This window comes from Orcinus orca, chromosome 10 (genome assembly GCF_937001465.1).
Source record: "Orcinus orca chromosome 10, mOrcOrc1.1, whole genome shotgun sequence".
NCBI classification, from domain to species: domain Eukaryota; kingdom Metazoa; phylum Chordata; class Mammalia; order Artiodactyla; family Delphinidae; genus Orcinus; species Orcinus orca.
Genome location: NC_064568.1, coordinates 92,755,730 through 92,827,818, shown reverse-complemented (window position 1 = coordinate 92,827,818; position 72,089 = coordinate 92,755,730). Strand labels below are relative to the sequence as shown.

Genomic DNA, 72,089 nt, shown 5'->3' with positions numbered 1-72,089 from the left:
GGATGGCAAAGAGATGGAAGAACGTTAAGGTATTGAGGTTATGGGGGAAAGTCGGAATGCAGGTGAGCTATAATAAAGTGTAATGAATTACAACAGAATAGAAAAATCAAAATCTTACTTCTTCCTTCAGCTCCCTAATGCTAAATATGTAAGTAGGTGTATTTTGCCATTTGGAATAAGTACCACTCTGCCTGTAAGAAAAGCTGCCTGTAAAATAAATTTCTGTTTATGATAGCTTATGTTCCTGTTGAATTTCACCTTAAAATATGTCGTTCAGTGTTTGTACCTTCTCCTGGAACAAGTGGACTTAAAAGTCTAATAAACTTTCACTTCTGTATGACTGGGATGAATGCCCACGCAGGTTGAGATTCAACTACTTGCAGCAATTCTTCCCCAAAATGCACATCCTCGACACACTGTATACTCATTTACACAGTCACCACTCATAGCAGGAGGTCCAGAAGATCGGCCTAACAATTCTCCAAGACTATCATTCGTGTTCTCATCTCCTGAATAAGATTCTAATTCTTTGAAGCAGGAAATAAGCTTTGTAGTTTTCTTACTTTTAATTCTACTGATCTTTTTACAGGAATAAAACATGAATACATTCTCCACGTAAAATATTCAAGTAATGCTTTGTACTTTTCTTGTCTACCTGAAAAGATCTTGCACATACTAGGCATAAAATAAGTGTTTAGGAAAATGTCAGCTTTATAAATAGAATACTGTCATTTGGCATATTTGAAAATGCTCCAGGTGTTGTTCAGTTAAAAGGATTTTACTGTGAAATAGATCACACACCCAAAAGAGTGTATAAAACATATGTGTACGGTGTAAACTATACTAATAATATGTGTAATGTTTAAACTATACTAATGATATGAATGCTGAAAAATTTATCATCCCACTTAAGAGACAGAACATTATCAGTACTTAAGAACTGCTCTTCTTGACAAGTTCCATATAAAACCATACTGGAATTTTTGTTAAAATTTTATTGATTCAATAGCTATATACCTTTCTATTGTTAAATAAAATAGAGATAGAGAAGACCACACGAGGGTATAGCCTAATGAATAAATTATAAGGTAAAGAAACAGAAATTTACCAACCATTCTAAAATCTCCTCCGTGTTCTCTATCCAGAAAAAAGTCAACCACCATCTTAAATTTTATAGTAACCAATTTCTTGAAATTCTTTATGATACAAGTATAGTCTTATCCATCTTTTCAATATTTATAGACTGTAAAATTAGCTTTGGGGCTGTACAGTTCATTGACTTTTAGCACATGCATAAATTTATGTAACCATCACAACTGGGACACAGAACAGTTCCATTGGCCCCCAGATTCCTTCATGCTATGCCTTTGTATTCACATCTTCCTCCACCCCTAACCTCTATCAACCACTGATCTCTATCTCTAGAATTTTGCCTTTTCCAGCATGTAATATAAATGGAACAATATGGCATGTAACCATGAGACTGGCTTCTTTTATTCAGCATAATGCGTTTGAGATTCATCCATGTAATTGGTATCTTTTTATTGCTTAGTATTCCACTGGATGGGCTACCACAGTTTTGTTCATCCGTTCACCCACTGAAGGACCTTTGGGTTGTTTCCTGTTTGAGTGATTATGAAGAATGCTTCCATAAACATTAATGTGCAGGTTTTTTGATGAACTTAAGTTTTCATTTGTCTAGGTTGAATACGTAAGAGTGAGATTGTTGGGTCAGACTGTAAGGGTATGTTTTACTTTGTAAGAAACTGTCAAACTCTTTCCTAAAACGGCTGCACCATTTCACAGTCCCACCAGCCTTGTTTCTTTGCCATCACAAGAATTGCAAGTTTTATACTTTTATTTTTGTTTTAGCCATTCTAACAGATGTATAGTAGTGTATCATTGTTGTTTTAATCCGCCTTTCCTTAATGAGTGATGGTGTTGAGTATCTTTTTATGCACCTGTTTGACATCCCTATATCCTACTTAGAGAAGTGTCTACTCAGATCCCAGTCCCACTTTTAAATTGGGTTATTTATTGAATTTTGAGAGTTCTTTATATATGCTGGATACAAGTCCTTTGATGCATATGAGATTTGCAAATAGTTTATCTCTGTGGCTTCTTTTCATTCTCTTAACCTTGCCGTTCATATTTTAATTTTTAAATTTTGATGATGTCCACTTTATCATTTTTTCTTTTATGGATCACGGTTTTGGTGTCATATCAAAGAACTCTGCCTTACCTAATAAGATTGTAAAGATTTTTTTCCCATTTTCTTCTAAAAGTTTTGTAATTTAAAAGAATTCTTGACTTAAATATAAAGTCTTTTAAGTTGAATTTTGTATACAATGTGAGGTATATAGGTGTCCAATTGTTCCAGGACCATTTGTTGAAAAGACTATCTTTTCTCCATTGAATGACCTTTGTTAAATAAATTGGCCGTATTTGTGTTGGTCTACTTCTAGATTTATTTTCTATATGATTCTTATGCAAGAATCATACTACCCTTAATAAGTGTAAGTCATAGAAATCCAGTAATGTGATTTCTCTATTCTTTCATGAAACTGTTTTGGTTATTTTAATTCTTTTGATGTCTGTGCAAATTTTAGAATCAGTTTGTCTATTTCTACAAAAAATTCTGCTATTTTCTTATTAAAATTACATTGAATCTGCAGATTAATTTGGGAGGTATTAACATCTTAACTATACTGAGTCTTCTAATATATTAGCAAAGCATGTCCATTTATTTGCATCTTTGACTTCTTCAAATGATGTTTTGTGTTTTTAGCATATAGATCCTACAAGTCTTTTGTCATATTTATACTTAAATATTTAATTTTTGGAGCTATTATAAATGGTAATTTTTTTAAATTACAGTTTCCAATTGTTTATTGCTAGTATCTAGAAATAAGATTGATTTTTGTACGGTGACCTTGTATCCTGCAACCTTGCTAAATTGACCTGTTAGTTCTAGAGGCTGGTTTTGTAAACCCCTTGGTATTTTCTATACAGATAATCATACTGTCTCTGAAGGGAGATAGTTTTATTTCTTCCTCTCCCGTATGTATGCCTCTTTTTTTCTTGCCTAATTGCCCGAACTAAGTCTTCCATTGTGATGTGGAATAGAAGAGATAGAAATGGATATCCTTGTCTTGCTCCTGATCTCAAGGGGGAAGCATTCAGTCTTTTCCCATTAACTCTGGTGTTAGCTGCAGGTTGTTGATGTTCATCAGGTTGAGGAAGTTCCTTATTGTTACTGGTTTGCTGAGTGTTTTTATCATGAAGTTGTTTTGGATTTTGTCAAATGCTTTTTCTTTGCTTCTTTGGAGATAATCATGTGGTTTTTGTTTTTTAGTCCGCTAATATGGTGAAGTACACTGATTCTCAAATGGTGAACCAGACTTGCATCCTGAGATAAAATCCATGTAGATGTGATTTTTTTGGTACATATTGTGGGATTTCATTTGCTAATATTTTGTTGAGAATTTTGGCATCTACTTTCATGGAGGATATTGTTTTTTGTTGTACTGTCATTGTCCCATTTTAAGATCGAGGTAATGCTGATCTTCTACGTGAGTTGGGAAGTGTTCTCTCCTTTATTTTCTGTTTCACATCAGCCACACGCATGTACAGGTTGGGGCTTCACGGAGAGTTTTATGGGATTCTTTCCTCAAGCTCCTTCTCGTCATGACTTCCTCCATTCTCTTCAGCTCCCAGAGTCCCATTGTCCTAGTTCCTGGGTCCAAAATATAGGATTTTATCTTTCACCTTCTGTTTCACACTTCCCATGGTTGGTTCCACTTCCAGAGCGAAGCAGTAAAAGAAAAGAAACCATGGCAGGACTTCCCCTCCTCTATCAGGTAAAGTAACTCCCTTTACCCCCATTTCTTTCCACAGAGGGAAGGAATTTTTTTCTCTCCAGGAGTTTTAGGTGCCTGTGCACTGCTGCAGCAGTGTTAGCAGCCGTGACTCATTTTCAGGACTAGGTCTTGCCTCATGGAATGGCCAGGAGAGAAGAAAACAGGTGGTTTCTCCTACTCTCCATCCTCCTTCCCATCCCCACCATCTTCCTCCTCTGCTTAGAAAGAAGGATTTTCTCCTGGAGCTTGTTCTGACCATTGCCTATAGCACAGTTCCCGAGTTCAGGCTACAGTGGGACTAATCCAGGAGATACAGGAAGAGAAAAAAAGAGGCAAGTTGTTACCCTATGCACCATTCTTCAACTTTTTAATTCCTTCTCCAATCTACCTCCTATTATTTATTTTCAGGGTCCTCAAATAGTTGCTTTGTATATTCTGTCCAGGGTTTTTAGTGCTAGGCTGTAGGAGAGATAGCATATAGTGTGCTTACTCCATCAACTGAGACTGGAAGTCTGGTCTTTCCCATTTAAAGAAAATTTAGTATCTATATTAGGCCTCTTTTAATGTTCCCGTCCATCCTTTTCTTTTCCTTATGATTCATTTGCTAAAGGACTTGGGCCATTTGAGCTGTAATACATTTCCCATACTCTAGATTTTGTGGATTAAGACTCAGGTTTGATCACTTTTGCAAAACTATAGGTGACAGGGTATTCTTTCAATGGGAGGCAGATAATGTCTTGCCTATTTTTCTATAATCTTTATAGCCATTATATTCAACCTCTAGATCCATTAATTCATTAGTGGGTGCAATGAATGGTAAAAATGACATTATTAACTTCCATGATTTCTTTTTTATTGATTTATTGGAATACGTATAAAGAGAGACACATCCCTCTATCTGTTATTTGGTTACTCAAGGGTATAGTTATAATAGGGAGGTCAGGATAATGTTTCTCTTTCCTTGCAATTATTATCTTTACCGAAGCTCAGATTCTTCCATCTTCGATGAGTGTGATCCTCTTCAAGTTGGCTACTGAATTTTTTTTGATATGACTCTAGTCATCTTTGATAACTTCCTTGCTACCTGATCTAGCAAGATATTCCAGGGACTTTTTGTGTATTTCCTACTCCAAATCTAGAATCAGCCATTTCCCCAAGAATCATTGATATCATTCAGTGGGAAGTCAAGTTGTGTTTCAATACCATCATCTAAATGCTAGGGGTGATTATTGCTACTGCGTTGGTCATTGTTTTTAAGGAAGTTTTAGTGTATAGACCTAGAAAAAATAAATATGAGATAAAATATCTAATGAGCTCAACTGACATTTTCTATTTAAATTCAAGATTACAGAGTTTTTACTCGAACTTTTCTGTATTACATTCGTATCTCCTTTCTTCCACACTAAGAAACCTAGTTCCAAAGAATACTGAGGACAATAGACTTAGAATACACCATAATTATTTGTTTAAACCACAAAGCATATACAGCAGTCTCATAAAAGCAAGCTAATTCTACCACCACCCATGTAATTACTGAAAATATTTTTTAAAGTTTTCACACTCTCCCCATTTTTCACAATTGTCCAGTATCCACACTGTCAGAGCATATATCCATTACATACTATATCCTCTTCCTTTTGAGCCTCTTTTAGTCTTAGTTCTAAAAGTAACAGTACACTTAATGTTTGCCAATATTAACAAATGCCAGTATCTCTCTAGTTATTTTGGTTGTCTGAAGAGCATTCTTTAGTAGATGCTTCAGGAGGAAGTCATATGAATAATATTCCCTGCATTTATGCATGTTTACTAGTTTGTCCTAGTTATGTTTGAAAGTCAGTTTTGCTGGATATAAAATCCTTAGCTCACATTTTTCTTTCTTTAATATTATATATGTATATAATTTATTTTCTGTTGTTATTAGAAGGTCTGACAATAATCCAATTTAACTTCCTGTATAAATTGAGTGTTCTTTTTAGCTAGATGCCCAATGGATATTTTTCCCTTTTCTTTAAGGTCCAGTAGTTTTATTGGAGTAAGCCTGGGTGTTAGTCATTCTAGGTTGGTGTTCTCAGGTGTATGGGGTGGCTTTTCCATATACAGTTTCAAAACATTACTATTGCAGGCCTGGCTAACAGCTTGACTGCAGCCCTGCAGTGGACCCAGCTAAGCTGTGCCTAGACTCCTGACCCAAAGAAAACCTTGAAATTCTTTAAGCAGTATAGTTTGTGGTTATTTGTTATAGCCACAATTCAGTTATCCTGAATTATAGGATTTGAGAGGATTAATGAAATCATGTAAAGTGCTTAACACATTGCCTTACATATATGAGAACTCAATTAATATTAGCTATAATGTAAGTAACAAAATTCAGAATCCCCCCCCCCAAATAAGATGAAGGAACATTTTTAGCTTCAGATTTCTAAGAATCTGAATACAATGTTTGATAGAAGAATGATATTGCTGAGGTGGTTATATTCACCAGAGGCTCTCGTAAGCTAATGTCCCCATGCAGACACTGTAGCAAGCAGGACTCTGTAAAGATGTGATATGATTTTTTAGTTTGAAGAGCCAGAAACCGCCTTTTTTTTTTTTTTTGCGGTATGCGGGCCTCTCATTGTTGTGGCCTCTCCCGTTGCGGAGCACAGGCTCCGGACGCGCAGGCTCAGCGGCCATGGCTCAGGGGCCCAGCCGCTCCGCGGCATGTGGGATCTTCCCGGACCGGGGCACGAACCTGTGTCCCCTGCATCGGCAGGCGGACTCTCAACCACTGCACCACCAGGGAAGCCCCCAGAAACCGCTTTTAAATTAGCCATAGTCCTTAGAAACCTGGAGCAAAGTAGATCTTCACGAGTACCATGTATTGCCTCCTTACCCCCTGATGGACTGGTCCTATTTTTATATAGTTGGAAGTTGGGATTGATTATGTCTATATGAAGTGCTGAGCATTTAGTCTGCCCCATTGAATCTATCTCACCAGACTGATCCAAGGTCTGAAATCTCCCCCGTGACCTTGCCAAAGATAGCTCAGGTAGCAAACACAGAGTGTAGTTTGAACCTTTCTCATTCTGATGACAAAATCCTCAGCATTCTGCTCTACTTGCTTTCACATAGTTTAAGGCACAAATCAGAACTGTAGTATCATGATGGGGCATATTCTCCCAGCCTATCTTGGAGAAAAACCATACATTTGTTTCAAGCATTTTGCCTGCAGGTCCCCATTGCCAATCTTAATAGTCCATCCTAGTGATGCTTGACTTCACAACCACATGTGTTCAATTAACTTGAGCTATATTAAACCTGTAGGAATCAATCCCACAGATGCCAGCAAGCTTTGGCCTGTGTTACCTCTTTTGCCCTTAGTCCTATCCTGCTTCTTTGCTCCAACACAAAGAGCCCTCTTGAATGTTTTCCCTGACAGGCTGGCTGGGCTACAAAGTTGCTACCCGCATTCCATAGTCAGGCTGCATTGTCTGGCATTACGGCTCCACTGTTTACTTAGAACAAGGGTGGGGACATTTTTCTGTAGAAGGTCACTGACCATGAGAGAAAGTTTTTCAGTGGCTATATAAGTAAAAAGCAGGTAAATATCAAATATAAGGCTCAGCCACTTTGTGTATTTAAAATTGTTAACAAGAAAACAAACTAGAAGAAAACAAATAATAAAAATTATTGTTTCATATCTTGGCTCTTTTTAAAGGAGAGAATGGGAGACAAGTAGAAGGAAGAAAAAAAATAGTGTTGAAAATTTTAAAAGTAAGTACTGATGGATGGAGTAAAACTCCAAAGATTTAAGGAGAGCAATTGAATACATACATACATACACATATATAGGTTTTATACATACACACACATATATATGCATATATATTTAATTGAATACTGTGCTGTGATGGTTGATTTTTTTTCTATTTATGTGCTGTTTATAAGAAACACATTCAAAACATAAGGATCCAGAAAGGTTGAAATTAAAGGAGACAAAAAGTTACTCTGTAGAAATATCAACTGTATGTTTTCTACGGTGTATAACAAATAACCACAAACTATACTGCTTAAAGAATTTCAAGGTTTTCTTTGGGTTAGGAGTCCAGGCACAGCGTAGCTGGGTCCACTGCAGGGCTACAATCAAGCTGTTAGCCAGGGCTGAGTTCTCATCTGGAGACTTGGGCTGGGGAGGACCTACTTCCAAGCTCCCTCAGGTTGTTAGAAGAACTTATTTCCTTGCAACTGTAGGATTCATGGCAGCCTGTTTCTTCAAAGCTAACAAGAAAGGGACAGAGAGAGAGGGAGGAATGGAGAGACTAGAACAACATCCAAACGGCCTGTGCTAAACATGGACCTCCTGAGAAGGAGGAAGATAAAATCTTGTAAAATTTACCATAACCCCAGGAGTGACATCACATGTGCTGGTTAATTTTATGTGTTGACTTGGCTAAGGAATGCCCAAACAGCTTGTAAAACATTATTTCTGGGGGTGTCTCCAGAAGAGATTAGCATTTGAATCAGTAGACTGAAAAAAGGTCAACCCTACTAATGCAGATGGGAATCGTCCAATCCATTGAAAGCCTGAAAAGAACAAAAAAATGGGGAAACGGTGAATTCATTCTCTCTACTTGAGCCAAGACATCCATCTTCTCCTACCCTCAGACACTGGTGCTCTTGCTTCCCAGGTGTTTGGACTTATACCGGGACTTGTACCATAGTCCCCCCGATTCCCAGGCCTTCAGACTCAGACTGAATTACAGCACTGGCTTTCCTGGTCCTCTAGCCTGCAGACAGCAGATTGTGGGACTTCTTGGCCTCCTTAACCATGTGAGCCAATTTCTACAATAAATCTCCCCATATACATATATATCTTATTGACCCTGTTTCTCTGGAGAACTCAAACACATTCAATTATATATATTCAATACATATATTCAATTGACTACATATTCATATTTGCATGGCTATAATCTCCCAGATATCTTGCCTTCTCTGTGATCCTATCACATTTGAATGGAAAACAAATCAAGAGAAACTAAAATCGTCCAGGTCCCCATTAGAGAAGTTGCCAGTGGTCACTTTTGTATGATATAATTGTGTTTGGGTAACCATGGGATAAGGGAAAATACAGGCTCTTGTTATTTGTCTTGTGCTGAGGATTAAATTGAAGTTGAAGAATCAATTTAGCTCCAAGTCCAAAGTTTCCCCAATCTGGTCCAAATCATTCCCTCTCTTAATTCCATGTGTACACAGCTGGCCTCAGCATAACCTGAGCAACTACTATCTTGTGCTATTTTGTTCCTTCACTTGTTTGTCTTCTGAATCATCATCACAGCTCTTCCACAGTCCCTGTTCAAAGTAAATATCAGTTACTGAAAGAAATTAGTATGCCACAGAAGCTTCCTTCGACAACAAAGAACATATTATGGTCACGTTTCAGTACCAGGAGGCTGCTAATTCAGACACAGGATGTTTAAACAGCCATTAAAGATGGACCTTGAAGCACTTTTCTTTGAGAATAAACCATAACACAAAAATATAGGTTTTAAAGTGAATTCACATAAGACTCAATATATACCATATTTTCTCATGAATGAACCCTTTCATTTTACATTCATTTCTGAACCATTCATATCATCTTTTTTTTTTAACATCTTTATTGGGGTATAATTGCTTTACAATGGTGTGTTAGTTTCTGCTTTATAACAAAGTGAATCAGTTATACATATACATATGTTCCCATATCTCTTCCCTCTTGCGTCTCCCTCCCTCCCACCCTCCCATCCCACCCCTCCAGGCGGTCACAAAGCACCAAGCTGGTATCCCTGTGCCATGCGGCTGCTTCCCACTAGCTATCTACCTTACGTTTGTTAGTGTGTATATGTTCATGCCTCTCTCTCGCCCTGTCACAGCTCACCCTTCCCCCTCCCCATATCCTCAAGTCCGTTCTCCAGTAGGTCTGTATCTTTATTCCTGTCTTACCCCTAGGTTCTTCATGACATTTTTTTTTCTTAAATTCCATATATATGTGTTAGCATACGGTATTTGTCTTTCTCTTTCTGACTTACTTCACTCTGTATGACAGACTTTAGGTCTATCCACCTCATTACAAATAGCTCAATTTCGTTTCTTTTTATGGCTGAGTAATATTCCTTTGTATATATGTGCCACATCTTCTGCATCCATGTCACCTTGACTTGCAATAATTTCATGAGATTCTAGCAGATATACCACTTCTTATGGCACTTATATTTGCTGTGAGGGTAAGGGTAGTTAACTGTATTAAAACTATGACGATATTTTACACATATCAAGCAGCTTTAGAATGAGCAGAAAAGCACCCCAGTCACCTGGACTGCAGCCCTGTTCCCTGCATCTGAAGCAGAATATCATCTGGCCATTTGTCTTTGTGCGGTGGGTTTTTCTGAGGTTTAAATTCATATAGTATTTGTGTGGCTCTAATCTCTCAGATGTCTTGCCCTCTCATATTGTGATCCTATCACATTTAAATGGAAAGCAAATCAAGGGAAACTAAAATTATCCAGCTCCCCGTTACTCGGACATCTATTAGTGCCTCGTCTGGATGTTATATGGAGTGATGCAGATATCCTCTGTGTTTAGGAGGTCCATGTTTAGCACAGGCCATTTGGATGTTGGCTAACAAGAAAATGGCCTTTATGCCACAGGAACAAACTTAAAATAGTTGATTTAACTGGTGCCTAGGAATGTTCCACCTAAACCACATTCCCATGGAGAAAGTCTCCCTGGTTACAGTTTTTATTGGTTGGTTTGTTTATATCTGCCCTATCCCCAAAAGAATTTTAGACAGCTAGTCCCTGCTGTCAGTCTGATATGGTGTCCCATGTATTATTAATAAAAATCCTCCCAGTGATGACTTGAGGATGGGGATAAAGCAAACATTTTGGAGTTTTCTTAGTGCACCATTAAGATATTGCTAAAACCTCATTCTGGCCCTTGCTGTCACTTTTTTTTTTTTTTTTTTTGCGGTACACGGGCCTCTCACTGCTGTGGCCTCTCCCGTTGTGGAGCACAGGCTCCAGACGCACAGGCTCAGCGGCCATGGCTCACGGGCCCAGCCGCTCCGCGGCATGTGGGATCTTCCCGGACCGGGGCACGAACCCATGTCCCCTGCATCGGCAGGCGGACTCTCAACCACTGCACCACCAGGGAAGGCCTGCTGTCACTTTTAATACTTTAACCTATGACATAGATTTTTAAATATAGATGCTATTGTTTTCATTTAAATGGCTAGGATTTTATTTTATGTTCACAAGTAATACAAAGCAAAATGATAACACCTGATCTTAATCTGAAAATGGGAAAGTATTGATGGAGGCATTCTAGGTAATTCTGTCTTCTGGGAAGATTCACCCTCAGGGAGACTAAGGAGGCTGAGAAATAAGGGAGACTTATTTACCCAATTAATCAAGACCAGGAAGTGATGACTTAAGTTGTATACACTTTTGTGATAATAGTAGCAGTTTCCACTGATCAAATACATATTCCATACCAGGCACTGTAATAGGCAGGGGCTTTACAAACATTTGTCCTTTACCATGATCCTACTATTATCACCAACCTACAGAAGAGGAAATGGAGGTGAGGGAAGGTGTGGATGCTGCTCAAAGTGATTCAGCAATGTCAGGCTTCAAACGCAGGTCAGCCTGGCTCCAGGCCTCACCCTTCAGCACGGTGATTCTGCCTCCCATGTGAGGCTGTGATAACACACACGTGACATCAGGAAGTCCTTGTCTGCTCTTGAGATGGCTGAAAGAAGCTTCATAGATTTCATGTGCACCCACATCATAGCTAATTTTGGCCTTTCTTTGGGATAAGTCTGGAGTAACTGTAACCCTCTGCATAGCCCTGGTTCTAATTTGGATTATCAAATATTTCAAGCCTCTTAGATAAAGAGACTAGATCACAGACGTTGTCATGCAGGATATAGTTGGCAAACATTTCCCTTGCAGTCATCATTCATTAGCAGAATTAGCAAGATTAGGATGGAAGAGACCAACACTTGGAGGATTTGGTAGAGAAGAGATTTCAGGAACAACAGGAATGAGTGCTGTCTGCCACAGTCCACCCTTTTGGCTCACCGATATTTTTATATACTCACAGTGCGTATTTGTCTCATCTCCATAAAGATGATCCCAAAGTCCGTCAAGTTATGGCAACAAGCTCAAAGCTCAGTTTCTGAAGCAAATTGAAACCTTAGTTCTTCCTGTCCTGATGCAACGAAGGGAGGTGTGTCAGGGAAGCCAAGAAATTCCCTTGGAAAGTAAAACTGCAGGAAGAAAGAAGAGAGAAGTGTTGTAGTAAACTCATACAATTTTAGCAGAGCAAAGAGAAAAAAGAGAGGAGAGAGAGAGTGGAAGGAAGATGACACCTGGAGCAGAATATGCTGAAGAGGGGTCTTCAGGCGCCATAGACCCTCATCAGGAGGAACTCTACATCCGCAGACAAAATTGGAAAATAAGGGACATTGTTGTTCCAGAAAATGTGTTTTGATATATTAACCCAGAAATAGTAACTCTTTATTCTATACTTAAGTTCTTAGACTCCTTCCTATGCAAATGAGAATCTCCTTAAGATTAAAGGATAGATCAGCATGGAAGTGTATTGTAGCAACTGCTGGTTCCATCCAAACTTCTCTGTTATTGGCAGGACCCTTACTTTTTTGTTTGGGTATCCTTCCCTCCTCTTTGTGACGCATGGATAAATATTTATGAGCCTCAGACAATCATGGTGGTCCATTCCCCCTTGCCAATGATTATTTAAGGTGTGCCTGTCACTCAGTTCTGCCTAAATGAGACATGGGATAACTCTGCTGGGAGGGGCCTATGGAAAAAAAAAGTTTCCTTAAATAGAAGAAATAGTCCCTCTTCCACTCCATTTTGTAGTAGTATCTGGATGTAATACTTCGAACAGAAGCAACAATCTTCTGACCCAGAAGAGGCTAGCCAAAGTCAAGGTTGACCCTCTGAGGAAGACAGGGCAGAAAGGCAGAAGGAATGACATAATCTAACCACTGAGTTAACTGGACCTTAGATCTTCCCTATCCAAGAACTTCTTGCTATGTGAAGTACTGTATCTCATTAATGTTTAAGCCATTTGAGTTGGCATTCAGTTGGTAGCAGGATTTGTTTTAGGCAGTTGTGGTAAGACACACAGACATGGAAATGGTCACCAGAGAGGAGGAAGTTTTTATTATACTCACAGTCTCCTAGAAACAGGAGGCACAGCGTGCCAGGAAGAGCCACACAGGAAGCACTGAGGTAAGATGAGTGGGCAGAGAGAAAGAGAGAGGGGGAAACAGTTGGCAGGAGCCTTTATTGTGGTTTCTGAGGGAAATAATGGGCTTGGTAAGGAAGCAGGCTTAGGACTGGCTAGATTGAATAATTTCTGTGGGCTCTGGGGCATAGGGGCTGTCCCTACTCATCTGGTATCTGGCCCTGGGGTGATTAGGACAGGGTGAGAGTGGCCCAGAGTACAGTCCCCAGCCTTAGGAAGTTTCCAGCATCCTTGATGAAACATAACTAATATGCATGAAACCGAGAACAACAAAATAGTGTCTAATTGAGCAAGGAGCAAATTATAGGCTTTAGAAAAAGGAAAAATTAATGTGGACTACCATTATTCATGAAGCTGTGACAGGAAACCTTGCACCTAAAAGGGTTTTAAATAAGTTTACGCCAAAGTATATCCATCAGTTCCTATTTTATCTTTTAGTGCCTTCGTTTTCACATTTGAAAAACTGGAGGTAACACTTATCCTTTCTCATAGAGGGAAGGGATGATTACCAAGGGAGATCCTTGGGATAAAGGTGCCAGGATGCAGAGATACCTGAAGGAAGAACATTATCTTGTTAACCAAATAGAAAAGGCAAGAAAATAAGAGATAGGCATCAAAACCTGAACAGACTGCATCCATTAACATAACCTGGACTTGCCCAAAGGCACAGTATTGAATGCTTCTGGTATGGTGTTTCTCTAGCATCGTGTTGGCCAGAACTTATCATGTAGATCCCTTTTACCACATTTCTAATTATTTGGCAAACTTTGGAATCTTCAACGAGAGAAAGCAGTTATCTAGTGCCAGGGACTATTTCAAGAGCTTTTGGGGCATGTCAATACACTTAATCCTCTTGAAACAATTCTGTGTGGTAAGCATTATTATTATCACCCTGTTTTACTGATAAGGAAACTTACGCACAGAGAAATAGCTTGCCCAAAGTGTCCCAGCTTGCAAATGGAAGCAGTGGTTTTGAATCAAGATAGTCTAACTGGAGCTCCTGCACTTAACCTCCAAGTGGTAAAAAATCTCTCAGCACAACATTGTGAGGCTTTGTAACTGGTTGGTACTGCAAAGCAAAGGAAGAGCCAGCATAAAGCTCCTATTATTATTATTAATATTAATTAATATTGTACAGGAGGTGTCCACAGATTGCAATTTCACTGGCAGACCAGGGAGGGTAATGGGGCCACCTTTACCATCTAGGCACCCTATTAATGATTCTGCATACCGCCTAGTGTGGAGGCCATGGTGGAGAGGGGTGGGCAACAGAGAAACAAAAGATGGTGGCAGGAGGAGGGATGTGGAAGTGGGACAGCTGGAATGGATGCAAAGTGGGGAAAAGGTTGGAAAGCAGGGCAGCATCTTAGGCAGCCAGGGCTCATTCTGTTATTGAAATAAAATTTCCTGGCAATAAATTATCTGAGTATCTCAGGTCTTTTGTCTATGTTGAAATGTTAATGCAATGAACCACATGAGTGCGATTTCAAAATTGGTGGGCCAGCAGCACAAACTGGGAAGTCTTTTGCTTAATTTAAACCTCTAAGACAATGAGATTTGACCAGGGTGAGTTTGTGATCGTTGGCATGTTTACAAAGTCACAGTCTGGGTATTTTTCTTCTGGACACAGGTTATCCAGTTGGCAGGTACTACTATTGTAAACACTGGGGTAGACACTCTGGTAGATGCTGGGGAAATAGATGGAGATGTTCAGCCCCTGCCCTCAAGGATCTCACAGTCTAGTGAACAGTCATACCAATCATTGATCGATGACGATGCAGCACGTGTGACAAGAGATGGCACAAGCTGCCAAAGAGGCACAGAGGGGGAAAAGCCTGACTATTCAAGGAAGTTTCTGGGAAGAAATGTCATGGCTGACTGTCGCAAAAGGATTTGGAGTCTCCCAAATGGAAGGGAAGGATGAGGAAGGACGTTCCTGGCAGAAGGGATAGGTGGGCAAAGGATGCAAGTATGAGAGAGCATGATGAATTCCTGCCCTTAGAAGATGGTATTTTTTTTCCAACTTAGCATACATTTATTATCTCACAGTTAGGACTCCATGGTCAGGAGTCTGAGCATGGTGTAACTGGGTTATCTGTTTCAGAGTCTCTCACTGGGCTGCCTTCAAGGTGTTGGCCAGTGGTGGGGTCTGATTTTAAGGCTTGACCTGGGAAGGATCCACTTCCAAGCTCATGGGGTTTTTGACAGGATTCAGTTTCTTGCAGGCTGTTGGTCTGGCAGCCTCAGTTCCTTGCTGACTGTTGGCCAAAGGCTGTCTTGAGTTCCTGAGGCCACGAGAGCTTCCCCAACCCAGCAGCTTGCTTCATCAAAGACAGCAGCGGAGAGTCTGCCAGCAACTTGGAACTTAGCATCTTATGTCGTTCAGTCCAGAAGGGTCACCCATCATCTTGCTGGATGTCGTTGATTAGAGGCCGGTTACTAGACCAGCGCACACTCGAGGAGAGAAGATTACACAAAAGCAAGTGTACTGGGAGGTGGGGGTTTGAGGCAGGAGCAGCTTAGGAGTCTCCCTGCCACAGAGAGGCCATTCCATGTCTAGAAGGAGACGTAAATCTCTATCCATATGTCCTGCATTGTAAAATACCCTCCCAATTGAAAAACATGATAGAAAATTCTGGCTGGATCTATAACAACCTCCTAATTTGCTTCCCCCCCCCCCCACCTATCTTCCCAGTCACTGCAGGGAATTTGTGCACCTCTCTTGTACCCCTGAAACCAAGCCCCTTCCTGGGATGACAATGTCACTGGCTCCCAGTCTCCTATCTCCTAAATTTCTCCCTAATCTGATTACTACTATATTATTAGACTCCATTATCATATTACCCTTTTTAGCATATAGATAGAATTTTGGGTTTCCCTAAATGCTTAAAATAATTTTTACCCTTTTAAACACTCTTTAAATGCTTTTTCAATGTTACTCATTACCGGTGAGATTTAGTCACCTCTGGCTCTTTTCAAAGGGCATAGCATTAAGGAGATAACAGGTTTTGACAAGTTATTAAAGAAGGGTTAAGTCCACAGATTTCATCATCATTCCTGGCACAGAGTTTGAGGTAATATTTCCTTTTTATTTTGTTACATGGGCTTTAGCACTAACTAATCCCCCACGGGCCACCATCACCCAAGGACCTTACTATGTGAGAGCTTCAGTGACAATACATGGCTTGTGAGTTGCCTGAAAGAGATCAGAGAGTATCTTAGAAACAAAGTAGAATTTGTCTCTCTCTGATCACTATAACCAGAAATGGAAAAGAACACCGAACCAAAAATAGTAGCACCATTTACTCTGACAGAATAGGAAACTAGCAGCTTCTGCTTGTGAGTTTTAGCCTTTCAAGCAAGCAACACCTCTGTGACTCCTTCTACTCATCTGTCAAACAGCAAGGATGATATAAATGCAAATGTATTTCCCTAAACAGCGTCCAGAATTAGTACAGTGTTGAGCCCAGTTTGCACAGCTCTGAATTTTACCAAAAGAAAGGCCCAAAATAGCTGAGTAGTCCACCAGCCAAATGGCAGGCCAGGGTTGCCACGGGTTTTAATAAAATTCTATTTATAGCCAGCATCTGGAGCCACATTCACAATTGTCTCTTAAATAAAAGAAAGACAGGATTGTTGTGTGCATCATTTAGAACACAGTTTAACAGAACATTCTAGCACAGAAATGAACAATCTTGAAGAACAATCTTTAGATGTATGTGGGAAGGTAGAAAAATCACATGCTTTGGAGTCCAAAAATATGGTTCCTAATCTCCACTTGGCTTCTATGGGACTCCCACACCCACTATAGCCTAAGTCATTAGTTCTCAAACTTTTTCACACGGGAACCCTTATCTGCAAAGGGGAGCAAGCAAGTCACTCAGGAATTGGAGGGAGGGCCTGGAGAAACTTCTTGAAATCATAATATCCTGTTTAAAATCCTCCGATTTACATGGACATAGAGAACCGTTGCCAGGGAGGAGGGTGTTGGGGAAGGGATGGAGTGGGAGATTGGGGTTAGCAGATGTAAGCTTTTATATATAGACTGGATAAACATCAAGGCCCTACTGTATAGCACAGAGAACTATATTCAATATCCTATGATAAACCATAATGGAAAAGAATATTTTAAAAAGGATGTATATATGTATAACTGAATCAGTTTGCTGTACAGCAGAAATTAGCACAATACTGTAAATCACCTATACTTCAATTTAAAAAATTTTTTTTAAATACTCCGATTTACTATAAAAATCTATTTGAACTTTGTGTTCGAATCCACATTTTATATGTGTTCTTGGTTTTAAATAAAAATGCTTTAAATTAATTATTGTCATGTAAATTTACCTTCCGAAAGTTGGGCCATGTTTATCATGCGGCATTGAGTGGCCACTGTGGCACATTGCTATGTATGTCGGGGAAGGTGGGGAGGGGTACGTACTCCCTGATATTGAACATTTCAGCCAAAGTGATTATACAAATGAGAGAATTGATATCACTATAAACTCATGATTTCCAACCTCAAGTGGACACCTGATGTGGCCCAGCTGTACAGTGACTGACTCATTGTGTCCCCATTCTCACAGCTCTGATTCCCCCCTCCCCCAACCATCCTCCTCCAATTCTCCTTTCAGGCTTTACCTTAGGAAGTAATCACTCAGGAGCATTTGACACAGTGGATTACTCCCTCCTTCTTGAAAGATCCTCTTTTCTTGGCTTCCACGATACCACTTTCTCCTAGCTTTTCTTAAACACATCTGGCAGCTCCTTCAGAGTCACTTTTGCATGAATCCATTTCCTGCCTGTCTTCCGAATACTGGGGTCTTCCTGGGATTACTTTTCAGCCCTCTTCTCTTTCAACCCTGTTTTGCTAGGCAACCTCATCTACTCTCGGGGTTTGTGCAGATGATCCCCAAAATTGAATCTCTGTGCTACCACCTTCCTTCTGAGCTCCAACCTTATATCCCCTTTGGATGGTTTCCTGACCTCCCAAATTATCGTGTCTAAAATCGAACACTTTATCTCTGTCCCTCTTCCTGCGTCCCCCAACTCAGTAAATGTCACCCATCCACCCTGTCATGTGCCCAGTATTTGGGGAGGTCATCACTGATGCCTCATTCTCCCTTAACCCTAACATCGAAGACAACGGTAGATCTAGTCTCACTCAAACTACAGAGGGAATCTGTTTACTTCTCTGCATCTTCACTACTGGGCATTCATTGTTTATCACCGGGGGACCATAACAGCCTCCTAATAATTCTCCCTGCTTTAACTCTTGTTCCCTTTCAATTTTTTCTCGAAATAGAAACCAGACTGATCTTACAAAAATATAATTGCATTCATGTCAATCCTCTGTACAAAACCCTTCAATACTTATTATTGCACTTAGAATGAAATCCCAAACCCTTGACATGGCCTAGAGGGTACTTTGCACTCAATGGCACCAGCCTCTCTCTCTCTAATCCAGTATAACTTGGTGTCAGCCTGGAATGTTCTTCTCCAGGTTTTTGTTTGTTTGTCTCTCCCCTCAAGCCTCAGGTTAAGTGTCTAACCCCCACTCCCATCTCATTATATGATCTCACACTAACTTGTACTTTCCTTTATATCGTTGTGATTAGATGTTGGTCTGATCATTAACTCATTATCTGTATCCTCACCAGACCCTGAGTTCCTGGGGGCAGGGGTCATGTCTGTATTATTATTGTTGTTATATTATTATTATTATTCCCTCCAGTATACCTCAATGCCTGGACCCTATTAGGAACTCACTAAGCCCGTGTTAAATACTGTAGGCACACAAAGAATATGATTGGTGACGCCATTCCTCACTGAGAAGGCTGCACAGTCCTGTGGGGTTCCTAGTAGATGGGACTCAGGATCTCTGGGGTCCGAGCCTGTTTCTAGGAGAACGGTGCTGGACAATCCACTTTTCATGTCGCTGGGCTTCATTTTCCTTATCTGGAAGTTTCCCTGCTCCTGTCTATGCCCACCCCCAACCCACCCCATGATTCCCATCACAATCCCTTTTAAGGCTAAGATTTCTTTCTATGGGGGAAGGTAGCAGAGGGGAATAAAAGTTTTCCCCACAGAGCCTGCCCAACTGTACTGCCCAGCTGCATAGGCTGATTATTATTGGTACTTTAAAGTAGAAATGTAATTAGTGTATTCGTTCTTAATTGCATCGTTGACCATGAGTAGCACAAAATCCATTCACCTAAGATTATCCTTGGAGAAGTTTTGGACACAATAAAGGCAAGCTTATTATTACTCCAGCATCGCTGTGGTTTTATTGCCCCCTGGTGGCGACGTTAATTAATTAGCCCTGCACGTTTGAAGATGCTGCTGTTTAAACCGGGGTCCACAGATTTTCCCCTGGAGATCATGGTATTCACTTCTCTCCGAGTAAAACTAGAGACAAAGGGCGTGAGGGCATTCTCTTGATGAAAACTTCTGTGTCGGCTCCACATGCATTTTTTTCCTTAAGGGCGATGGCTCCCTCCCTTTTATGTCCCTTCCCCCAGGAGACGTTTTTGTCCCCTCTGAGTCGCCATCCAGGGAGGCAACCACCAGAGCGATTAGCCATTTGGTCTCAAAGAACAACTGCTTGGGGACCCCCATTTTAGGGAACAATATTCAATCCGATAGGAGCTAGCTTTCACATGGGACTTAGATGTTCAGGCGGCAAATTGTTTCAAATGTATAAAATAATAGAAGAACTACCAACAATCAGACATCTGAGGTTATGTGTAATAACTGCATACAATAATTGCATTCTAGGGAAGTGTCACCTGTACACGTTTTCATGTTTCCAAATGCATTTTCACTCTTCAAATCAGAAGCTTACCCAAGAGACACAAGTCAGCTACTCACAATTGTACATCCCTTTTTTAGCCTTTAAGATGAAGTAGGGAAAAGGTGGATGCAGGGAATGTTTCTAATTGATAGAAAATGCTTTAACAGAGTTGAAAAAATATATATATAGCTGCAGAGATGGCTGCATTTATCGTTAAAGGAAACAATTCAATAAGAAGTGACTGACTGTTCAAAAAGGAGAGCTGGCAGTGGAAACGCAGTTTTCCCTGCTCTCTGCATTCCCATTTTTGTCTCTGTAGCACTGGATTTAGAATCAGACAGTTCTGGGTCTGAATCTTGACTCCTTCCTTACCAGTTGTGCTACTTTAGGTAAGTGACTTAAGATTTCTAAGCCTCAGGATCTTCTCATCATCTACAAGATGGGTATAATACCCACCTCATACACTTGTTGTGAAGTTCGAATGTAATATTATATGTAAAATGCTATGCAAAATGCCAGGCACATATTAGGCATTCAAGAAACAGTAGCTATTACCATAACTGTAATTATTCTTAAGGTTATTCAGAAGGGTATGAATGATCTTGAGGGGAAAAAAATAACATAAAGCCAATCAAAGCTAATCGTTTGCATTCAGGAGCAATATTTAATCTCTTTTAAGAAGAGAATCTCTTTTAGGAGATATTATGAATAACAAATAATTGACAAATAATATTCGTTTTCTACACTTATTTCTTCCTGTCTCCCTGGGGCAGGCAGAACTCTAAAATGGCCCCTAATATCCCAGGACCCTAGTGTATACCCCCTGTATAATCCCATCTCCTTGAATGTAGGTAGACCCTGTAATTATGATGGGGTGTCACAGTCATGGTTAGGTTAAATTATATGGCAAAGGTGAAGGCATTTCACCTAAGGTTCTACATTAGTTTATTTTGAGTTAATCAGAAGATTATCCTGGGTGGGCCTAACCAAATCAGGTGAGCCTTGTTTTGTTAAGCAATTGATTTTATTTTTTTAAATTTATTTTTTATTGAAGTAAAGTTGAATTACAATGTTGTGTTAATTACTGCTGTACAGCAAAGTGACTCAGTTATACATATATATATTCTTTTTCCATTATGGTTTATCACAGGATATTGAATATAGTTCCCTGTGCTATACAGTAGGACCTTGTTTATGCATGCTATATATACCAGTTTGCATCTGCTAATCCCAAACTCCCAATCCATCCCTTTCCCACCCCTCTCTCCCTTGGCAACCAGGTGAGCCCTTTAAAGGAGAGTGTGCAGGTCAAAGATAAAAAGAAATAGCAGAGAATCTCTCCCTTTTGTCTTGAAGAAGCAATCCTCAATGAGTTCCACAGATGCAAGAAAATAAATTCTGCCAATAACTACGTGAGTTTGGAAAAGGATCCTGAGTCCCAGCTGAGACCCCAGCCAACACCTTTATTGCAGCTTGTGAAATCCTGAACAGAAGACCTGGACTCCTGACCTATGGAAACTCTGAGATAATAAATGTGTTCTGGGCTTCCCTGCTGGCACAGTGGTTGAGAGTCTGCCTGCCGATGCAGGGGACACAGGTTCATGCCCCGGTCCGGGAAGATCCCATGTGCCGCGGAGCGGCTGGGCCTGTGAGCCACGGCCGCTGAGCCTGCGCGTCCGGAGCCTGTGCTCCGCAATGGGAGAGACCACAACAGTGAGAGGCCCACGTACCGCAAAAAAATAAATAAATAAATGTGTGCTGTTTTAAGCCACTAAATTTGTGAAGATTTGTTACGCAGCTATAGAAAACTAATACACTTCCCAATTACTGTTACAAGTAATTACTATTACTTATTACTCCCCCCAAATCCTACCATAATATTTACTGGTGTTTTAATTTCCCAAAGAATTGGGAAAAGAGACTAGATGTCAAGACTCTTTCTTTCAGTTATTTGATTGCTTCTTTGACTCATGGGTTATTTAGAAGAAAGCTTTTTAGTTTCCAAATATTTAGGAGTTTATTCAGAGATCGTGTCATTGGTTTTTTAATAATATTTCCAGTATATTTTTCCATTTCTCCCCTCCTGGCCTTTGTGCTATTATCATTGTCATACATTATATCACATAGGTCATAAACCCCATACTGTGTTGTTATTTTTGTTTAAACAATCAATTATCTTTTAAAAAGATTTAAATAGTAGGAAACATTCCTTTCTATTCATGCATAGTAGTTACTGTTTCCAGTGCTCTTTATTCCTTTGTGTAGATCCATATTTCCATCTTCTATCATTTTTCTTCTGCCTGTAGGACTTCCTTTTCCATTTCTATATATAAGTCTGCTGGTGATAAATTCTTTCAATTTTTGTATATCTGGACAAGTATATTTTGCCTTTGTTTTTGAAAGATATGTTCACAGGTTATAAAATTATAACTTGCCCCCCCCTTTTCCTTTCAGTATTTTAAGATGCTATTTTATAGTTCCTCTGTACATGGCAAGTTTTCTTTGTCTGCTATTAAGATATTCCCTTCATCACTGGTTTTGATTGGCTGATTATGATGTACTTTGGTGTAGTTTTCTTTATGTTTCTTGTGCAGCAGATTTCTTGAGCATCTTGGATCTATGGATTTATAGTTTTTATCAAATTTGGAATTTTTTTGTTCATTATTTTTCAAATACTTTTCCTATCCCTCCACTCCTCTTCAATGGGAACTCCAACTACAGATATTTTAGGCTGTATGAAGTTGGCCTTCAGTTCACTAATATTCTGTTCATTTTTGGTTTTAGTCTTTTTTTTCTGTGTGTTTCATCTGGGATAGCTTCTATTGCTATATCTTCAAGTTCACTAGTCTTTTCTTCTGCAATGTCTAACTGGTCATTGCAATGGACTAAATGTTTGTGTCCCTTCCAAAATTCATATGTTGAAATCCTAACCCCCAATATGATTGTATTGGAGGTGGAGCCCTCACAAGTTGGATTAGTGCCCTTATAAAAGGGACCTCAGAGAGCTCTCTCATCCTCTTTCCACTATGTGAGAATACAGTGAGATGTCTGCCACCGGAAGAGGGCTCTTCTCAGAACTCAACCACGCTGGCACCCTGGTCTCAGACTTCTAGCCTCCAGAACTGGGAGAAATAAACATCTTGGTTATAAGACATCCAGTCTATAGTACTTTGTTATAGCATCCTGACTGGATTAAGACTGTCATTAATCCCATTCAGGTTATTTTTTTTAAATCTCAGACATTGAAGTTTTCATCTCCCAAAGTTCAGTTTGAGTCTTTTAAAAAATATTTCCTGGCTCTAATCTTAACATGCTTAATCTTTCCTTTAGCTCTTTGAACATATAGAACACAGTAATCATAAGATTTAATGCCCTTGTCTGCTAATTCCAACATCTGTTTTAGTTCTGGGTCTGTTTTGGTTGGCTTATTTTTCTCCTAATTGTGGATCGTATCTTCCTGTTTCTTTGCATGCCTGGTCCATTTTTTTAATTAGAATTCTGACAATATCAATTTTATCTTGTTGGGTCCTGGATAGCTTTGAGTCTCTATAAATATTCCTAAACTCTGGGGTGCAGTTCCATCACTTGCATGCAGTTTCAGATTTTGCTTTTATGATTTGTTAGGTGGGGCCATAGTGATGCTTAGTGAAGGGCTAATTTTTTTCCCACTACTAAGGACAAGCATTTAGTACCTTCTGAGTACTCCAACCTATGCCTGCTGAGGTTTTCTAGTTTGACTGGTGAGAACAGGCACTGTAAGAGCTCAGAGTTCCATTCTCTCTAATCCTTTTGGGTGGTTCTTTCCCCAGCCTTGAGTAGTTTTCTTACATGCCTGTGTTGATCAGTCCTCCACTGAGTACACTCTGCAGTCCCCAGAGTTCTCTCTGTCTCCTCTCAGGTACTTTGCCCTGCAAACTCTTGCCACCTTTTCCCTCCCTGGACTCCCAGCATCTTCTCCTCAATTCAAGGTCTCTCCTGGCGGTTTGGGGTTTTCCTTCCCTGTACCATCATCTGGAATCTTTCTCAAGGCAGTTAGATAAAGGTAATCATAGGCTCACTCTATTTGCTTTCCATCTCTCAGGGACCACTGTCCTTCATTGCCTGGTGTCCACTGTCTTAAAAGCCATTGTTTCACATATTTTGTTTTTAATTGTTTCTGGTGGGAGGGTAAGTCTGCTTCTTATTACTCAATCTTGATTGGAAGTCTACCTGAATCATGTTACATCAGGGGAAAGGGAGAAGGTTGGAGGCATCACTTAACCAAATTTTTGATGCTGTCAAGGTATATAATAATCATAAAACAGATAATTTTTCAAAAATATATAACAGATTGAGGAAAGAGGACAGGGGAGATGTCTCTTTTTTTCCTCTTGCGGCAACTTTGAAGCATTCTTTGCTTTTTTTTCCTAACAGAATGGGAAATAAAAGAATTTTTATATTGTTGCTAAATTGAATTCAACCCAAGCTAAATGTATTGTATAAGAGGATAACAAGCTGAATATTCCCCTCTAGCAGTTTGAAGGGATATCACATGTGCTCTGAACAACTGAAAGTACAATTTTACTGCATTGTGTGGTGTACTTTGAAAGTAAGATTCTCCCTCCTAGGTGAGCATCACTGCTAATATTACTGCAAATATCTGTTACTGTCGCCCTTTCTGCACTTAGCTGGTAAATAGTCAGCCTAATTAATAGTCAGCTGGGATTCACTCCGGAGGGGGAATAAGAATAAACTCAGCAGGAAAGTTGTAGGCTTGCCCACTACGGACAGTTCTTCAGTTCTTTTAATTCTTCAGATACTGCACTGAAAGAGATTGATGGATCCATTAGTAATAAATCCTGTCAGGAGAGAAGCATGTTCCCTGCTGCAGTGCTTCTGGAGCACATCACTGTCCGGGCATAATCTTGGGGTCCCCGTCAGAGTCCCCACTGCCTGTTTGTAAAGTAAAAATACATTTGGAAAAAAAAAGGATTTTTGTCATGAAATACAGTATGAGCCTCTGCTGAGTGCTGGAGAAACGCTGCTAAGGGAAGAAGAAACAGTGGGATTCATGCAGGCGACGTGGACTTAGGATCACTGGGTGTAACCATATCGTGGGCCTATAGGTTGATAAATGAGCCCCTTTCTGACCCTCACACACCTGATACAATGAGTATAATAATACACAACCTCCCCAAGAACAAGAAGGAGATGGTACTACTTCTCTTGGGGTTCCACCCAGTCCTATGAGCAATGATGCTGACATTAGTTGCCTCATTGACCTGGACCCTATATTCTCCTAACTCCTGGGCAGCCACACTGGCCTCCACCCTCTCCCTTGCACGGTCTAAGCATGCTCTGGCGCAGGGCATTCTTGCTTGATGTCCTCTCTGCTTAGAAAACGCCGTCTCCCTCCATCCACAAAGGTCATTTCCTCTCTACCTCTCCTGACCCCTCATCTAAAATTATAGCTCTCCCCCACCTCCCAGTTACTTTCTATCCTTTTCTGAGCTTTATTTTCCTGCACAGCACTTTTCACCACCTCCCAGGGTATCCGGCTACTCTTTTGTGTATTCCGTTGCCACTCTAGACTCTAAGCTCTTTGAAGGCAGGGACTTTGTTTTGGCCTCTCCTGTACCTTCAGCACCTGGAACGGTGCCTGGTGCACAGTAGGAGCTCACTAAATATTTGTTGAGTGAATAAATAAGCAAACATGTAGAACAAATGGCAGGCTACAAAAGTATGTGTGGATGACAAGAAGATTGGCTTGGTTAGGTGGAAGCAACAAATGATGCTTGGCCATAAATTAAAATTCAATACATCAGACAACCGGAGATTTCATGGGAGCCTATAGGTATGGTGTCAGCTGGGGTGTCTGAGGGGCAATCTAGGAAGGTGATGAAGGATTCATGAGAAAAATGAGGCAGGTTGGGTCTGAAACACTTCCCCAAGAATTAGTAAGAAGAGCCTCTGGAAGGACAGGGGCGGCCGTCATCCCGTAGCTGGCTGATGTGCACTCCATGGAGAGTGGAACAGCACAGGCTTTTTCTGACCCACACAGTTACTTTACTAGCACGTGAAAGTGTGGTGGCAGGTACCTCACCACGTGCAAAAAGTGACCATCAGCTGCCACTCAAGAGCATTCACAAAACTGAGCTGGAGTTTAGCATTAGCCCTCGAGCTGGCATTCTGAACACGGACCTTTTTTTTTAAGAATGAATGACATTTTTTCATTCTAGGTCCATAGTCTCTGCATGACCCTTCTACTCTTAATGGTTGTCCCTACAAGAATTCCACCTGCCGACACCTGACTGAAAGGTAGGGCTAAAGCAGATGTTATCACACACCAACTCTGAGCTCAGCAGAGCACCTGACACTTAGTAGGTGCCCAATCCATGTTTGGGGAATTAAATGGAAGGGAGCTATTTCTGCAAACAATGACACTGGTGCCACCTGGTATGGGGATGAAGCCCATTCAGGCACAGAGAATTGAAGAACTGAGTTCCTCTTTCCCACCGGAGGCTGGTCCAGAGCATACTCTAGACTCACGCACACTTCTCTGTTTGGGAAAGTTGTCCTTACCTTTCCCCTTCATAAAAAATCTTTCTCTCTCTCTGTTTCCTTATTGTCTCTCTCTGTCTCCCTCCCCCATCCCTAACTCTCAAAAAGAGTACTTGTACCTGAATTTCAGTCTTCACAGAGAGAGCGAAATCAGTAACAGCCTCCCTGTGATGAATCTCCTGGAGAGACTCAACAGACTTTTGAGGGGAGAAGAGCTGTAATTTCCCTCCAAGTAATTCGGACTATCAGGCCCTCACCACAGCTTGTTCCGAAAGAGAGCACGGAGCAGGCAGCTCGCTGGGGCTGCTATAATTGTAGAGCCTGATCAAAGACAAGACAGAGGGAAGGAGAGCGAAGCAGGGAATCATGGGGCTTGTGTGAACCCCACCCGCTCAGAAGGGGGCTTCTCCAGAAGAAAGGAAATTGGCAGCATCCACTGTGAAAAGGGCAATGCTTGCTTTCGGTTGGTGGTAAATGACAAGTGATATTTGCACTCTTTTTTAAAAATTATTATTTTCCTAGAGCTTTGGGGCCTGATGCATGAGGGCTAGAAGGCAGATGACCTGTCCTTGTGGGTCTAAAAACGAGATGTAAGCAAGCTTGTGGTTAAAAAAAAAAAACCTAAAAAACTAATCTTGTTCAAAAGCCAGATTATCCAACAAAACTTGTTTTCTTCACTTGCAGTGATGTTAGTTTGATAAAGCTGTGGACTTTCAGTCAGAGTTTAGAATTTTACAACTTTACAATAAAAAAAATAGGTCAACCCTAAATGTCAAAATATAGTCTAAATCGTCTTAGCTGCCCTGAATTTTGTAATTACTGTGGGTGAGTGAAGCATTTTCCATGCCTATATATATATTTAGTTAGTTATATATTAAATATATATATTAGGATGATTAAATATATAACCCAGTAACCCTAGGAGGTAGGTATTATTGCTATCTCCTATTTTAAAGATGAGTACACTGAGATTTAGGAAGGTGAAATTATTTCCCAAGGTCAAAGGTTGATCTTCTCTGAAGCCCAGATTCTTCTCCCCTCTACTCTTTGCAATGTGGCAAGCATGCCTATGCATATGAATAACTCCAAATGCTTCTTAAAAATGCAGATTCTGGGGCACCCATCTCAGAGATTCTGATCCAATGCGTTTGTTCGTATTGCTGGGAATCTGCATTTATGACAACATGCAGAGGTTATTCTGAAACAGATGCTACAGTACCTCACTTTGAGAATAGGTGCTCCAGGGGCTATTAAATATTCAGCATCCTCCTAGTCAAGTCCTTTTATTACAAGAGTGAGGCGCTGACCCCCAGAGGTTAAACAACTTCCTGGAGGCCAGTCCACTACCGAGCCAGCTGGCCCAGCATTCTTTCCACCACATTCCAGTGGAGAAAAAATTCAAGTCTCTTAGAAAGCTTTGTTCTCGCCCTAGTCTTTCAGTTCTGCAAGCAGCCAAACTCCCCTAGAGTATCAAACAATATGTTCAAGGCCAGAGCGGAAAAATCACACCACTCATTCTAAAAGGCTCAGTGCTGCGTGCCCACGTACTGCCAAAATTAGAAGCGGTGAAAATCACTTAAATATTACTTTTCTTTAATTGTGAGAATATCAGTGTGTGAAAATTGCCATGTGTAAACTTAAGAGTTGTTACAGCTTTCTAAAAAGCGAGTTTGCCTTTCACTGCCATTCAGCGAGGACTGGTCCCCCTCTTACACACCCCCATTAAGCCCTCAGCACAGTCTTAGACCCACATAAGACCTAAACGTGGCTCAGAACTGGTTCTTAAGGGTAGATGTAAATGGAAGGCTTATAATTCTATGAGATTATCATGGCTACACTTCCTGTGAAGCTGCCATTCACTGAGGTATTCCTCTGAGATTGGCGTTTTCTCTCTGTATTTACCCAGTTTGTGTTGAATGAGCCAACATCCAGATTGGTGGCTTAATGCCAAGGTTTGGTAAACAATTGTTGCCCTGTTTGTGGGCTTATTCATTTATTTCTGGGTGTTCCCTGCCAGAATCTGTCCTATCAAGTCCCTTAGAGGGAGGCCTAAAATACGCTTGCACTCTGCATTTTAGGCAACTCCATTAATTCATCGCTGGTGTCACGGCAAGCTTTCGCACAGGGGTTGCAAAAATCTTGATTATGCAAATGTGTTGTTGTGTATTTCTTAACAATACGCTGGTACAACTTGCCTTGACTCATAGTAGTTTTATCACACAACCCCTCAGATCCGTGAGGTTTCTAAGTGTGCTTGGTTCTGTTACTGCGGCAACCTGCCCCAGTGGATTCCTCAGCTATAAACTTCACATCTGAGCGACACAATGTGTGCGTGAAGGGGAGGACTGTTTTCCAGAAATACAATGTTTGGGTTGAAGCGTCTGACAAAGGGATGTGAAGAACCAGAACAATATGGGGTTTTTAAATTAGGTCTTTAAATTCAAGATGACACTTGAAATACCACCCTCTTTCTTACAATCTGGTGCTCTTTTTTCTTTTTCCAGAAACGACAAGCGTCCCTGCGCTAAGTCTCAGGATGCAAAACAGCTGAGCGGCACAGGGAAGTTTTGTTCGCTACTCCATAGCCATCCTGTTGAACAGGGCACTCGATCGAAGCAGGGGAGGGTTTTAGCAGTTGAATGAAGCCACTTAACAAAATGTTTCATGGGCCTGGGAGTTGTTAGTTAATGAGATAAATTTCCCTCCAAAAACTCCAGCTCTTTCCTGGGAGTTTTTGGCCCTTCTGGAAGCAGTACAAACTCTTTCAGGCCGTTGGGGTTCCGCAGAATTATTTCATGCCCTTGTGGGAATTACTTTATCATTTTAAATCAGAGATCAGCAAACATTTTCCATAAAAGGCCAGATAATAAACATCTTCAGCTACGTAAGCCATATGGTCTCTGTCACAACTATTCAACCCTGCCATTGTAGCAAAAATTAGTCAGAGATAATATGTAAACGAATGGGAGTGTCTCTGTTCCAATAAAACTTTATTTACAGACAATGGAACTAGGATGCCATGTAATTTTCAGGAATTACTATTCTTTTTTTCCTATATTTTTTCAACCATTTAAAACCTATTCTTAGCTCATGTGTCAGATAAAGACAGGCAGTGGGCCATAGTTTTCCCATCCTTGCTTTAAGCCAATTGACTGATAAAATAGAAATACCGGGCTTCCCTGGTGGCGCAGTGGTTGAGAGTCCGCCTGCCGAGGCAGGGGACACAGGTTCGAGCACCGGTTTGGGAAGATCCCACATGCCGCGGAGCGGCTGGGCCCGTGAGCCATGGCCGCTGAGCCTGCGCGTCCGGAGCCTGTGCTCCGCAACGGGAGAGGCCACAACAGTGAGAGGCCCGCGTACCGCAAAAACACAAAAAAACAAAAAAGAAAAAAAAAAAAAAAATAGAAATACCAACATAGTCATCAGCTTCCCTCATTTACCTAATCCTTAGCAAGCCCTCAAAAGTGTCAGCTATTACTGAAATAATTAGTCAGTTGGGACACGTTTGGGAATGAAGGTCAGCACGTAATTTTTCTATGCATAGGAAGAACGCTGGTAAACTCAGTGGATTTGGTGGTGGGATCAGAATTGATTTCTCTGACGTCCCACTTCCTAGAAAAGCTTAGGGTCTGAACTAAAATTGTAGAGTTTTCAATGTGAACTCTGAAACCTCTTGGCGGCGTGGTACCAACCGCTGCCCCCGCCAACCCCCGCCGCCCTGATATACTAACCTTCCCAGTGCTGCGGGGAGACACGTCTGCTCTCTGGTTTGCCCGTCATCCCTGGAAGGGTAACTTTCAGAACAGACAGAAGAGGAACAGCTACCTCCAGAGCTTGGGTGATGGCAAGTAAGGATTTTCTTTTCTTCTTCACTCTGATCCACTAACTTGCAAAGATCCTTTCTCTACCAGGGAAGAGGATGAGAAGCTGGTGTGGCACTCAGGCTGCTAGTTGTAATGTTATGTGATAAAGGTGCTTCCTAGACAGAGGATACCTTGATAAAATGAGGCCAGGGTTTCTTTTCCTCTACGCTTGATTGTCTAAGAAACTTCATTTTATTCTTCCCTGTCATTTTCCTCCTCTATTCTTTCTCCTTCCTCCCGTTTCTCCTTTCTGCCTCTTGAAGTCATGATTTGATGTTCTGATGAGTTCTGCACCCTTCCCACTCCAAGTGTGACCCTATGCAAAAAGCAACAGAAGCACTGGGGGCTTTTCAGAAATGTGGGATTTGGGGCCGCACCCGAAACCTACTGAATCATAATCTGCATCTTAACGAGATCTCCAGGGTGTGCACTGTAAAGTGGGAGAGGCCCAAGTCCTTACAATACCCTCATCGCTCCAGAGCGGAAAAAAGCTCAAGCCAAACCTCAGGCTTAAATAGATTCCGGAGGGAAGTAAAAACTTGACCTTCCAGAGATTATTCGTATCTGAGGAGAAAAATGGAGAGTAGTGGTCAAACTTTAAAGTGAGCAAGTGACAGCCCTGCTTGGGTGAGCCTCGAAGGATTTTTCCCTCTAGCAGTCATCCAGGTGGAAACAGGTTATCCAAGACCAGAATAGGATAGTTAAGGACACAGAGCCTGGAGCCTTAGAATAGCGCCCCAGCTCCAATGAAGGGAGACGTGGAAATGATACCAGCACACATTCTGTGGCTTAGGCTGCGGGTAACAGAGGCCGCTTCACTGCAGAGAGAGGTCAGAGGACGGTGTAGAGGGCAGAGGCATTCCTTGGCATTCTGGAATAAACAGTCAGTGGTGTGCTCTCTGGGGGAGGGGGAGGGGGAGGGGAGGGGGAGGAGGGCTGGGGAGAATGCCTTTGATTTGGAGCATTTACCAGTTTTCATGGTGTACATAGTCCTACCTTGGCTGATTTTAAACTATCAACGTGATATCACTGAAGGTGGAGTTGGGAAGAGACACCCAGTAGCACACCATACAGATACAAGAGACGTCAATAAACTCAGAAACGTAGTAAGTTGTAATAATTAGAAACTGATTAAAATAATTTCCTCTTCTTCAATTAGAAACTGAGTTGTACTTATTACCTTTGTTTTTAATATAACTAATTTGTGAGTTTATATAATTTAATTTTTAGTAATGGCTGTGTTGAACAACTAGGTCCAAATATTCCCGAGAATTGTCTCTCATGAGACAGTACAAAGCAGGCTCCAGCACATACCTTTAAAAAGGGCATTTTTCTACCTAGAGGGGTGGGATAGGGAGGGTGGGAGGGAGACGCAAGAGGGAGGAGATATGGGGATCTATGTATATGTATAGCTGATTCACTTTTTTATAAAGCAGAAACTAACACACCATTGTAAAGCAATTATACTCCAATAAAGATGTTAAAAAAAACGGGCATTTTTCACAACTTTGGACTGTAAATGATAGGATGCCTCAAAAGATAGCTGCACAATACATTTGGGTATCATTCATTCACACTGATGTCCTAGCAAGCCTCTGTTCACAGATGGCCTTCAAAGGAAAAAAAAAAAAAGATCTGTAGTATTTCACTCTTAGTTCATCCTACAAACTTCCGTTAAACTTTCTCAAGAACGTTTTATAGGTGTCCTCTGTATTGAGTTCTAGTTGAGAATTTTTCAGTTTCCAATTGGAACATTTCATGTGACTTATTACACCCATGAGTTAACACAGAGAAGTTCCCAAAACACCATTTTAGCCTGGCTTCAACTCTTCATTCACAAATTTTTAATGCCTGTCGCTCAACAATCATAATGCCTTGGCTTGAGTTTCATCTCATCTTTCCTCTTCTTCAATTTTAGCCAAAGGAAAATTGACAGGCAGCACCCTCACAGCAGTAAGGAGAGTGAAATGAGCTTAAATGGTATCAAGCAAATAATCAGCTTCCTATAACACAGCTGACCATTAATTTCCTTAGCAGGATCCAGAACTTGTACGACATTTCCAAGAATCCTTTCTCGTATTTGCCTGGTGTTACGGATACACGGGACAGAGTGAGGCCACCTGGTGCCTCATTCCAGCTCCCTCATTAACTGCCCGCACCGCCCCCCCCCCCCCCCCCCCCCGTCTACGTCACTCAACCTCACTGAGCCTAAGTTTGCAGCCTGTAAAATAAGGGGCTGGTAGATAACGTCTAGATCCCTTTCAACTCTTTTAAAAATAATTTATCCTGGAAAATAAAAATTAATTGGAAATAGGATAAAAAGAAAAAAAAATCCAGGAAGGAACAACTTGTTGCTCATGTGGGCGGTCCGCCTGGTCTGCCTTTCTTTGATGGATGCCACCATTTTAATTCTCTGAGAGAAATAATGCACACCCATCCACCCTCTTTCCTTACAAGGTAACAGCTCATAAAATGCACCTTCCATAAAAATGATTTGCACGACCCATTTCGCGGCTGCTGAGCTGTTTATGATCCTAAAAGTCTGGTTTTCTTCACTGAGTGGGCTTCTGTTTGCGTGCCCGTCCCCTCCAGGGTCTCCCTGCGCCACTGCAGTCTGCTGCCAGCCGGGCCGCCTCCACCGTCCACCTGTCCTCAAGCGCTGCTTCCGCCGGCGGGACTCCTACGGTCGCCTTCCTCGCAACCTCCTTCTACACAGTCCCCACGGGGTCTGTAGCCCCAAAGCCAACAGCTTGAGCGCCCGGCTGAGGCAGCAGGGGTGGGGACGTGCCCCACGATGCCTTAGAAAGGGAAAAAAAAAGAGGTCCCCGCAGGATGCTGGCGCCTCGGGTACTTTTAAAACCAGCGTGGCCAGGCAGCAGTCTCTCCCCTCACTAGGCTCGGGAGAGGGCAACCCAGGTGTCCTTTAAACGCCTCCGATCTTGCAGGTCCCGTTTACAAAAGTCCCACTGCCGCCCAGGTCCTAGGTCCGCGTGATGGGGTTTACGGTGGCGACGGTTCCAGGCCACGGCCCTGGTGTCGAGCGTCTCCTGCCGAGCCTTTAAGTGCGCGAGGCGGGAGAGGCTGGAGTCACTGAGGGCGGCGGGGGGAGGCGCAGCGCGTAGGGCCGAAACGCACGTGCGCAAAGGGCGCGGCGAGGAGCGCTCGAGGGCGCGCAGGGGGCGGCCCGGCCTGAGGAGCGGCGCGCGGCGCGCACCGTGGGCTGCGGACCTTCCCAGGCCGCTGCAGAACAGAGACGTGTGCCCGCGCCTCAGAAGGGCTGGAAAGAGGGATTCAAGGTAAAAACAAAGAGACAAACGGGAACAAAGTCTTTTACCCGGCAGGCCTGGCGATTCCCACGCTTGGAGGCGGCTTGGACGACGGGCAGTGGGTGGGCGGGGAGGAAGCGGCTTTCTTCTGGGGCCGCTTAACTGCTGTCTTAACCAGGTCTCGTGCTGCTACAGGACTAGCTTTTGTGTTTCAAGAGGCCGCGAAGGTGGTCGCACCCCAGGGCAGAGGTAGGAATACGGGATGAGCGGGGCGTTCGGCACAGAGCTGGTTTGGTGGTGATTCGCAGGGGAAACTGAGAGTTCCTGGGAGCCGCCATATAGGCTTCCGGAAAGTGGGCCCCTTGGGAGTTCCTTAGCGCTGGAAGAGATCTTAGCAGCCGTCTGGCTGAGCCCTCGTGCTGCTCACAAGAGGATCTAGAAGCCCAGAGAGGTGGACAACTTGCCCGAGGCTCCACAGCTCGTTTGGGGGCAGAGCTGGAGATAGAACCAGTTGTCAAGAGTCTCGTCCTAGGACTCTGCCCACTCTCCCTCAAGGTTGCATCTCCAGTAATTCTTCTGGAGAAAAGAATAGGCGCTTTTTTCTAGGGTAGTGTATGGAGGGATGGGCTGGGGGAGGCGGAAATGCGGTCCATGATTCTTTACATCCTCACCACCAGGGCGAGATTCCACAAACAGAACTAGGAACCCACAAAGGTTCCTTCCGGAGCGGTTACCCAAAGACAGTGTTAGCGGTTACCCAAAGACCATATAATTTATCATTAAAAGCAGAATACTCTTAAGAATGGAAGGGAACCCTATTAATAACTTTGCCCAGACAGTCTGATATAAGCCCATACTGCCTGCCGCAAACCAAGACTTAAGGTCACCTCTCCTGAAGCACATTTTTGGCACTACAGTTTAAAGAGCACACACTTTCTCTCAGCAGGTGATGGGCAAGACATTCTTCAGTATCAGTTACAGCACCTACTGTGTGTGCGTCCATCAAAAACAAACCAGAGGCAGCTAAAGGCTGGGACTCAGGCTTAGTCCCTGGTGCCCTGGGGGATGCCTGTCCCCAGATGCCCACCCATCTCAACATTGTTTTCTGCTTTCCATCCCAACCGCCACTGTCTGCCTTTAGGGCCCCATTACCTGTTATTGGGTCTTTCTGCCTCTCCCATCACCACCCTAACCAGGCTATCTTGCTAAGAAAAAAATTCCCTGCAGTGTGCAAAAGTTTACATTTGGTCCTACTGGTCTCTCTAATGTCATCCCCTGCTCCCCAGACGCTCTCATTCGTGGACCCTCAGGTCTGCCAAACCAAGAACCTGCAGTGCTCAGTTCCTCCAGGCTTCCTCACCCTCCGTGCCTTTCCCCATGCCATTCCCTCTTCCTGGAATGCCTCCCTGGGCCCCATTTCCCGTCCGCCTCGTGAAATCCTACTTCTCCTGTCAGCGCTGAGCCCGAGCACCACTGCCCAAATACTCTGGTGCTCCCTTATCACGTGGTAAATGTTTGTTTAAAGCTGCTTCTCCCTAATAGATTTATGGGCTTCTTGGGAGCAATTTGGTCATCTTTGTTATTATTCATCACTGCTGTGGAGTAACATTAAGAATGCTGTTTCCCCCTCTCCTTTTCCAAAAAATAATGTGATTTTAAAGTACTAATCCATTTTGCTTTTCCTTGTTTGTGCAAAAATCTTTTAAAATTTATTTTACTGGCATGATTACATATAAGACTTCAGTAGAAGAAAATTTTCACTATTTGAGTTTGTTTTCTGGCCATTTATCATTTGTCCCATTTCATGGTTATTACTGAAAATAATTTTGTTGTATAGAGAAGGAGTGCTGAAGAGCAATCCTCTCCAAGTGTCAAATGCACTAGGTCCCTTTGGGCCAAGCATCTCAAGGCCTGGGAGGGGTTTGGGTTTCTTCCTGAATTTCCTTGCTTGGATTTTGGTACAAGACTCCTCATTAGTCTAAAATAAAATCTGATTATGTCAGTTCTCTGCTGAAAAAAAGTCAGTGACCCACTAGGTAGACACACCAACCAATGGTCAAGAATGTGCCTACCTAGGTTTGATTTCTGGATTCACCACTTGTTAGTTGTGTGACTTTGGTTAAGTCGTTTGACCTCTCTGTGCCCTGGCTTCCTTATCTGTAAAATGAGGGTAATAATAGTTATTTTATAGAGTTGTGAGGATGAAATGAATTGAGTTCACATTAAGTGCTCATACCAAAGCTTGGCACAGAATAAGCACTTGATATTAATTATTACAATCACTATTATTACCATTATTTATGTGAGATAAAATCCTAAGTTCTTAGTGTGCCTTACTAGCGACTCTCGAGCTGACGCCTGTCAAATTCTCCAGTTTCATCTCCCCTTTCCCTCCGATTCTGGTCAGACCTCACCACGTGTTCCGCAACCCCATTCTGTTCCTACCTCTGTGCCTTTGCACCTGTTCTCTTTCCTTCAGACCTTTCCTTCTTTGTCTTCCTGGACCACAGGCAAATATGCCCCCAGGTTTCAATATGACTCAAGACCACTCTTTGCAGTCCCCCTGCCCCTGCCCCCGTGCTGGTGGAGTGGACCTTACACCTTCTCCTATCATATTTCAGAATTTTTCATTGTACTTATTTGTTTCCAATGCTTGCCTCCCATCCTAAGCTATTACTGAGGAAAAGAACTGCTTTTTTTTTTTTTTTTTTGCGGTACGCGGGCCTCTCACTGTTGTGGCGTCTCCCGTTGCGGAGCACAGGCTCCGGACGCGCAGGCTCAGCGGCCATGGCTCACGGGCCCAGCCGCTCCGCGGCATGTGGGATCCTCCCGGACCAGGGCACGAACCTGTGTCCCCTGCATCGGCAGGCGGACTCTCAACCACTGCGCCACCAGGGAAGCCCAAGAACTGCTCTTTGTCTTTGTGTCTCCAGTGCTCGCTACAGTGCTTGGTGCAGAGCAGCCATTAACGAATGTTTCTTGGGTGACTGCATGTCCCTCCCAGCTCCTTCAATTCCTTAGCATCTTCCTGTTTCCTAGTAGCATAACTAGACTAATGACACTCAGCAAGGAGGAAATTTAATATTAAAATAACCTGAAAATAGACTCAGAGTTGACTCACGTCTGTACCTCTCTTTCCCTACCCCAAGCATTTGACTTTGGAAATCTGATCTGGGAAAAGTATGATTATTAATTAAACACTCTCAGGCTGTCAGAACAGTACTTTTTGCTACCTTCATAAATGCGTAAGGCTGAGAGTTTACTAGTTCGGCAATGTCTTTTAAATGAGATGAACATGTTTGCTTGCATGAAATATTTATGTTTCTTAGCGGCACGACTTCAAAATATTCTGAATCAAACTTCTTGAGATCTGCCTGCAGAGTTTCTGTTCACTCTCCCTTAAAGTGGAAAGAGGACATGGTAATAAAATAATGCATAAGAAGGAAAGCATGGGAAACTTTTTTATTTAGAGAAATGCTCTTCTTCTATGTGATTAACTCAAAGTTTCTTGCTTAATATAAAAGGGGAGAGACTAGATTGGAATAGATGATCTCTAAGTATCCTTCACAGTTTTCCTCTAAACTTTGACAAGAAAATTCTTGTTTGTCGTCAGTAAAAGGAGCTAACTTTTAAAGTGCAATTAAAAATATATATTTATATATACATTGTAAAGCAATTATACTCCAATAAAGATGTTAAAATATGAATATATATATATTTCTGTTTGGTTTTTGGAGGGTTGCTATTTATTATTACATTTATTTGAAGTACACTAGAAAAAAATCAAAATTTGATGAGAAAATTCTTCCTGTATGTCTACAGACAAATATATTTATAAAATGCATCTGCCAATAATTTGATTTAAGAAGGTTTCAGCTCCAGGGAGCCTTGACAAATGACTCCCTCCCTCCAAGCTGTTTGGCAAATTTGTTTCCCCAGAGCTTTAGAACACAACATATAATACTGCCAGACCAACCAACCAACCAACAAACAAAACACCTTTCTACAGTTAAAAGTAATACCTTTTTCGGAATGGTGTTAATTCCCATGCATAGCTGTTACCTTGGAATTCACAGTTTTTCAATTCTGTCTAAAATTTATCAATTTTTATTAAGACAAGGAAGCATAAAATGAAATTGATACAAAATGTGGAAACATTGAATCTGTACTTCATCTCAAGGAAAAAATAAAACCTTCGACCCACCTCCCCACCCGCTTCCCCCAGTACCATTGCAGACAGACTTCTTATTGGTGTGAAAATATAAATGCACGCATAGGTAGACCAGGAAAACTGTCTATGCCGTATCCCTGTGTGGCATAGATCTAATTAATTTGTAAATATCTCTCATCTTTGGACTATGTCTATTCTCAAGTCTAGATTATGAAATTGGGTGTTAAAATTTCCAGAATGTGTTGCACATAGGTAAGATGTTTGAAAGACTTCTTAGTTTGCAAAAGAGAAAAACCTTAAATTTCTGCTCTGGAAACTGAAGGCTGGTGCATGTTCTTTTATGCTGGAAGCTTGTGTTTCATTGGCTACAATTTAAGTTTTGGTCACTGACAGAGCTTGAAGGCAGACCATACCTAAATAAGCATAAATGGAAAAGTTCCTTGCTCAGGCCTGGATGAATTGCTTTGTGGGAACAATTGGGAGGTTGTTCAGGGTTGTGGCCTTTAAATCTCTTCTGACTTGTATTTGACAGATGATCTTTGTGAAAAGCCACGTGTTAGACTGAAAACATTCAAGTTTGCTCTCAGTTCCAATATGGGCATTTTGTTTATTTTTGTTGTTAAATCAGTTCCCTGTTTCAGGATCTCCACTGGGAAATCTTAAATGGCAAAATTAGTCCCTGTGTGTAACTCAGTGCTGTTCTAGGTTCAAAAAACGATGGATCTGTGAAACGAAGTGAACTCGTCAAAATAATTGTCTTACTATCACTGTAGATATTGGTTTTTAATAGTTCATTTGGAAAGAGGGACAGTATAATCTTTACCTTCAGTGTGAACTGTGAGCCCCGAAAAGGTAAATATCAGACATGGCCTCCTTTTCCTTTGTTATATAAAATGTGTGTGTGTGTGTGTGTGTGTGTGTGTGTGTGTATTTCATATTATATATATTTCGTATAACAAAGGAGAAGGAGGCCCTGTCTGATATGATTGTTATTATATAATAACATAGCATGTAATATGTAAAGACTCTTTTCCTGGGTCAGCTTACCATGCAGGGGCTACATGGGCAGTAACTGAGTCTGTGAAGAAAGAGATGGAGAGAGAAAGAGAAAAGCATGTAGATTCTCTCCCACTGTCTCCTTGCGCTGAGTCATAGTACAGATCTGTTGAGTTTTTATTTGCTTACTTGTTTGTTCAGTTGGTTGGTTTTTCATACTTTCCCGTGTAGTTCTGAGCCACAGAACTAATTAACCATCAACACAATGAACTGATGTTGGTTTAGCTGGAGTGATCACGTTCTGTAAACAGGGTGATAAGCAATGCGAGTCTCCCTAGGAACATGTGAGAATCGCTAATTGAATTCTGAGAACCCGAGGGTGACAGGGACCCACCACCTAGCTATGGTGATTTCTCCTTAGCCTCTGAGGGAGCTTTGGAATGCTTCCAGAAGGTGGTCACATGTGCTTAGATTTTTAAATTGGTATGATTTTTATTGTGAAAGTCCCAAGGGTTTCATGCCAGTGTCCTGGCCTTTTATTGTTTTCCTAAAGGGAATGTTTTCTGTTTAGTTCCTAGAGTCATAATTTAGAGCCAGAAGGGACCTCTCTCCTTTAAACTGAAGCTCTGAGAGGTCCGTTATCCACCTTTCTGATATTTCGGGGCCCACCTCTTTCCCCCATTTTCACTACCACGGTCCTAGTTCATGCGTAATCCAATCTCACCTGAACAACTGTAGGCATCGTAACTGGTCGCTCTGTGCTGTCCCATCCTTCCTTCTACTCCTGCCATTTGCACTAACCCCAAAGTGATTTTTCTAAAAATCATACCTGATGCTTTTACACATCCATGTGTAAAAATCCTACAAAAGATTCCTGTTGCCTTCAAAATAAAATGACACGTCTTTACCTGTCGCAAAAGACTTTCCCACCTCAGCACCTACCACTTTCTACCTCAGTCTATTTCTGCTAAACTGGAGTAATTCAAGTTCCTCGGCACACCATGTTGTTTCACACCCTATCTTTGTGTGTACTTTTTCCTGTGTCTAGAATGACCTTTTCCTCTTCCCCACTGGAAGCTCATTCATCAAGACCCGATCCAGGCATTTTCTCGTTGGTACCATTCGTGACCCCCAACAAGACACACACGTGTATCCGTGTGACAGGGCTGTGCTGAAAAGAGTGGGAGTTGGAGGGTGGAGTCTTGAGGCCCTTTGAAGTTTCAGAGGAGAAGAAGATCACCCCTTGGGCCAAAATAGTAAAATCAGTAGACATTTTAAAAATGGCTAGAAGGGTGTGGACGCAGCTTTGTTGCCTGAGGGGGGTGGCGGTGGAAGTTAAGGGAGTCGGGGGCCAGCGCTTTTCGGGACCCGCAGTCGTGGCCGTTGCAGTCACTTCGCCTTGTGGCCTTTAGCGTAGGAGTCGCATCGATAGCAGCCATGAGCAGCGGGGTGTACGGCGGAGATGAGGTTGGAGCCCTTGTTTGTTTTTTGGTTTTTTTTTTGCGGTACGCGGGCCTCTCACTGTTGTGGCCTCTCCCATTGCGGAGCACAGGCTCCGGACGCACAGGCTCAGCGGCCATGGCTCACGGGCCCAGCTGCTCCGCGGCACGTGGGATCTTCCCGGACCGGGGCACGAACCCGCGTCCCCTGCATCGGCAGGCGGACTCTCAACCACTGCGCCATCAGGGAAGCCCGGAACCCTTGTGTTTGACATTGGATCCTATACTGTGAAAGCTGGTTATGCTGGTGAGGACTCTCCCAAGATGGATTTCCCTATGGCTCTTGGTATGGTGTAGAAAGAGGTGATGGAAGTACATTGATGGAAATAGATGGTGAGAAAGGCAAACAAGGCGGTCCCACCTATTACATAGATGCAAATGCCCTGCGTGTTCCGAGGGAGAATACAGAGGCCATATTCCACCACTGAAAACTGGGATGGTTGAAGATTGGGGTAGTTTCCAGGCTATTTTGGCTCATACCTCCAAAATGAGTCAAATCAGAAGCGAGCCTGCATCCTGTTCTCATGTCAGAAGCACCGTGGAGTACCAGAGCAAAGAGAGAGAAACTGACAGAGTTAATGTTTGAGCACCACAACCTCCCTGCATTCTTCCTTTGCAAAACTGCTGTTTTGACAGCATTTGCTAATGGTCATTCTACTGGGCTTATCTTAGACAGTGGAGCCACTCATACCACTGCAGTTCCAGGTCACGATGGCCATGTCCTTCAGCAAAGCATTGTAAAATCCCCTGTTGCTGGAGACTGTATTACTATGAGTGCAGAGAACTCTTTCAAGAAATGAATATAGAACTGATTGCTCCATATATGATTGCATCAAAAGAAGCTGTTTGTGAAGGATCTCCAGCAAACTGGAACAGAAGAGAGAAGTGGCCACAGGTTACAAGGTCTTGGCACAATTACATGTGTAACTGTGTTATCCAGGATTTTCAAGGCTCAGTACTTCAAGTGTCAGATTCAACTTACGATGAAAAAGTAGCCGCACAGATGCCAACTGTTCATTATGAATTCCCCAATGACTACACTGTGATTTTGGAGCAGAACGGTTAAAGATTCCTGAAGGATTATTTGACTCTTCCAGTGTAAAGGGGTTATCAAGAAATACAATGCTGGGCGTCAGTCATGTTGTCGCTGCAAGTGTTGGAATGTGCGATATTGATATCAGACCAGGTCTCTGTGCCAGCGTTATAGTGGCAGGAGGAAACACGCTAATACAGAGCTTTACTGACAGGTTGAATAGAGAACTCTCTCAGAAAACACCCCCAAGTATGCGGTTGAAACTGATTGCAAATAATACAACAGTGGAACAGAGGTTTAGTTCATGGATCGGTGGCTCCATTCTAGCTTCTTTGGGCACATTTCAGCAGATGCGGATTTCCAAACAAGAATATGAAGAAGGAGGGAAGCAGCGTGTAGAAAGGAAATGCCCTTGAGAAGAGTTCCCAAACCTCTACCTTCTATGTCACCTTATGTTTCATAGCTTTAGTATACTCAGGAAAAGAACAACCATCTTTTGTAGAATGTTTATACATTTTTGCATATGTCAGTTTCCACTTAAATTTTTTTTTTTTTTTCTGTATGTGGGCCTCTTACTGTTGTGGCCTCTCCCATTGCGGAGCACAGGCTCCGGACGCGCAGGCTTAGCGGCCATGGCTCATGGGCCCAGCCTCTCCGAGGCATGTGGGATCTTCCCGGACCAGGGCACGAACCCATGTCCCCTGCATCGGCAGGCGGACTCTCAACCACTGCACCACCAGGGAAGCCCTCCACTTAAATTTTTTAAGGCTTTAACTGGCTCTATAGATTAAAATAAGTTTGTGCTTTCCTTGAAATGCACTTATTCTTATTACAAGCATTTTATAATTTTGTATAAATGTCTATTTTCTCGAAATATTTTGCTTTCAGTAAAATGCTTTCCAACTCCGTTTAGTATATTACCACTGGGTTGGTAGAATTGCTTTTTATTGACTAGTAAAACTTACTGCCTGTATTTTTTACCTTAAGCTTTTAAAATTAAATAAAAATTACTAGCCAAAAAAAAAATAGCTAGAAGACAGTAGTCTGTAGAAGATGCTTATGTTCTTGCCTCTTCTAGGGATACTATAGAGGATTCCTCTGGTAAGTGTGTCTTAGGTGGAGAAGAAGTTGGCTGATAACATCTACTAGAGGCCTTGACTTCCATTGAATGAGGAGTGGGAGAGAAAAGTTTTTCTGAACATATTAATTTACTTCCTTTCAAAATAAATGACAGTTCTTTAAATCAAATTAATTTAGCTTCATGAAAGACTCCTTATATTTTCCTTCTTTTACTGTGGAATTATGAAAAATTTGACATGCACCAGCATTTTGGAGTTGGTGGTTTACTAAATCACCTATCAGCCCCTTTTATGCCATGTTTCAGCCTATCTACAAGCAGTGAAACTGTGGTATGAAGAAATAGACATCCTTAAAAGGAGAAGGTGGGATTGTAAGTCAGTGCAGGATTTATAGAAGGCCCTCTGGAAACACATATTAATATAAAGTATGTATATCCTCTGACTCAGCAGGTCCACATCTAGGAATTTATTCTCATGGAAGGATTGGGTGAGTTCACACTGATGTATATGCACAGATATTATACCAGTTCTGTTTATTATATTGAGAGGTTAGAAACCTAGATGTCCTTCAGTAGGTGGTTTAGTTACATAATGGACTGCAATGCAATTGTCAAATAAACAACTACTCTCACCATTAAATAGAATGAGATAGACCTATATGTATTGACATAGGTAAATGTCTCTGATATATAATAGTTACTAGAAAACAAAGGTTACAGAAATACAATATATCACTTAATATATAATCTGATTTCTTTTGTTTTTTAAACAGCTTTATTGAAATGTAAACCACATATATTGATACAATTCATCCATTAAAATGCACAATTGACAACCATCACCACAAGCTAATTTTGGGACACTTTTGTCCCCCTAAAAGGAACCACTATCCATTGGCAGCCAACAGGCATTTCCTGAGAAACCACTAAATCCGCCTTCTGTTTCTATTAACCTGCCTCTTCTGAACATGTCATGTGAGTGGAATGATCTTTGTTACTGGCTTCTTTCACTTAGTATAATGTTGTCAGGTGTCACCTGTATTGTAGCATGTATCTACTGACACACGTAAGTCTATAAAAAGCTTCATTGCTTTTTATTGCCAAATAATATTCCTTGGTATGGATAGGCCACATTTAATTTATCTAGTCATCAGTTGCTGGACATTTGGGTTGTTTCCACTTTTTAGATATTTGAATAATAACTATGAAGATTTGTGCAAGATTTGTGTGCAAGATTTTGTATGAGCAGACGTTTTCATTTTGCTTGGGCATATACTTAGGGGTGGAATTTCTGGGTCATCTGGTAACTCTATGTTAAGAGGAAATTTTTGAGGAACTCTCAAACCATTTCCCCAAGTGGCTGCACCATTTTACATTCCCACGGCAATGTGCAAGGGTTCCAATTTTTCCACATCCTTGACAACACTTCTTATGATGTGTCTTTTTCATGATAGTCATCTTAGTGTGTGTGAAGTGATATCTCTTTATGGTTTTGATTTACATCTCCCTAATGACCAATGATATTGAACATCTTTTCATATGCTTACTGGCCAATTCCAATTTATTTTTAAAGATTATAGTTATATAATCAAACATATTTGGGAAGTTATATACTAAGATGTCAATAATGCTTCTGTCTAGGGACTGGTCCTTCTTATTTTCTACTGTGTTTCTATATCAGTCAGGGTTTTACCAAAGAATCAGAACCAGTAGGATGGATGAACAGATGGATAAATAGATGTGTTATAAGGAATTGGCTTATGCAATTATAAGGGCTGGCAAAGCAAGTCCAAAACCCATACAATAGAATAGGTGGTCCAGAAAGCTAGGCTGGAGCTGAAGCTGCGTCTACAGAATTCCTTCTCCCTCAGAGAAACCTCGGTTCCACTCTTAAGGCCTTCAACTGATTGGATGAGGCCCACCCAGATTATTTGAGGATCATTTCCTTTGCTTAAAGTCAACTAATTTTAGATGTTAACCACATCTACCAAATACCATAACAGCAAAGCCTAGATTAGTGTTTGATTGAAACAAAAACAATAATGGTAGTTTCATTTTTAAAAAGGCTTTTACGAAATTGAGTTATTTGCAGTGAGGTGGATGGACCTAGAGTCTGTCATACAGAGTGAAGTAAGTCAGAAAGAGAAAAGTACCGTATGCTGACACATATATATGGAATCTAGGGGGGGGAAAATGGTTCTGAAGAACCTATGGGCAGGACAGGAATAAAGACACAGATGTAGAGAATGGACTTGAGGACATGGGGAGGGGGAAGGGTAAGCTGGGACCAAGTGAGAGAGTGGCATGGACATATATACACTACCAGATGTAAAATAGCTAGCTAGTGGGAAGCAGCTGCATAGCACAGGGAGATCAGCTCGGTGTTTTGTGACCACCTAGAGGGGTGGGATAAGGAGAGTGGGAGGGAGACGCAAGAGGGAGGGGATATGGGGATACATGTATAGCTGATTCACTTTGTTATACAGCAGAAACTGACACACCATTGTAAAGTGGTTATACTCCAATAAAGATGTTAAAAAATAAATAAATAAAAAGGCTTTATACATCGCAGTGTCTTTACTTTTCACATTTGATGATTAAACTTGTTCATCTTGGTGCCCTCCAGAATACTCAGCATGATAGCTTGTACCTGGTAGATTCCTATTAGTCACTGTGTTAGATTCCTACTGCCACTATAACAAATTAATGTAAGTTTAGTGGCTTCAAACAACACAATTTTATTCCCTCACAGTTCTGGAGGTCAGAAGTCCAAAATTGGTTCCACCGGGTGAAAGTCAAGATGTTTGCAGGGCTGGTTCCTTTCAAAGGCTCTGAGGAGAGAATCTCTTTCCTCGATTTTTCCAGCTTCTGGAGCTGCATTCCTGCGTTCCTCGGCTGGTGGCCCTTCCTGCATCTTCATTGCTGGTACTGCAGCACCTCCAACTGTGTCCGTGCTTCTGACGTCGCATCACCATCTCCTTCTCTGTGATCAAATCTTCCTCTGCCTCCCTCTTCTAAGGACACTTGTGATTACATTCAGAGCCCACCTAGATAACCTGGGATACTCCTGCTATCACAAGGTCCTTAAGTTAATCACACCTGCAAAGAAAGTCCCTTTTGCCACATAAGGTCACATTGACAGGGTGCTGGGTACTACTCAGCTATTCACAAAGCAGACTGTGTGGCATTTTCATCTTTTAAGAAATCTTGACTCTTACAGAGCCGTTTCCTTTTCACAGGCTGATGTCGGTGTGGCTTATTCCGGGGAGAATTTCAGACCCCAGATTGAAACTATGCTCCCCAAGGATAATGTGGGCAGCCCTGGAAGCCTGGACAAGCAGGCCCAGTTGGGAAGCTTACCTGGAACCATTCCAGAAAGTTCCCCATTTCCTAGTGAAAGAAACAGAAGAATAAATTCAGGTAACAGCCCCTGTTCATGTTGATCTATATAAAATACTGTTTCTCTGAATATATTTTATAATGTGTGTTTGGTGACTTATCACAGCTTTGTGAACCAGACAGTGCTTCAAATGTCAAGGTCGCATCTCCAAGACATAGCCTTAGGCCTTCATTAGGTAAGTAATACTAACATTTAATCTTCTTGTTGATGACATAATTAAAACTATCTTTTTTTAAACTGAGAGCCTTTATTGGTGGTTGGGATAAGGCCTTGGGAATACGAGTTGCACAGGCTTTAGTTAAATTCCTCAAAACTTGCACTATGTTAACCTCTTTCCAAGGCAAAGTTCTACATTTGAAAAATTAAGTAAAATCTACATCAAACTTTTTCTCTTGTCTCTCCCCATTCAGAGTTATAAGCAAATGTACAATAAAACTATCTTTCAAAAACATAAAAGATGTGATGTTGACCTGGTGTGTTCTTTAGAAACTATTTGTGGTTTTTCCTATGGTATGTTTTCACTTTACTTGAGTTACCCTTCTGTTGTTAAGAGCTCTTGTTTCTGTTTCATCAGCCTTTGAAACAAATTGAACTTAACAGACTTCAAGGAAGACTTATTTGGGGTAGGGGGAGGGTTTCCTTCCTCATTGCTGTAGTTTCTTCCCTAGGGACCAGGTAGAGTTGGAAAATAGATTGGATGGAAGTGAGATTCTTTTTCCTGGACTTTTGTGGCAACTCGGGTTGTGACAAATTTCCTTTATTAATACCCTTTTTATTTATTTCTTAAATTGAAGTATAGTTGATTTACAATATTATGTTAGTTTTTAGGAGTACAGCATAGGGATTCAGTATTTTTACAGCTTATACTCCATTAAAAGTAATTACAAGGTAATGGCTGTAGTTCCCTAGGCTATAAAATGTCCTTGTTGTTTATCTGTTTTATACATAGTAGTTTGTATCTCTTCATCACCTAGCCCTATCTTGCCCTTCCCCTCTTCACTCTCCCCTTCGGTAACCACTAGTGGGTTTTCTATACCTGTGAGTCTGTTTCTGTTTTGCATATGCATTCGTTTGTGTTGGTTTTTAGATTCCACATACAAGTGGTATTATACAGTATATTTCTTTCTCTGACTTATTTCACGAAGCATAATATTCTCTAGGTCCATCGCAAATTTCACATTTGCCCTCGTCTTGTGCTTCTGATAGGGTGTAGCATGATGTCTGAGGATGAAGGAGGAGATGGGGGATGCAGGGCAGGGATGGCCTCTTTCTCTACCTCTGTGTTGGGCCAGCACATGTATTTTTTCTCTCTGATGACTCTCTTGATGAGAATCCCTCCTAGACTGCAGCACGAATACTCAATATCCATGCGTTAACAGACTAGGGATTGTTAGGAGGACAGGGGTGCCCTCGGACAGGCAGTCCTGCCATCTGTACACCGTTGAAAGCAGTGTGGGGAGGGAGGGCCCCAGGTAAGCAGGATGGTGCTAAGAGAGACCAGCGGGGGAGGGACTGAACCACCAAAGCAGGTGTTTTCAAAATGTAGTGTAAATTTGTTTTCAGGAAAGCTCTTCCCACAGGATGAATAAGAACCGGTACCCTGAGCTTCCTACTTGTTCTCTGCCCAGTTTCCTCTCTGTCTCCTCTCTGCATCCCTGTTCTTCACAGCTACAGAGTATATTTGTTAAAAATTTCAAGGTTCACACATTGTAAATCAGCTATACTTTAATAAAAATTTTTTTAAATTTCAAGTTTCACACTAACATTTCCCAAGTATTTCCTTTTAGTAAAAAAACAAAACAAACTTAACACTTCTGTGGAAGTCCCTGGTGGTCCAGTGGTTAGGACTCTGAACTCTCAAGGCCGAGGGCCCGGGTTCAGTCCTTGGTCGGGGAACTGAGATCCCACAAGCTGCATGGCACGGCCAAAAACAAAAACAAAGAAAACAAAACAAACAAACAAACAAAAAGAACTTCTGATTTTGAGAAGTTTCAGATAAGAAAAGTTGTCCCAAACAAAGAATGCCTGTATTCTTTCACCCAGATTCCCCCAAAGTTAATGTTGTACCACGTTTGTGTTATCACTGTCCCCTCTCTTCCCTCCCTCCCTCTCCCCTCTCCCCCGCTTCTCCCATATACATCTATATTTTTTCTGAGAGTAAGTCACAGACATAATGATACTTTACTCTTAAATATATCAGTGTGCATTACCTAAAAACAAGAACATTCTTTGCAAAATCACAGTACAAGGATCCAAATCAGACAATTACCACTGATGCAGTGCTGTTTACTCACCTATTCAAATTTTGTCAGTTGTCTCACAAATGTCCTTTGGAAATAAATTTCTGGTTCAAGATCTAATGCAGAATCACACGTTTAATGTAGTTGTCGTGTGACTTCAGTTTCCTTTAATCCGGAACAATTCCTTGGCCTTTTTTTGTCTTCGAAACCCTTGATATATTTGGAGATATAAGCCACTTACTTTGTAGAACATTCCTCCGTTTGGGTTTGTCTGATATTTCCTCATGATTAGGTTCAGAATATGCATTTTTAGCGAGAATACCAAAAATGATATTGTATTCTGCTTAGTACATCAAATCAGGAGGTACGTGATACCTAGTTTTGACTTTTACTGGGTTGTTTTTTTTTTTTTTTTTGCCATTCTGAAGGTTTTTTTGTTTTTGTTTTTGTTTTTGTTTTTGTTTTTGTTTTGGCGGTACGCGGGCCTCTCACTGCTGTGGCCTCTCCCATTGTGGAGCACAGGCTCCAGACGCGCAGGCCCAGCGGCCATGGCTCACGGGCCCAGCCGCTCCGCGGCACGTGGGATCCTCCCAAACCGGGGCACGAACCCACATCCCCTGCATCGGCAGGCGGACTCCCAACCACTGCACCACCAGGGAAGCCCCTGAAGGGTTTTTTTTAATGTAGTAAAAGTTATCAGTCTTTCTTTCATTGAACCTGGATTTTGAGACATAGCTAGAAAGCCTTTCCCTACACCAAGATTAAAGACAAATCCACCGATGTTTTCTTGCATAATTTCACTTTTTACACTTAGGCTTATGAAATTTCTAATGGCATGAACTGATGCTACTGTAAATATTAACTACATAAGAAATAAAACTGGATGTTCAGTATGATGTCAAATTTATAAAAATTAAATTTATATGTTAACTGGCAACCTCTGAAAGGTAAGAGTATGGACATTTTAATTTTCCTCTTTACTCTTTTTTATATATTCCAAGTTTACTCTGGTAACTACGTATTTCTTTTATAATCAGAAAGAAGCACAATGTTATTTTTAAACATTCCCCCAATAGTCTTCAGTGTCCCAAGAAATCATGAATATTAGCTGAAATGACTGATGTAGTCCAGGGATTTCTGTATAAGTGAGCTACTGTAAATGTCAAGCCAAGTACTTTGGTAGACTCAGAAAAGAATGGATAGAAATGGTTAAAATAATTCTGTTATGGTAGTGACAGATGTCAACGATGACATTCTTCTTTAAGAACATCCTGAGGGAGAAGTGGACCATGACCAGTGGGAGCCATTTATTGATACATAACCTATTTGGGAAGGAGTACAGTGAGGTGGTGAAGAGCGTGGATGCTAATGTCAAATAGACTTGGATTCAAATCCTAGTTAATTCACTTACTACTTGTGTCACCTTGAGCAAGTTAATTAGCCTCTCTCATATAGTTTATGTATAAAATAGAGATACTGGGCTTCCCTGGTGGCGCAGTGGTTGAGAGTCCGCCTGCTGATGCAGGGGACACGGGTTTGTGCCCTGGTCCGGGAAGATCCCATGTGCCGCGGAGTGGCTGGGCCCGTGAGCCATGGCCGCTGAGCCTGCACGTCTGGAGCCTGTGCTCCGCAACAGGAGAGGCCACAGCAGTGAGAGGCCCACGTACCGCAAAAAAAAAAAAAAAAAAAAAGAAGAAGAGATACTAACACCTCTGTCACAGAATTTATGTTTGAATTAGATCTTACAAAGAACATAAAGTACTTAATATAGTGCCAGGCACATGAGTGCTCAATAAATGCTCATTATTATTATTATTTTGACCCTTGCAGATAAGCCCAGCTTCTAACAAATAATTCATTCTAATTCCTTGAAGAGGATTCACCTCTTCTTTATTGATTTTTTTCTGTTCTTTTAGTTTCTAGTTTACCTCCTTGAAACCCATGCTTTATTTACTACTCTGTACCAAAATCTGTACAGAGCACTTTAAAATGAGAACTGACTCTATTTCAAACACGTGTATGAGTAGAAGACATAGCACTGGAAAGGTGATAAGACTATAGGAGATTCGTTGGGGTTAATTGCAGCAGGCAATTAGAGAAGTCTCTGATACTAGGAAGGTTAATATTCTGAAGTGAGAGACATCTGGTTTGTGCGTGTGTGTGCGCATGTGTGTGTTTTTCCTGTCTTCCCATTACAAATTCATGAAAACTGTCTTTGTTAACCAGTGGGTTTAGAAATTTTCATAAAAAGATTCCATCCACTGGATGAAATGGACTTCTTAAAATAGAAGAGAGCTCATTTCTGAGGACCCCTCATTGCACCTTTATTTTATGAGGTTGTAAAAACAGATGCTTGCTCGCTTATTTATATAATTGGGTGATGTGTAATGGGAGCGGTCTCTCTCATTAGTGCTCCCCTATAAACTATTTCAACGCCATTTTTAGAATAAAAATTTAGCTACCAGTCGACTCCAATTCTGATTTGGTTCAAAGACTCTTTTCAAAAAGGCATGCTTTTACTTATGTAGATTTAGCAGATGGCGTAATTGTAAACTCAGGGTTGCAGAACTAGAAGTCTCTTGGCAACATCACGCTGTTTATCCTTTGTATACAAAGCATAGAAACCAAACTGCAACTCAGAGTCACTGAAAGACTATCTCATTCGTGGCTATGGTTTAGCTCCATAATTATTGCACAGAACCTGTATAATCGTACCCAAGTGTGTAAGTGTCGTTACAACAAAAAAGTAGTACATAGCAGCACAAAGACTTTTTGTTATGTTAATATTCGACCTGCTAAGTAAACAGTATATTATGTTGATGTGTATCCTCTGTAAGAACATTAAGGATTTGAAGTTCAAAGGATTATAAAGATTTGTAGTAGAAACAGATATTTAGGTACAAGTGTTGAGACTAAGAGTTAATTAGCATGATTTATAAGGCATGTATTTAGCATTTGATTGATAAAATCTTCGTGCTTAAATTTCTTTTTTCTTTTCTTCTTTTTTCTTTTCCTTTGGAAGACCTAGTGATCAGTGGATTAATCCATAAACCCCGACCCTTAGAGAATCGAGAGCAACAAAAGTCATCAGACATCCTAGAGGAGTTAATTGTTAAGGAATAATACAAAGCCACAGCAAAATATTTAGAAATGGAGAATCATATGATATCACGGCAAGGAATTTTGTAATTAACAGTAGCTTATAGTTAAAATAGCAACAGAATATGACTGATCACGAGTTATTTTTTCCACCAATATGCATCTTAGTGTCACAGTACAGATTACGGCATTTATCTAAGCCAGTTTTTTCTCCCATAAACTCCCTCACCCCTCTGCACACCATCCTTCTCTACAGATTCAGGAATTGCCTGATTGTTAATGATTAATGAATCCAATGAAACATATCTTGGGTTTTACCAAATTTGAGACATGATAAGCCCCATTGAATAAAATGCCTTCATTCTTTCAGCAGTTTTTATTAAACATTGCCTATGTACTAGGCATGTGAATATAAAACTGAACCTTGACTTATCCAATAAGAAAATAGGCCTAAATGTCAAAGCTAAAATAGATACATTTATATATACACCCTGAGGTCAACCATGAGGTAATAAATAGAATGATAAAAATTGTTATACCCTTAATTTTCTTTGTTGATTCATCTTGACTGATCTATCATTGTTTTTCTGTAGTGTGAGCATTATTTGTAGCCTGATGTTAACTTGTCGTGGCCAAAGTCTTGAGTTCTTGACTTTTTAATAACTTCTTTGTAAACCTATGAAGAAGATGGCAGATTTGCTGTTGTTCTGTTTAGTTCTCATTGGTTTGGGTTTCTTTTTAAGCCACTGCCAGCAGCACCAGTAACCCTAAAGCATAGACAGAGGAAGGAGGATAAAAAGAAGAAATAACACAGAAAAGAGGCATAAGGGAAAATGAATAGGAAAGAAAAGAAAGAAACAGAAGTGATGGAAATTGAGACCAGAAATTATATCAAAGGCACCTTAGTGGTGGCCAGTCCCCTGTGTTGTAGGGGAAACAGTCAATAGGGAATAAAAAGATTCATTAGTGAAATCAAGTTTGCACCTAGACCAAGTCACTTAGTGTTTCAATAAAGGTAATTTCCTTCTCTGTGTGTGGGACCTGCTGAGAACTCATAAATAAAAGCCAAAGTGGCATTTTCTTTTGAAGAAGGAAAAATAAGTACTGCAGAAAGTACTTGGCAAGGAAAGAAGTTTGTTAAGCCTTATGAATGATATTATCAGGCTGCCAATAATAAGAGGGACTGGGGGGAAGGTAAAAATGGACCACATAATGGAAAAACTGATGCCAACATAATGACAATTTACATTTGCACAAGGCTAGCTATCAGGATGCAAGGCATTTTCGAGTACCTTATCTTACTTCAAAGTACTAAAAAATGATGCATCTTTAATATGGAAAGGACAAGGAGAGATTTTTTTTCTTGCTGTAGGTGAATCGCTGGGGGTCAGAAAATAAAAGGTGGGTCAAAAAGAAAAGACAGGAACTTCCCTGGTGGCGCAGTGGTTAAGAATCCGCCTGCCAATGCAGGGGACACGGGTTCAATCCCTGTTCTGGGAAGATTCCACATGCCACGGAGCAACTAAGCCCGTGCACCACAACTGGTGAGCCTGCACTTTAGAGCCCGTGAGCCACAACTGCTGAGCCTGCACATCTAGAGCCCGTGCTCCACAACGAGAAGCCACTGCAATAAGAAGCCTGCGCACCACAACAAAGAGTAGCCCCCACTCGCCGCAACAAGAGAAAGCCCGCATGCAGCAATGAAGACCCTATGCAACCAAATAAATTAAATAAATAAATAAATTTATTTAAAAAAAAAAAAAAGACAGGAGTCTCAAGCCTCTTAGATAGCCTCACCCACCAGAGGTAGAGAGCAGAAGCAAAAAGAACTACAATCCTACAGCCTGTGGAATAAAAACCACATCCACAGAAAGATAGACAAGATGAAAAGGCAGAGGGGTATGTACCAGATGAAGGAACAAGATACAACCCCAGAAAAACAACTAAATGAAGTCGAGATAGGCAGCCTTCCAGAAAAAGAATTCAGAATAATGATAGTGAAGATGATCCAAGACCTCGGAAAAAGAATGGAGGCAAAGATCGAGAAGATGCAAGAAAGGTTTAACAAAGACCTGGAAGAATTAAAGAACAAACAAACAGAGATGAATAATACGATAACTGAAATGAAAACTACACTAGAAGGAATCAATAGCAGAATAACTGAGGCAGAAGAACAGATAAGTGACCTGGAAGACAGAACGGTGGAATTCACTGCTGCAGAACAGAATAAAGAAAAAAAGAATGAAAAGAAATGAATACAGCCTAAGAGACCTCTGGGACAACATTAAACACAACAGCATTCACATTATAGGGGTCCCAGAAGGAGAAGAGAGAGAGAAAGGACCGAGAAAATATTTGAAGAGATTATAGTAAAAAACTTCCCTTACATGGGAAAGGAAATAGCCACCCAAGTCCAGGAAGCGCAGAGAGTCCCATACAGGATAAACCCAAGGAGAAACATGCCGAGACACATAATAATCAACTTAGCAAAAATTAAAGACAAAGAAAAATTATTGAAAGCTGCAAGGAAAAAATGACAAATAACATACAAGGGAACTCCCATAAGGTTAACAGTTGATTTCTCAGCACAAACTCTGCAAGCCAGAAGGGAGTGGCATGACATATTTAAGGAGATGAAAGGGAAGAACCTACAACCAAGATCACTCTACCCGGCAAGGATCTCATTCACATTTGTGGAGAAATCAAAAGCTTTACAGACAAGCAAAAGTTAAGAGAATTCAGCACCAACAAACCAGCCCTACAACAAATGCTAAAGGAACTTCTCGAAGTGGGAAACACAAGAGAAGAAAAGGACCTACAAAAACAAACCCAAAACAATTAAGAAAATGGCCATAGGAACATACATATTGATAATTACCTTAAACGTGAATGGATTAAATGCTCCAACCAAAACACACAGGCTCGCTGAGTGGATACAAAAACAAGACCCATCTGTATGCTGTCTACAAGAGACCCACTTCAGACCTAGGACACATACAGACTGAAAGTGAGGGGTTGGAAAAAGATATTCCATGCAAATGGAAATCAAAAGAAAGCTGGAGTAGCAATACTTATATCAGATAAAGTAGACTTTAAAATAAAGAATGTTACAAGAGACAAGAAAGGACACTACATAATGATCAAGGGATCAATCCAAGAAGAAGATGTGACAATTATAAATATATATGCACCCAATGTAGGAGCACCTCAATACATAAGGCAACTGCTAACAGCTTTTAAAGAGGAAATCGACAGTAACACAGTAATAGTGGGGGACTTTAACATCTCACTTACACCAATGGACAGATCACCCAAACAGAAAATTAATAAGGAAGCACAAGCTTTAAATGACACAATAGAGCAGATAGATTTAATAGGTATTTATAGGACATTCCATCCAAAAACAGCAGATTACACTTTCTTCTCAAGTGCGCAGAACATTCTCCAGGATAGATCACATCTTGGGTCACAAATCAAGCCTCAGTAAATTTAAGAAAATTGAAATCATATCAAGCATCTTTTCTGACCACAATGCTATGAGATTAGAAATCAATTACAGGGAAATAAACGTAAAAAACACAAACACATGGAGGCTAAACAATACGTTACTAAATAACCAAGAGATCACTGAAGAAATCAAAGAGGAAATAAAAAAATACCTAGAGACAAATGACCATGAAACCATGACAGTCCAAAACCTATGGGATGCAGCAAAAGCAGTTCTAAGAGGGAAGTTTATAGCTATAAAAGCCTACCTCAAGAAACAAGAAAAATCTCAAATAAACAATCTAACCTTACACCTAAAGGAACTAGAGAAAGAACAACAAACAAAACCCAAAGTTAGCAGAAGGAAAGAAATCATAAAGATCAGAGCAGAAATAAATGAAATAGAAACAAAGAAAACAATAGCAAAGATCAATAAAAAAGCTGATTCTTCGAGAAGATAAAAAAAATTGATAAACCATTAGCCAGACTCATCAAGAAAAAGAGGGAGAGGACTCAAATCAATAAAATTAGAAATGAAAAATGAGAAGTTACAACAGACACCACAGAAATACAAAGCATCCTAAGAGACTACTACAAGCAACTCTCTGCCAATAAAATGGACAACCTGGAAGAAATGGACAAATTCTTAGAAAGATATAACCTTCCAAGACTGAACCAAGAAGAAATAGAAAATATGAACAGACCAATCACAAGTAATGAAATTGAAACTGTGATTAAAAATCTTCCAACAAACAGAAGTCCAGGACCAGATGGCTTCACAGGTGAATTCTACCAAACATTTAGAGAAGAGCTAACACCCATCCTTCTCAAACTCTTCCAAAAAATTGCAGAGGCAGGAACTCTCCCAAACTCATTCTATGAGGCCGCCATCACCCTGACACCAAAACCAGACAAAGATACTACAAAAAAAGAAAATTACAGACCAATATCACCGATGAATATAGATGCAAAAATCCTCAACAAAATACTAGCAAACGGAATCCAACAACACATTAAAAGGATTATACACCATGATCAAGTTGGATTTATCCCAGGAATGCAAGGATTCTTCAGTACATGCATATCAATCAATGTGATACACCATATTAACAAATTGAAGAATAAAAACCATATGATCATCTCAATAGATACAGAAAAAGCTTTGACAAAATTCAACACCTGTTTATGATAAAAACTCTCCGGAAAGTGGGAATGGAGGGAACCTACCGCAACATAATAAAGGCCATATACGACAAACCCACAGCAAACATCATTCTCAATGGTGAAAAACTGAAAGCATTTCCTCTAAGATCAGGAACAAGACAAGGATGTCCGCTCTCACCATTATTATTCAACATAGTTTTGGAAGACCTAGCCACAGCAATCAGAGAAGGAAAAGAAATAAAAAGAATACAAATTGGAACAGAAGGAGTAAAACTGTTACTGTTTGCAGATGACAAGATAGTATATATAGAGAATCCTAAAGATGCCACCAGAAAACTACTAGAGCTAATCAATGAATTTGGTAAAGTTGCAGGATACAAAATTAATGCACAGAAATCTCTTGCATTCCTATACACTAACGATGAAAAACCTGAAAGAGAAATTAAGGAAACACTCCCATTTATGATTGCAACAAGAAGAATAAAGTACCTAGCCATAAACCTACCTAGGGAGGTAAAAGACCTGTAGTCAGAAAACTGTAAGACACTGATGAAAGTAATTAAAGATGTTACAAATGGATGGAGAGATATACCATGTTCTTGGATTAGAAGAATCAATATTGTGAAAGTGACTATACTACCCAAAGCAATCTACAGATTCAATGCAATCCCTATCAAATTACCAATGGCATTTTTTACAGAACCAGAACAAAAATTCTTACAATTTGTATGGAGACACAAAAGACCCCAAATAGCCAAAGCAGCCTTGAGGGAAAAAAATGGAACTGGAGGAATCAGACTCCCTGACTTCAGACTATACTACAAAGCTACAGTAATCAAGACAATATGGTACTGGCACAAAAACAGAAATATAGATCAATGGAACAGGATAGAAAGCCTAGAGATAAACCCACGCACCTATGGTCAACTAATCTATGACAAAGGAGGCAAGGATATACAATGGAGAAAAGACAGTCTCTTCAATAAGTGGTGCTGGGAAACTGGACAGCTACATGTAAAAGAATGAAATTAGAAGACTCCCTAACACCATACACAAAAATAAACTCAAAATAGATTAGAGACCTAAATGTAAGACTGGACTCTATAAACCTCTTAGAGGAAAACATAGGAAGAACACTCTTTGACATAAATCACAGCAAGATCTTTTTTGATCCACCTCGTAGAGTAATGGAAATAAAAACAAAAATAAACAAATGGGACCTAATGATACTTAAAAGCTTTTGCAAAGCAAAGGAAACTACGAACAAGACAAAAAGACAACCCTCAGAATGGGAGAAGATATTTGCAAACAAATCAATGGACAAAGGATTAATCTCCAAAATATATGAACAGCTCATGCAGCTCAATATTAGAAAAACTACCCAATCCAAAAATGGGCAGAAGACCTAAACAGACATCTCTCCAAAGAAGACATATATATAGCCAAGAAGCACATGAAAAGCTGCTCAACATCACTAATTATTAGAGAAATGCAAATCAAAACCACAATGAGGTATCACCTCACACCAGTTAGAATGGGCACCATCAGAAAATCTACAAACAACAAATGCTGGAGAGGGTGTGGAGAAAAGGGAACCCTCTTGTACTGTTGGTGGGAATGTAAATTGATACAGCCACTATGGAGAACAGTATGGAGGTTCCTTAAAAAACTAAAAATAGAATTACCATATGACCCAGGAACCCCACTGCTGGGCATATACCCAGAGAAAACCATAATTCAAAAAGACACGTGGGGCTTCCCTGGTGGCGCAGTGATTGAGAGTCCGCCCGCCGATGCAGGGGACACGGGTTCGTGGCCTGGTCCAGGAAGATCCCACATGTCGTGGAGTGGCTGGACCCCTGAGCCATGGCCACTGAGCCTGTGCATCCAGAGCCTGTGCTCCACAATGGGAGAGGCCACAACAGTGAGAGGCCCGCATACCGCAAAGAAAAAAAAAAAAAAGACACATGTGTCCCAATATTCATTGCAGCACTATTTAGAATAGCCAGGTCATGGAAGCAACCTAAATGCCCATCAACAGACGAATGGATAAAGAAGATGTGATACATATATACAATGGAATATTACTCAGCCATAAAAAGGAATGAAGTTGAGTTATTTGTAGAGACTTGGATGAATCTAGAGACTGTCATACAGAGTGAAGTAAGTCAGAAAGAGAAAAACAAATATCATATATTAACGCATATATGTGGAACCTAGAAAAATGGTACAGATGAACTGGTTTGCAGAGCAGAAATTGAGACATGGATGTAGAGAACAAATGTATCGACACCAACGGGGGAAAGCGGCGGGGGGTGGGGGTGTGCGATGAATTGGGAGATTGGGATTGACATGTATACACTGATGTGTATAAAATTGATGACTAATAAGAACCTGCTGTATAAAATAATAAAATAAAATACAAAAATTCAAAAAAAAAAGACAGGAGAGCCATCTGGAGGAGGATAGATTGTGGGAACATACAGTAGCTAAGCAAGCCTTCTGAAGAGAGATGCTATGGACTCTTGATGCTCACATCAGTGGGAGTAACATTAAAACATTTTTCAGTGATTCCAGTGCCAGAGATGAATGCCTTCAGACTCGGACCTTGCGAGGGCACCAGCAAGGTTAATTAATATAAGCTACATTGTGAAGGAAACGTATCTATTAAGAAATGAAAACTACAGGCTTGACTTTCAGTAACATCATTAAGAGAGCCAAAGATGAAGACTGTGATCCTATTCGTATTACGTAGAAATAGAATGGTTGTCAGGGGCGTTGGTGGAGTGTTCTCAGAAGGATTTAAATGTGACAGGACTGCAAAGGTAGGCAAGAATAACACAGTTGGGCTTCCCTGGTGGCGCTGTGGTTGAGAGTCCGCCTGCCGATGCAGGGGACGCGGGTTCATGCTCCAGTCCGGGAAGATCCCACATGCCGCGGAGCGGCTGGGCCCGTGAGCCATGGCCGCTGAGCCTGCACGTCCGGAGCCTGTGCTCCACACCGGGAGAGGCCACAGCAGTGAGAGGCCCGCGTACGGCAAAAAAAAAAAAAAAAAGAATAACACAGTTATTATTATTATTTTTTTGCTTTGGAATTGGGCCAAGATGGCCAACAAAAGCCAGACTTGCAACAGGCAGGAGCTGTAATGCACAGCTGTGCATCTTATTGCCTAGTGCAGTCCTTAATCTGTACATTTGCATCACCCAGGAAACTTTCAAAACTCCTGGGACCAATGGCTTGGGGTGGGCCCAGAATGTGGTGCTTTTGAAAGCTCCCAGGTGATTCAGTGGGCAGCCCAGGCTGAGAACCGCTGCCATGAAGTTTCAATAAAAATGTACACCAAGCCCTCAAATCCATTATCAAGCTGGGAAGGGTTAAAGCTTTCGAAACTGAAATCCCCATTCACTGTGAAAGAGAGTCCTAAAATATTCCTGAAAATAGAACATGTGTTCACTATAGGACTAAGATGATACCCAGGAAGCGTATGGAAATGAAGAGATATAATTGCTCAGTGTCACAGGTAAAGTCTCTTTCAATCCAGGTGTAGCTGAGAACATGTGTGTCAGACACCAGATGTCTTGGATATTCGGGGGAAAGTTCTGAGGCCAATACAAAAAGATGAGAATGAATACTGAAGGACTGAAAATGAAAATATTATGAGACAGTTAATACTTTTAACTAAGAAACAAAGAGCCAAAGGAAACAAAAAGGGGATAGTCAAAAAAAAAGGATGTTAATGTCAGCAGATACTACAATATGATGAATCCAATCAGACATGTGAACACCATTTCTTCATTCATTTAAAAAAAACTTTAAGTGAAATATTATGAGAAAAAACAGAACAATAAAAGTGAGAATACTTAAAAACAAGGCTCCTTGTGTAGACCAATATTATATATAAATACAAGGGAATTTTAGACATAGATCTGTCCCTGTCTTAGCCAGGTTGTTATCTTTAATTCAGTTATCATTTAGAGTGAAATATAATAAAGGATGCTGAAAAGGGGACTCGCCTATGAGCTAGTCTCTTCCTAGAAATCCACAGCAGTATCTGTATCCACAGGGCCCCCTATCGTCTTTTTTCTTAATTTTTTTCATCATCTGCTTTTTAGCCAGTACTACAGGCATTCCATAGCCCCTCTGGGTAACCTGCCTGCAAGCACATTCGCGCTAATAGATGTTACGCTCACTCAGAAAGAATTATAATGATATGTAAGTAAGACGATGTTAAGAAGCTAAATTATCAGACTAAGTGAATCTTCCAGTATATTTTAAAACATTCTACTGAGACTCCAGTGGCTGTATTATAAATGTGTATTAGTTTTGTATACACATGTAAATACATGTGTGGATTGGTACAGATCTCTTAAAAGAGATGGGAGTGGCTCTCATTTATCCACATAGGTATTAACCACTTTAGGTGTTTTTCATCCAAACTCATTTCTCCCGTTCTGGGTTTCCCTACACAAGACTCTCAATCCTCTATTGATCCCTTCTGTCTCTAGTCTAAGTTGATTCCCTTTTCCAGGCAACCTCTGTCCTTGATAACCTTCAGTGCAGTTTGGGAGTTTGTTGACAATGGATCAGAGTCAGTAACATTATTTGCTGAACCTCATGGGGAGTCTTTTAAGGAGGAGGAAGTTGACCAGGGTAAAGACAAAAGAATGGCAGTTAACGCTCAGAGTGACCATCTTAGGAGGTCTTGACGGTGGCAGAGCTGGAGTGACCGATCTGTTGTGAGAAACTTCGGCTTATTCTATGCACAAGACTCCTATTAAGAGAACATAGCCAGGGTAGGTTTATCTGTCTGTCAATAATTAACTAGGAAAGCTCTGAGGAAGACAGGCAGATGCAAGAAGTAATGTATACAAGCAGGTTGGCTAGAAACGAGATCCCCTTCTTATCACAGCATCTTTGGTTCCATCCCCTGCTGGTGTTCTTAAAGAGAATAATTGAACTATTAACTTCTATAGGTTTTAAAGTTAATGTTTTTTTTACAGTTTCTATGGGTAGTACCTCTCTACGTATAATGTGATCATATAATGCTATCATTTTTTAAGTGCCAACAATTGGTAACTCCTGACTTTATAAAATCCGGTGGTAAAGAATACAGATAGCTTTCCTCAGGTCTTTCAGTGCTTTTCTTTAAAGTGTCAAACTCAAGAAAGGACAAGGGCTGCACAGGTAGGATTAACTTCCACAAGGGAAAGGAAGTACATGATTTCTTATGCATCATTTTGGGATAAAGCCACAGGAAGAGGTCAGCCAAACCAGAAAGCCCAAGCTCTCTTGAAACTGTTGATCTCATGATTTAAATCAAGGCTCAGACTCCTGTGTAAGCCTGAGGGAGACTTGCTTTATTGGATCTTAGATGACTGTTCCATTCTCTGTTAGCCGTCTATGAGTGAACTTCCCCCCAAAACTGTTTCATCCTAATTTCACAGTATCTCTAGTTGAGCCTCCACAGCAAGCATGTCCCGTCTTTTTAGCAGATGGCTTTTGTCAGCAGGGAGCCTAAAAGCCAATTGTCACAAAAGATGACACAAGGATGGGGGAGGGGGAACTTGCTTTGACAAACATCTCCCAGTTTTCCTGTAGTGAAAAGTTTCTCATCACATAAAAGTGTCTGAAGGCTGCAACTGAACCAGAACTTTAATAAATGTTTATCCTTTAGAAGGATTCTTTCCAAGGATCATAGGTTTTAAAGCTGGAAGGAACCCTAGCCGTCCTCAGCAAGTTGCAGAGGAGCGCTATATGGTATAATTTTGAGAAAAGTGAGTCCAAAGAGAAGTGCTTTGTGTCAGGTCACACAGTGGGTATTAGCAGTAGACCCGGGGTTAAACAGAGCCCAGGCCTCCTGCCTGCTGGCCCCTGGGATTCTGAGTCTCATTTCTCCCCTTCGTTACAAAAGCTGTATTTGGTTGTGATTCTGTGTGCTGTCATTGAAAAAGGTCACTGCTTTCACTGAATAAGTAATTACCATTTATTGAGTGGCTACTGTATACTTTCCTCTTTATTTTTTTCATTTCAAACAAGCTTTTATTTTCAATGTGAACAATACTGTTATCTCTAAAAGGTAAGAGTAAAGTCAGATGTCAGTTAGTATCATTTTGGGGTGTTGAACTTTGAAACAAAATTGGTATTTTGGGCTAATGAAGACTAGAATATCCATGAAGGGCAAATGCGTCTTTCTTTTGCCGTCCATTTCTTTTATGCCTTCCAACTGTGTTCTCCAGAGCTGCCCTCTGCTGAGACCGTATCCATTTTAAGTCCTTCTGGTTTTTCATTCCCATCCTCGTCATCATCGTTTTCATATTGATATTCACTCTCTTCTTTAGAACCATACAGACTTTGGGATCATAAGTTGGCGGAAAAAGTATCCCAATTTAAAATCAGCAGCAGAATCTAGTACCCTGCCCTCAGGAGGATCGTCCCCCTCTTCCTCTTGGTCCACATAATTCTCATCCTCTCCCTCATCTCTCCTTCTCCTCGTCCAACTCTCTCCTCCTCTTCTTCTGCCTCTTCCCGCTCTCCTACCGGCTGTACATCCCAGTACTCCTTGACTATGGGCTGGGCGCCCTCCTGCCCACCCTCCTTTGCCCGAAGAGTTCGCACTACCACCTGGAAATCCCTAGGGGCTGCGTCTCGGCCGATCCTGGTACGCCATTCGGCAGGCACTGATCCAGGGTCGTGGCCCATCCCACTACCTGCTCTGTTCTGACCACTGGTGGCTGGGCCTCGCTTCTCTGTGCCAGACGTGGCAGGAGAGATGCACCAGTCAGTGCCTCAACCGGAGAAGTGATCTGCCTGCTAGACCAAGTTGGCAAAGATGTTCCTCTTTTTTTTCTAAAAAAAATCCTGTGAAATAAAACCTATTTTATAAATGAGGAAGGGAAGGCTTACGGAGTTTAAGAATTCATGCAAAGTCACACCATGACCAAGCCAGGATTCAAACCCAGGGCTGTATGTGTCTGGATCTGGTACCCTTTCCTGCTATGCTGACCTGTCTGTCTTTGTGTGATTTATTTTCTCAGTAACTACAGTATTGCAATCTGAAGAGACCGTCTTTTCGATATGACAATGGATATCAATAGCTCCTTTGTCTTTAAAAGTCTTTAGAGAAATTATCTAGAATAATACAGGAGTACCTAGTTGGAGATACTGTGGGTTCGGTTCCAGGCCACTGCAATAAAGCAAATATCACGATAAATCGAGTCACACGAATTTTTTGGTTTCCCAGCGCATATAGAAGTTATGTTTACACTATAGTGTAGCCTGTTAAGTGTCCAATAGTATTATGTCTAATAAAACAATGTTCAGATCTTAATTTAAACATACTTAGATTGCTAAAAAATGCTAACCATCATCTGAGCCTTCATCGAGTCATTATTGGTTTGCAATAGTAGCATCAAAGATCACTGATCACCATAACAAATATAATAATAATGAAAAAATTTGAAATACTGCAAGAATTACCAAAATGTGACACAGAGACATAAAGTGAGCAAACACTGTTGGAAAAATGGCGCCTACCTGCGACTTGGTCGACGCAGGGTTGCCACAGATTTTTAATTTGTAAAACAAAGAAAACCAAAATATCTGTGAAGCACAATAAAATGAGGTCTGCCTGTTTTGGTTCATTTTATAATGAAGGCTTGGTGTTCATTAAGACAGTTTAATAACTCTTTATAAATACTTTATATACTGACCTGGAAAGATGTCCATATTAAATTAAATGAAGAAAGTAAATTGCAAAACAGTGTATATGGTATAATCCCATTGATTGGTTGAACATGACAGGTGCACTGTTAATATATGTGTATATAGATATATGTGCACAGAGAATGTCTGGAAGGACACACACCAGACTCTTTCAAATGGTTCATGCTGATGAGTGGGATTGGGGGCCAGCTGGTTAAACAGAGAATTAGGGGACTATTTCTGTATCATTTTAATTTTTTTATAACCAAGGTATATTATTTTAAAAAACCAATTTTAAAAAATTAAACTTTATAAATCCTTTACAACAGTTTAACCTTTTTTAATAACTAGAAATTATAATCAAAGTCATTATCACTGCTCTAAACATATAAATGGTAGTCAATCAGGAAATAGTATGGGGTTTTTTTCTATTGTCATGAAAACATTTGTAAAGTACTGACAGCAAAGACCAGTGTTAATTCTCTCTTTCACCAGACCAAAAGTCCTAAAACTAATCTCGACCCCAAATGAAAGTCATTTGTAGCTTATGGAATATTATAAAATCATGGGGTTTAACTTTTTACCTTGAACTACAAATGCATCATTCATTCGCCACCTTCTCCCATCTTTTATTTGTTCTCCAGGTTTTTTTTTTTACTTCTCAAGAGCCCTCCTCCATCACTGCATGTTTCTTTCATGTTTTTTTGATAATAGCCTGTTTTTTCCTAGACATCTAATAGATATTTTTTCTTTAGGAATTAGTTCTGTTGTTACCAGGCATAAAGTCTTTAGGGATGAGTTCAGCTGTTACCAGTTTTCACGTAATTATTTTTACAAATCTATCCAAAAATCTATTTAGATTTTTAGGACTAAAACCTTAAACAATGTTTATTCTCTCTCTCTTATCTTTCTCCTCTGCTAATAAATACATTTGTTTCTGCATTTTAAAAAGTGTCTTTCTGCACGTAAGCATGACTGAGAAGCTGCTGAGAAAGCCACCAGCCAGGCTGAAAAAACTTAAAATCAAAAAGGAAATAAAAGATTTCCTGATGAAGGACATAGAAGAGAAGATGCAGGCAGTGGAGGAGTGCAGGAAGGTAGCCCAGGTCTCGCGTGAGGGGCGCTGCCTCTGAAACGCGCGCATCCTCTCCAGTCGCCAGCTTAATGACCAATTGCGTGGATTGTATTAATTCTTTTAGTGATCTCTATGCTTCCTATGCTGTATGTTTAGTTTTTTTAAGTTCTCTTTGTGTGGTGAAGAAATGCAGCACTATCTTGAAGTTGGTTGAATTACAGTTTCATCCCTGTAGCCTAAGGAAGCAATATCCACTTCTGAGAATTAAGTATGGTGTTTTTTTCCTATTAAAAAAAAGAGAAACTTCAGTTGGGGCCAGGGGTGGCAGGAGGTCCCAGGTGGAGGATGGGAGATGAGAGGAGGCCGTGCAGACCCTCAGACAACTTCTACAACATTTACACACACATGGTGCCCATAAACCCTCTGTCTGCCCTTCTGCCGGAACCAGCCTTCACAGCTCTGGTCTGACAGCCTTTACTTCGGTGTCTCTACTTGGCCTCTCAGAGAGCAAGGACAGACCACAGCCCTGTGAGGGAATGTCTGGAGGGTGTCTGGAGGGTGTCTGGAGGGTATGGGGTGGGGGCTGGCGGCTGGCTCTGTCTTCTTCAACAGTAATTCCTCAACCTCTGCTTGTCGAATGATTGCATAATGAAATAGGGAAGCCAGGAATGTTCATTACAGGCAGTAGTTATGAGAACTTGGAGAAAGTCACTTGGACTCGTTTTCACTCTTTAATACTGCTTTTCAGACTAAAGAAGAAGAAATGAGAAAAAGGCTGCGGAGTGACCGACTTCTGCCCCCAGCCCATCATTCAGATTCAGCTGAAGCAGGTGGGAAGGAGGCTCCGTTTGCAGAAGGACTTAAAACTGTGAGTTGTGCCGCGTTTGAACCCTCTGACCTGCCAGAAGGAAAGCTGTTGAAATGATAGAATGATAGAAATTACAGGTACGAAGGTATCGGGGTCGTGGAGTCAGACATGTCTTACAACCAAGCAGATGACGTATTCTAATGAGCCGTTTTATGTGAATTTCGTGAAAAGGCATCCTTTCCCCCAGGTGTGACTTTCTTAGTATGTCTCATGTTTTCTTTGACTGTCTGACCCACTGGGATGTGCCTTGGGTTTAGGAATGACTGTGAGAGCTGCCTGGGCTGGAGCTTAGCTGAGTAAACCAAATGACTATGTTAGCTTAAAAAAAAGAAGAGGAAGATTTGACTAGCTTTGGTTTTATAAAGTTGTCATTCTCCTTCAGTGTGGCTTCCAACAAGTGAAAATGTCTTTCATTGATGAGCACCTTTCAGCTTCCATTAATGTATTTGTGCCAAATGAAATCCTTCTTTTTGGTTCCTGCCTCTTGGCTGTGTCTGCCCTCTGAGGGTCCTTTAAGACAAATTGTATGGATTTGTGTTAAGTATTTTAATGATCTGTATGCTTCTTATGCTCTATGTTTAGGTGTGTTTTTTTTCTAATTCTCTTTGTGTTGTGTTGTGATTAAAGCAATATCCTGAAGTTGGTTGAATTATAGCTTCATCCATATAGCCTAAGGAAGCAAAATCCACTTCTCAGAATTAAATGAAGTATGGAGTTTTCTTCATATGAAAAATGAAAAAGTTATCAGGTCTTATGAATCTTCATTCTGTGAAGATCTCTTGCATCCCTTTTCATACTTTCCCCTGTCATTACCTGTTCAGACCACCCGACCATTTTTCAGTTATATGACTACAACAGTCTTCTTAGTATTTATCCAACGGTCTTCTTTTTTATTTTTTGATATTTATTTCTTTATTTGGCTGCGCCGGGTCTTAGTTGTGGCATGCGGGATCTTCATTGTGGCATGTGGAATCTAGTTCCCTGACCAAGGATTGAACCCCAGGCCCCCTGCATTGGGAACGCAGAGTCTTAACTGCTGGACCACCAGGGAAGTCCCTATTCAATGGTCTTCTGCTGAAACCCTTTGTTGGCTCCCTTTTATGGTCAAGGTAAAGTCCAGCCGCCTTCTTCTGGCTGGTAAGACTCTCAGCTTTCATAACTCACTCCTGATGACCTTCTAGCTCGTCACACTCAGCACATTCCCTAGCCTCTGCGTCTTTGCATATGCTGTTCCCTCCTTCCCCTCTCCCCGTCTCACTGCTTTACTTGCCTGATGCCTTCTTGTTTCTCACGTCTCCACTCAGACAGCACTTCCTCTGAAGCCCCTGGTCTGGGTTGGTGGCCGTCTCTCATAGTTGCCTTTTGGCAGCCCGGATTACTCAGTGTCGCACTTGCCACCCTCTTTTGGAATTACCGGGTGCATGTCCATCTTTACCGCTAGATGTGTCCATTCTAACAGGACGGAGGATGGGTCCGTCTTGATCACGGCTGCAGTTTTGTACCTTGGAAAGTGAATGGCACATGATACATGGTGTGTAGATGTTTCTTCTGTGGATAAATCAGTATACCCATATATCCTCCAGAAGCTGGAGGACAGCCCCAGGAGATGGCTTGTTTCCCTGGGAACCCATGGCAGTGCTGATTTGAGCAGAAGACCACTGGGCACTTCCTGTTTGTACATTCCCTTTGGGATGTTGCAAATGGACACCTCATCTTCCTATAGCTTGTAGGACTGAGAACTCCTGCAGCAGTGAGATATGATGATGGTGGTGGAGGAGGGGGCTTCTTTCCTAACTCATTCCAGAACCAAAACCTTTAAGAACCAGTCTACTTCTTACAGCGGTACCTTGGAAAGTCCTTTAGGCTCCCTGGACCTCTTTTACCTTACAGTAAGTCCACTGCATACGAACCTTCTAGTTGAGAGCTTTCAAAGATGTGAACATGCGTTCCATCAGTGTCAGGCGTGAGTGACATTGCAGCTTGCCCTCTGTCTCCTGTTGCCGACGATCCTTCAGCTCTACCGTCTCCCACCTCCTCTCCCTCCTCCAGCCGGTAACTCTTCTTGCCTGTTCACTCAGTGCCAGCCCCTGTATGCCAGCTGTTGTACTGTACTTCTCAAGGTACTGTACTGTAAGATTAAAAATGTTTTCTTTACTTTTTGTTTGTTTTTTATGGATTACTTGTGTGAAAAGTATTATAAACCTAGTTCAGTACAGTACTATTTAGCCGATTGTGTTAGTTGGGTACCTAGGCTAACTTTGTTGGACTTAACGAACAAATTGGACTTACCAATGCGCTCTCGGAACAGAACTCGTTCATATGTAGGGGACATACTGTATATGTTAATTTGGGATCGCCATTTTCCCAGAGTTATACCAAATGAAATAATGCTTAAAAGTACTGTGCAAACTAGAATATGCCGCAATATTTATAGCATATTATTTATATAAAATCCTACGTGGGCAACATGATGTTTTTCGTCTGTCCGTTGCTTTTTCTATGGAGATGATCTCGTGGTGGCATGTGCCAATCTTATGAAATATTAGATCAGCTGATGAGTTACTAGTACAAAATGATTGTACTGGGACACTTAGGAAAAGTTGGACTATCATTCAGATCTCTGCAAATAATAAAATTTAAATGACCCAAAGTACATTCAGTTCAAATTTTAGTAATTCTTGTAAGTTAAATCAATCCTCAAACTTGCTAAATACCCAAATAACACTTTCTCTTGAAATCTCATGCTCTTGCCTATGCTATTTATAGTGGCTTGGAAGACATGTTTATTGAGTTAAAATATATACAATATAGATGTGAGCATTATCACTGATACCCTGGCTTGAAAACCTCTCTCTCTATATATATAGAGTGAAACATGCCAAGTAGTAACACACCCTAAAGATAAGCCATATATTTTCTTAGCAAGACCATCCATTTTAACAGGATGGAGGGACAATGCGTTACCTGGATTCTGGGAACTGCCCTAAAACTCTAGGCGTGTTACTACTCGTAAAACCTTCTCAGGGTTTAGGGGTGAAGAGGAGGCTCAGAGACTGTAGGCACTTCCCACGTTCCCAGAGCCACTAGCATCAACTGGGCAGGAGGCTTGTTTTTGAATCTGCTGTGCCTCTAATGAGCCATTAACCCCATCTCTGCAAAATTTAAAAAACGAACAAACAAAACAAAACAAAACCAACAACTTCAAATGTAAATGTGACTTTTTTCCATGATCAACTTTCTTTCTTTTTTAAAGATGATTCACACTGAATGTTAAAGGATTGAGATTTCTAAAATATTTCCTCTGGGAATAATGTTAATGTTATCTATTGAACTAACATAATTGGTTTTCTCATTCTTAAAGTTTTGAACATCACCAGCGTACTTCAATTAAAACCAAACCACAACCTTCAGGAAAGTTATGAGTCAGAAGAAGGGATTAGATAGACATCTTTGTAAGCATTTTAATTGAGGGCGGCTGAAAACATGCCTGTATTGATCTCCTTGTGAAAGATGGCCTTGCTGTGTCTAATAAAAGGTACTTTGATATCTAGTAAAAATCCCCCAGTTTTTCTGGGGGAAAAAAACTTACAGATAACATATTTATTTAAAATAATATTTAAAAGGTGTATTTAAAAATATTTCACATATATTTAAAAGATACACAATGTAAGATTCTTATGTTAACAAAAGAAATTTTACAATCACAAGGACAAAAATAGAATTTATTATAGGGTGTTGGTATAGTGGCTCCCAGTAATTTATGACTGTGCCTATTTCTGTCTTTGTTATTTCATTATCAGTAAATAGCTCGTATTTGAAGGAGTAATTATTACAGTAAATGCTGCATTCTAAAGATACATAATGCTACGGTGTGTCAGCAGATAGATCACTTTTGCACCCATATAACCTGTGTATACAGCGCCTTCCTATAGGATGGTGGAATTTTTGTCTCAGGAGATCGATAAAGGGCATTATTTTAAAATAAACAGTGGGAGATGACCCTTACGGTCTCTCTGTGTCACTTGTATTTGCTTCTTAAAAATAATAGCCACCTCTTTGTTTTTATTTTTCTAAAGCCCGTAAGTAATATGTTATAGGAAATATGCACTGAAAAACATAATCAAAAAACACCAAGAATCCAACATTTTCCCCTCCTACCAAGAAAACTACTGGGAGCATTTTGCAGGTCCTGTAGCTTGTCCCTCCCATAAATGGACTAATACAACATAAACTGGTTTGTAACTTGCTTTTTTCACTCAGAAGTACAATATCTTTTCATGTAAATAAATCTGCTCCCACAGGATCATTCTTTTTTGTTTGTTTTTGTTTTTGTTTTTTCCGGTACGCGGGCCTCTCACCGCCGAGGCCCCTCCCGCCGCAGAGCACAGGCCCCGGATGCGCAGGCCCAGCGGCCACGGCCCACGGGCCCAGCCGCCCCGCGGCATGCGGGATCCTCCCGGACCGGGGCACGAACCCACGTCCCCTGCATCGGCAGGCGGACTCCCAGCCACTGCGCCACCAGGGAAGCCCCCCAGTGTCATTCTTGATGTAACATTGTTTAGTTTCCCTGTTATGTGTTTAGGGATTCTCATCCTTAAAGCCAGTCATAACACATTTCTGTTTCTGTTTTTTATAAGTTGGTGAGTAAAATAATTTGAACACTCCCCGTTTAACAACAGTCTTGAACCCCCGGGAAGTCAGACAGCTGCCATGCTTGCTTGTCCAGGACCCCGCTTTCCATTGCCCTTATTCTTGGTCCCCGTCCCTCAGAGGACAAATGACCAGTCTTGCAAATTCACCTCCAGACTCTTCTGTTCAGGAAACTGTATTCACCTCATCACAGTTTGTATTCAGCACACTGAGATCTCAAGTATGCTTCAAAAGCCCACATGATAAAATTATTTTTTTAACATCTTTATTGGAGTATAATTGCTTTACAGTGGTGTGTTAGTTTTTGCTTTATAACAAAGTGAATCAGTTATATCTGAGTTAGTTTTTCATTGATCAGGAATAAAGGCTACTTACATTTGCAAAGTGTTATTGACAGAAAAGCGTTTGCAGTTAAGGATCCGTAACCTTTTCTCTTGTCATTTAGAAACAAGAAATTACTGTCAGAAAAATTAAGCGATCAGCTATTTTGAGCACCAAATGCAGTCATTCTAAACATCAGGATCATGAAAGCAGTGATTCAGTTCCTAGTCATTTCTAGTAATTGAAACATACATTTCCTCTCTGTGTAATACAGTTCAATTCCTGAACCAACCGTATCGCTTAAAAAGGTGTATGACAAATAAAAGGTATATGACACTTCATGCTTTTTCCTCTTAAGGAGGAACTAGCAGTGTTCACTTGTTAAAGGAGAGAAAGACTGTACAGAGGATTTTAGCCCTTAACCAGCCCTGTGGGATTGGCCTGTGCCGGTGGTTCTCAGCGTGTGGCCCCCCCCACTGGCAGCATCAGCATCACTTGGGAACATGTAATAAATGCAGGTTCTCAGCCCCACCCCAGACCTTCTGTATCAAATCACGGGGCTGAGCAATCTGAATTTAACAAGCCCTCCAGGTGATGCCCACTCGGGTTTGCCCTGTGTGTTCGTTCACTCCGTAAGCCTATCCAGCCATGCCCACAGTAAGCTGCCCATTTATGACTAGTAGGCCACTTTCCAGCAAGTTCAAGTACCCATGCACCCAAGGGTCAAGTTGAATATTTACCGAGAGTCAGTTATGTCTCTTCTAAAACATATTAACACCATTTGTATTGATGTATGGTCAGGCCATTCAAGATGGCTGTACTCTTGCTCGCTGTACATCCTCTGCTTGACCAGTCTCTGCTTCACTCATGACTATCCATTTCTCTTAATTATAAGGCTTAATCAGCTGCCTACCTGCTTGCCCCCTGCCCTACTCGCTGGTTTCCGTGGTAACTGATGAGTCAACCTGATGTCAATTCCCCATATAAATGGTAGCCTCCTTCTCTTGCGAGTACTGAAGATTGCAGCTGTGTCCTGCCTGCTGTCTGCTGTGCATGGCAGGATGTCAGTCCAGGACCTTTTGCTTCAGATGCGTAAGATCCCCTATCTGATAGCCGTTGATGTCTCTGTCACTGTCTGCGGGCTCTTTCTTTCTTTGGTCTAGAGGCTGGGCAACTACAAGGCTTGCAAGCCTGTGGGGTGCAGCCCAACAACTGGCTGTTACATTTAATTTTGAAATGCTTTTTGAGAAAATGTGCTCTATAAAGGAATAGACAAGATTGTAAAAAAAAAAATCTTGGAAGCTTCTAGACTCACATGGTTTCATAAAATGTACAAATTTCACCCTCCAATTCAAGGAAACTAAACCTGCAGTTGTAGATAATGCATTACGAATGTGGTTTTTCTAAGAATCCTGACCATGCCTTGGTGTTACATCACAGTACATTCAGGTGAAAGTATATATAAATGTTTTAAGTTCAAACAAAATATTTAGGGTATATATGCACTGTTTTTTAAGACTCCCTGTCTAATTGACTATTTTTATTAACTAATAACCTTCCACACGATTCATCTATTGTATTTTTAAGACATTTTCTAACACAATCTTTAGTATACTGACCCCAAAATGTTTAACATTTAAAATTTTTTTTTGGCGGTACGTGGGCCTCTCACTGTTGTGGCCTCTCCCG

At 41.0% G+C, this 72,089-nt stretch overlaps 1 protein-coding gene and 1 pseudogene across 1 annotated transcript; both read left to right on the top strand.

The window, feature by feature from the left end:
• Positions 1-30,331: 30,331 nt before the first annotated feature.
• On the top strand, positions 30,332-66,237 carry STMND1 (stathmin domain containing 1). The gene is given in 9 exon segments (XM_012534331.3): positions 30,332-30,338; positions 32,946-33,129; positions 33,499-33,649; positions 45,636-45,816; positions 51,059-51,148; positions 51,151-51,209; positions 60,457-60,461; positions 64,457-64,583; positions 65,310-66,237. Coding segments are annotated over 9 exon segments (981 nt in total). The 3' UTR covers positions 65,487-66,237.
• Positions 40,224-42,061, top strand: LOC101273281 (actin-like protein 6A; annotated as a pseudogene).
• Positions 66,238-72,089: the final 5,852 nt, after the last annotated feature.